The sequence below is a fragment of the Gossypium hirsutum genome, chromosome A01 (assembly GCF_007990345.1).
Source record: "Gossypium hirsutum isolate 1008001.06 chromosome A01, Gossypium_hirsutum_v2.1, whole genome shotgun sequence".
Taxonomy (NCBI): Eukaryota; Viridiplantae; Streptophyta; class Magnoliopsida; order Malvales; family Malvaceae; genus Gossypium; species Gossypium hirsutum.
This window is the reverse complement of record NC_053424.1, coordinates 14,283,701-14,355,789: the sequence shown is the minus strand read 5'-3', so window position 1 is coordinate 14,355,789 and position 72,089 is coordinate 14,283,701. Positions and strand designations below refer to the sequence as shown.

The 72,089-nt window shown below is 34.3% G+C and overlaps 3 protein-coding genes and 1 non-coding gene across 4 annotated transcripts; 2 read left to right on the top strand and 2 right to left on the bottom strand.

Annotated features, from left to right (window-relative positions):
• The first annotated feature begins 16,415 nt into the window (after positions 1 to 16,415).
• On the top strand, positions 16,416 to 16,522 carry LOC121206935 (small nucleolar RNA R71). The gene has a single exon (XR_005902111.1). It is a non-coding gene; the product is annotated as a small nucleolar RNA R71 (small nucleolar RNA).
• A 27,241-nt stretch (positions 16,523 to 43,763) lies between these two features.
• LOC107917850 (SEC14 cytosolic factor) lies at positions 43,764 to 48,182 on the top strand. Its single transcript, XM_016847211.2, has 11 exons — positions 43,764 to 44,112; positions 44,217 to 44,245; positions 45,108 to 45,191; positions 45,293 to 45,346; positions 45,552 to 45,629; positions 45,837 to 45,890; positions 46,369 to 46,428; positions 46,501 to 46,596; positions 46,794 to 46,895; positions 47,029 to 47,109; positions 47,608 to 48,182. Exons 1-11 carry the CDS (start codon positions 44,058 to 44,060, stop codon positions 47,926 to 47,928), a joined length of 1,014 nt encoding a protein of 337 aa, XP_016702700.1. The 5' UTR covers positions 43,764 to 44,057; the 3' UTR covers positions 47,929 to 48,182.
• Positions 48,183 to 48,335: 153 nt separating this feature from the next.
• On the bottom strand, positions 48,336 to 51,870 carry LOC107917849 (uncharacterized). Its single transcript, XM_016847210.2, has 5 exons — positions 51,228 to 51,870; positions 49,871 to 49,956; positions 49,477 to 49,782; positions 49,250 to 49,333; positions 48,336 to 48,889 (listed from the first exon to the last, which is right to left on the bottom strand). Exons 1-5 carry the CDS (start codon positions 51,624 to 51,626, stop codon positions 48,460 to 48,462), a joined length of 1,305 nt encoding a protein of 434 aa, XP_016702699.1. The 5' UTR covers positions 51,627 to 51,870; the 3' UTR covers positions 48,336 to 48,459.
• Positions 51,871 to 52,565: 695 nt separating this feature from the next.
• On the bottom strand, positions 52,566 to 56,635 carry LOC107917846 (WEB family protein At5g55860). The gene is given in 5 exon segments (XM_016847199.2): positions 52,566 to 52,961; positions 52,964 to 54,560; positions 54,919 to 55,114; positions 55,526 to 55,584; positions 55,864 to 56,635. Coding segments are annotated over 3 exon segments (1,953 nt in total). The 5' UTR covers positions 55,090 to 55,114; positions 55,526 to 55,584; positions 55,864 to 56,635; the 3' UTR covers positions 52,566 to 52,776.
• Positions 56,636 to 72,089: the final 15,454 nt, after the last annotated feature.

Here is a 72,089-nt window from a genome sequence, read left to right as displayed (position 1 = left end):
ATGGTTTTTCATAATCTTATTTATCTAATTGATTTCTCGTATCTGATATTTTAAATATAAATATTTATTTTATTTATATAAATATTTATTTATTTATATCCATATTTATTCACTAACGTGTTTTGTCCAACATTATTAAGTGGATGTTCATTAAGATTAAGATAAGTTTTGATGAACTTTAAATTCTAATAGTCATTAGAAGTAAATTTCTACTTCATTTATATTTCTTATGCCTATAAATAGAGACTTTGGAGAAGCTTTGTAAATATTCCGATTGATCAATAAAATATGCTTTCTCTTTGCTCTCCCATTCTCTTTGTTCTTTATTCTCTATCTTTTATTTTATAACATGTTATCAACACGATTCTCTTTTAATTTTTTTTCTTCATAAGTCACAATTTTTTTTCCCTTTCACCAAACATTGCCTCTTTCAAGCAGCAACCAATACAATAGCTGATCACTCCAACTTTGCTGCTTAAACTATTGTCGATTACCTTCTAGAGCTACTACTATTTCAGTCTTCAATTGGGGCCTGCACACTATGGGTGATCATTATGCAAAGAAATTTATATAATCCTTACGTGTGCTTATGATAATAGTCAAGGTGATAACGATAATGTTAAAGAATCTCAGGTATATTTTACTATGATTTATTTATTATATCATGTTTATTATAATTTTAGACTAATCATGACAACATAAATAGATAGATTTTGATTTGAAATCCACGCATGTTTGCAATGATGATTATGAAATAAAGAATCTATTGGGACGTTTATAAGTTCGTCCTAGTAAATCTATTGCATTCCCTGAAGTGAACACAAATACAAAAGAAAATAAAAACCAATATTATTCTAATATTTGGCAGTACAAAATTAGTCGAAAACTCTAGAAGAGCTAATATATTAATATATTGTGATGGTTAATCCATTGGTTTTAAAAGATATTCATAATAGATCTCAAATTGAGATTTTGAATGATGAAAATATTATATTTCATATGAATCAATGGAGGATTGAGTTATTGATTACTCTTGTTATTAAATTGAACTGATTGTGACTATTTGGAAAAATATTACTGATAAGAACTTGCAACAAAGAACTTATTCAACTTTTCATGATTCAAATGTGCTCCTATGGTAGCAATATCATGATTTTTTTAATTATTTTTTTGTTTATGATTGAACAAAAGTTTTTAGCCACGAAACCTAACCATTATCTAAAGAGAATGTAACAATATGTAATAAATTTGAAAGACATAATCTTTGACGTGGATGTAGTAAATTGAACTCTAATAATAGTCATGGGGGATGGTCGTAATAAATTTTCTCACCATCAGAAGTGGAAAAATAAATAAAGCAAGAAAATAACAAGAATTTCCAAGAACTTTTTAAGAAGAGAGACAGTTTATTTATGAAGAGTCATTGGTTATGTACCTATTGTACACTTGGAGAATAAGATCCACTCTCAAAGTTTGCTATTAATAGATTTTGATTAGATTCAAAGTCTACTTCTGAAGTTTAATTTGCTTACTTCTTATCGTCAATGATCAACGTAGAACAAAAAAAAGAAAAAAAAAGATAAGTCTTTAAATATTAAATCAACTTGATATGATTTAAATATTTTGAGATGATCTTTTTAAGTTTTGATTACATGTGTTACATATTGTTTTAAGCATCTTATTTGTCCATGAAAATGAATATTAACTGATTTATTTATGTCACTATAGTACGTTTTATAATTAAATAATATATTTTGATTAAAACATATTAGTATACAAATTTATGTTAACAAACCAATAAATCTTATGGTTATTCAGATTTGATTTAGTTCAAAGAATTATTAAAGATAGTAGTTCATACATTTTATATTATTCTATTTTTTAATTATTTAGAGAAATGACATGAGCAATTGTAAATGAAAAAAATTATGAGATTGAATGGTTGGATTTTGAATTAAATTTCATGCATGTTTATGATGATGGTTATGAAAAGAATTGCTAGTTTTTCATTATGTCATATTTTTATGTTTGAGATGTGATGTTTATTGATATATTTATTATAAGCTTGTTTATATACATGACCTAGGTAGTTATTCTCAGTAATTAACTGATTATGCAAAACTCTTGCTAAAAGGGTTTTAAAAGTATTTTGAATCGAACTCGAGACTTCTCGCATCCAAAGCGAGAATTATACCACTAGACCAAACGCCCTGCATTTAAAGATTTTGGCATATTCTGTAAAGCGAATATTACATATAATTATTTGGAAATTATATTTATTAACTTAGTGACATTATAAACTTCACATTGATTTAGACATTTCCAGTAGCTAATGTCACTATAGTACTTATATGTGGATACAAAGTAAAAAGAATGACGGTAATATTATCAATTTGTCACAATTTATATTGATATTATTAGTACAATTGAAATGCATGTTAAAGTAAACCAGAAGTTTACTGATACAAATGCATTTACTACTTGGCATGATTAGTTAGACCATCTTGGATCATATATGATGCGAAAATTAATTGAGAATTCATATGGATATCCATTAAAGAATTAGAAGATTCTTTAATTTAAAGAATTCTTATTTGTTGCTTGTTTTTTAATGAAAGTTGCTTATTAGAAACTCACTAGCTAAAGTTGAGATTTAATGTCTTGCATTTCTGAAATAAATATGGGCTCATTCATTTACCATATGGATGATTTTGATATTATATGATTCCTGATAGATACATCTACAAAATAATCACATATTTGTTATCAATTTGTAACATGTTTTTTTTGCAAGATTGGTTGTTTAAATAATTAATTTCAGATTATACAAGGAAGACAATTCATCTTGCTAAAGCTGATGAGTTTATATCTCAATATTTTATTGATTGAGTTTGAAAAAAATTTGTAAATGCTTGTTATTTATGCGCATAACAGTTTAGAAAAATTATTGATTGAATGCATCTGATTAATGTCTAAATCATTACTTATGAGAACTAAACTTCCTATTTTAACATGAGATTATGTTGATTTATGTGTTGTATGCATCAAGCTAATAAGTTATAAATACTTTCCATTACAATTGGTTTTTGGTCAAAAGCTAAATATTTATCATCTTTAAATTTTGTATGTGCATATATGTTTCGCTCCACCACAACGGAGATGAGTGAATCCTCAAAGAAAGTTTGGAATATATATTAATTGCAAGTCTCCTTGAATTATTATATGTTTTAAATGTATTAGAGATTCAATTATGACATGATTTGTGATTACTATTTTGATTCGATAGCTTTCCTAACATTAGTGGAGAGAAATAATAACTTATAATGAGTTAGGGGGAGAGTAATTTGAACCAGAAGTTCAACAAAGATAATTCATTACAAGTTCCAAATATGAAAATTCTCGCAAAAGAAATAATTTTTCTAGATGGTTATATAATGGAGGCAGGTGCTCCAGAAGAGACTCAAAATATAACTAATAAGTGAAGCTCTAGAAGAGATTCAAGTACTTGAAACTGAAGATTAAAATAGTGAAAATAAGAGATCTCAATAAGTTATGTCAATTCGAGAAAATGTGGAACTGAATAATAAAACTGGTTGACAATGGTTTTGCATGCAGTATTATTGTTGAAATAATGAAATAAAAGGAGGATCTTAAATAAATTTATTGATAAATATAGATATGAAATAGATTGGTCAAAATAGAAAGACTCAACTCAAATTTATGGAGTTTTTGGACCAGTAGTCCAAATATCTAAAGGTATAAAGTCGGTGAGGGTACAAATGAAGCAGTTTTACAAAAAGCAGAATAAAATATGAAGTTTTTTTGCTAAGTCACGCGTTGATTATGAAAAGATATAATATTTTTTTGTGGTGGATGCAATAAATTTTAGATATATTATTAAACTAACAAAAGATTTAATTTGCGTCTAATGGTGTTGTTACAACCTTTTATGAACCATTATATAGTAATGTTTATATTAAAATACTTGAAGGATTTAGAATGCTAGAAGCATATTGAAATTCTTGAGATATTGTTCATTTATATGAATTGAAATCATTGAACATATATGGTAAATTTGACACAGTCAATAGTAGTTGAAAAATAATTATAAAATAATCCAAAATACCTATTTGTATTTTTATAGAGTGGTCATGATTAAAGTTTGTTATGATTATTGTTGAAACTCTTGAAGAAATCAAAATATATTTTTTCCCAAAATTTTCCCTTACTCATGACTTTCAAAAGAATGGTGATTGATAAACCGTATTTTATACATATTTTTACCCCATGCTTAACATATTTTATGGATGATTTTTCCTTAGAATTGGTGAATTCGAGGCTCCTAATGTTTTAATTTCATGTTTTATACTTAGATGAGCATAGGAGAGTGAAAGGAACGAGAAACGGGCTAAAAATGGAGAAAATGGGCCAACGTACAAAATCAACACGGCCTGAACTTCCTTACACGGGCATACCACACGGCCGTGTCAATTTGGCAGAATTGAAGCACGACTCACACGGGTAGAACACACGCCCGTGCCATTCTAACAGGTTCGAGCACAGCCTGAAGTAGTCGCACACGGGCGTGTCCCTGCCGAGCACAAGTTGAGTCCAATTCGGAAAAGGCTAATTTTGAGGACTTTTAGGCATTCTAAAGCCTATAAATACACCCTAAAGGAAGAGGAAAAGGGAGACAGAGAAGGAGGAATGGAACAGCTGAAGGGAAGCCGATTGATCCATCTCAAAAGCCGGAATCATCATCAAGACTGAAGATCTCCCCTCAATTTCCCTTCAGGAGTTTTGGGTTTTCTTTATGTTTTGTATTCATTATTCTTCTGAGATGTTTTCCTTTTTAGTTATGAACTAAATCCCCTAAATACCTAAAGGGAATGAAACCTAAGATGAATCTTGTTATTATTTTCTGAATTGTATGATAAATATTTAACTTGTTCTTAATTATGTGTTCTTAATTATGTGTTCTTAATTCTTGTTTTGATATCCCAAGATACTGATTCAAGATAAGCTCTTATTCAGAGGAGGAATAAATCCTGTCTAAAAGTACTTTTGTCATAATTAAGCGAAATTTATTACGCACCTAGAGATAGGGTGACAAGATTTTGCCGGATTAGGGTAAAACCTAATAAGGGGATCCATAGGTCGAGTTAATGCAACCCTAGGGTGTTAATTAGAGAAAAGTCTCAATTATTCAATCTAGGGATTAGACGTTATTAGTCTTGAATAGGGATAATAACATAACTTAGGGATCTCTACGGAACAAGTTAAATGAATAAATCGTCCGATTCGGAGTCAGAATAACAAATGAAGTCTAGGTGGATTCTTCCTTAGGTATTGTCTTAATTCAATCGTTTTTTCAAAAGTAATTCCCCAATTCTATTTTCTGTGAATTCTTAGTTTAGATAATTAGTTAGTTGAAGCAAAACCCCCTTATTCTTAGGCTAGATAATAAAAAGACAGTCATTACTAGTACTTTTAGTTCCTTTGGGTTCAAAAATCCGGTCTTGCTAAAACTATACTACTGCTCGATAGGTACACTTGCCTACAACGTGATAATAGTTATTTTCAAGAACGATTAATTATAAATATATAAAACTTACCTGTCATGAAAATCGCGATCAAGTTTTTGGCGCCGTTGCTGGGGAACTAAGATATTAGGAACACTCAATTTTTATTACTTTAGCCATTTATTTTTCTTGCAAGTTAATCCTATTTTATTATTATTTATTAATTTACTTTTTCTTTATCTTGGCAAGTTTTTATAGTTTATGACTAGAAGAAACCGTTCAGGACCACTACTTTTTGACGAAGAAATTGATCGTACAGTTCGCAGAAACCAAAGAGAAATAAGGCAAAGCTTAAGATACACAGACAACGAGCAAGAGGACGATACTTCAACCACAACCAAGGAGATGGCTGAAAACCAAAAAAATCCGCTACCTCCTGCAATTGCTGTTAATCAGAATCCTGTTCCGCGTACTATGTATGATTATGCTAAACCTACTTTAACAGGAACTGAGTCAAGTATAGTAGATGATCGCGTGATTTCGTTATAGGTTTTAAATATTTATAATTAATCGTTCTTAAAACTAACTATTATCGCGATGTAGGCAAGTGTACCTATCGAACAGTAGTATAGTTTGAGCAAGACCAGATTGTCGAACCCAAAGGAACTAAAAGTACTAGTAATGACTGTCTTTTTATTATCTAGCCTAAGAATAAAGAGGTTTTGTTTTAACTAACTAATTATCTAAACTAAGAACTCACAGAGAATAAAATTGGGGAATTGCTTTTGGGAAAATCGATTGAATTAAGACAATACCTAAGGAAAAATCCACCTAGATTGTACTTGTTATTCTGGCTCTGTATCGGGCGATTTATTCATTTAACTTGCTCCACAGAGATCCCTAAGTTATGTTATTATCCCTATTCAAGACTAATAACGTCTAATCCCTAGGTTGAATAATTGAGACCTTTCTCTAATGAGCATCCTAGGGTTGCATTAACTCGATTTGTGAATCCTCTTATTAGGTTTCACCCTAATCCGGCAAAATCTTGTCACCCTATGTCTAGGCGTGCAAACAACTCCGCTTAATTATGACAAATGTACTCTTAGACATAGTCTATTCCTCCTGTGAATAAGAGCTTATCTTGAATCAGTATTCTGGGATATCAAAACAAGAATTAAGAACACATAATTAAGAACAAGTTAAATATTTATCATACAATTCAGAAAATAATAACAGGATTCGTCGTAGGTTTCATTCCCCTTAGGTATTTAGGGGTTTTAGTTCATATCTAAATAAGAAAACATCTTAGAATAGTAAAGAATACAAAACATAAAGAAAACCCAAAACTCCTGAAGGGGAAATTGAGGAGAGATCTTCAGTCTTGATGGTGAATCCGACTTCTGAGATGGATCAATCGGCTTCCTTGGAGTAATTCCTTACTCTCTATTCTGTGTGCCCCCATTTTCTTCCTCCTCTAGGGTGTATCTATAGGCTTTGGAATGCCTAAGAGCCCTCAAAATTAGCCTTTTCCGAATTGGACTTAACTTGGGCTCGATAGGGACACGCCCGTGTGAGATTACTTCAGGCCGTGCTCGAGCCTTCCAAAATGACACGGCCGTGTGGACTGCCCGTGTGAGGGGGTCCAGGCCGTGTTGATTTTGTACTTTGGCCCATTTTCTCCGTTTTTGGCCCGTTTCTCGTTCCTTTCACTCTCCTATGCTCTCCTAAGTATAAAACATGAAATCAAAGAATTAGGAGCATCGAATTCACCAAATCTAATGGGAAGTCATCCATAAAATGCGTTAAACATGGGGTAAAAATATGTACAAATTACGGTTTATCAAATACCCCCACACTTGAGCATTTGCTTGTCCTCAAGCAAAATTCTCAACTCGTAATCAAAATAAATTCTTCTCAACTTATAATTTCTATCGATAATATCTCAAAATAATCCACAGGTATATCTCAAAATAATCCATAGGTAATCATATATTGAGAATTCAACTAAAAGAACATAAAAGTTTCAAACATTCCAAGTTGAGTATTTATCATGCAAACATAGGTGTCTCCTCTCATCTAAGTAATTACCTTTGATTCAGAATATCACAGAGTTTCACATCCTCACTAAAGATTCACTCAAATCACTCGAGATGTTTAAGGACAATAAATGAAGCACTCAATAGTCAATAATGAAAAGTCATTACCATAGGCTTGCATGAAAATCAAATCTCCACCACTATAATTTAAGATGATACATCAATCAAAAGGTCTTTAGAGGGTTGTAATGAGGCTTAGTTAGGGGGTGTGGTCACAAGCTGAAAGAAAGGGTTAGAGTCGAGATTGAGTTGAAAAATTACTTAACTAGAAAAATATTTAATCATCACTTACGTACAACATAACTCCTTCTCTAACCATGGAATTTAAATACTGAAGCTTACAAACAGAAGATCACTACTAATATGTATACATGTTTTTTTTTAAAGAACAACTTAAATAACATAGACTAACTATTAAAAACAAGACATAGCTAAGCAATTTATTCAACTCAAATCTCAACAAAAATAGGGATTAATTTAGGGGCTTTCAATAATAATGGGTTAAGGGTTAATATTAACGATAATACAAGAAATGGGTTGTTAGGCTCAAGGGGGTTTACTAGGGGTTAATCGTGGAGGTAGGCTTTTCATGGCATGAGTGGGTTAATCCTAAGTGCCTTAATCATTTTGACATATTAAATCAAAAGGTGTGGTCTTGACATGCATAATCAAGCAAGTTCTAGAATAACAGTTCAATACTGACACACTCAAAGCAATAATAAAAGTGAGCATGAAAGAATTAATAGATGCTCAAAAGGCTCAAGAATCTCACAAAAATTATGGCTTTTTGATGTTTAAAACTTGTGAATTCTAACTCAAAGTAATACCTAAACTTTGGGGAAACAACCTAAAATTTTAAATTCTTAAAAATCAACTTATCATGCTTGATTTTCTAATGTCTTGAGGTTTAAACAATCAATGCATAAAAGCCTATATTTTAATTCAAGATATATCAATCAACGTCATAAATCAATCAAAATTTATCCTAAATACGATATGAGAGCTTTCCAAGAGAACAAGCAGTCATTCAGGGATTTTTCTGATAATGAAATAAATACCTCCCACACTTAAGATGTACATTGCCCTCAATGTACAAAGATAGATATTAGAATATAAAAATAAGATAGGGAGAGAAGTGAAACTTCCTGTATGATGAATTCCTCGAACTAGAGTTTTGGAGAGTAATCGGCGCGAGAGTGGAGGAAGATACACCGGAGGTGGTAGAGGTTCATTAGTCCATAAGTCCTGCGCCAAAAGAATATTATATCTAGTGGTAGCTATGGTCGTGGTCAATCAGGACATGGCAGTTGTGGAGAACCTTTCTTGGTGGAGTTTTTAGTTCCTATGCGATGATGAGCTTAAGAGCTCTATATAACTGTGATAAAATCAAGAACTTTTTAGGGGATATTAGGAATAATAATTACTCATAAAGAAATAACCGAAATTGATAATTAAAAATCAAATTATAAAATCTAATAAAAATAAAAGGTAGTTTTTGTAACACCCAACCCGGCCCAGAAATTATGATCGAATCTGGCGTGTCGCATTGAAGCGTTACTAAAAAAGTCATGTTTTATCTAAAGTCTTTCTTAGTGTTTAAAGAATATCTTCGTTAAAGATTAAAGTGAATGGAAGCTGCGCACCAGGTAGGATTTAAGAAAATAGGAGGTGAGCCAATTAGACTGCTTAAGTACCTAGCTCTTCCATGATCCAATCTTAGACATGCACACATCCATTGCCACACTTTAAGCTTATTACTTGTCCACGCACAACAAATTAAGTTTAAGTCTATTTAAAATATTTATTTCCTTTGAAAACATTTACGTTGCGGAAGCTTTGCTCGGTTATCGTGATATTTTAAAAATAAGTAACTTTTATAAAATGCGCCCTAGAGCTAACCAATTTTTAAGGAATCAATTTAAGTGATGTGAATCTCAAGTTGAAAATGATTTAAGTAATTTAAAAACCCAAAACAAAAATAATAGAGCGGCCTTATTACAACTTTAACCAAAATAGAAATAATCAAAAATAGATGCGAAATTTAAAAGGAAGCTAATTGAAACTTATTTAAAAACCAGAAATTTAATTTTCGTGGCCACTCTGAATCTCGCCCAGCTCCAAGTCTACCAACTAGGGCTCACCTGCAAGGATGGAAGAGAAAGGGGGTGAGTTTGGAAAACTCAATGTGTAAAGTATCCCAACCAGAGCCCAAATCAGTTCAAGCTTTACTGGGCCTAAGCCCTATTCAGAAATCAGTGTTAACTGGGCTTTAGCCCATATCATTATTAATCTGGGCCATAGCCCCTTACAGTATCGGAGTATATTGGGCCCAGCCTATATCAGTATTAATCTGGGTCGTAGCCCTATTACAAGTCGAGATATATTGGGCCTTACCCATATTAACACAGTTGGGCCCATTTCAATACAGTTGGCCCATAACAAAACAGTCTCATATGATTAATGCATGATAAACCCATCCAACCCTACACTTGCCTCCGTCCATCCCTACACTTCCTGTGGGGAATAAATCACCTACGCCATCCCTACACTTACAGTGTTAGCACCGGTTGCGGCACTAACTATAATCCGCAGCAAAGCTGCTTATATCAGAATATGTGGCACAGCCACCAGAACGGGTTCTTCCTCCATAACATAACCCAGATCCCATGCAACAGATATACATGTCATGACATACAACAAACATAATCAGAATATCATGCATTTCAGTCAAAATTAAGCCTAGAGGTATAACGGTCATTTTCATACTTAGGGCTAGTTTAATAAAATTTACTATTCTAGAGTTTACATACATATTCTAACCAATAACACATTAGGAGAAGCACTTACCGAGCGTTTTTACCGAATTGGGCCCGTTGGCCCACTAACTCGTTTTTGGCCCATTAAGCCCAAATATACATAAGTGCACAAAATTGCGCACTCTGCAATCATACTGCTTGCGATTACCAAAATTAACAACCAAACCACCTCACGAGCGCTCGCACGCTCGCAAGTTCACAAATGCCGGCTTTTCGGCTTTTCGGCTTTTGTCGATCTAGTTTATGAGTGGGTGTCGTTTACACACCTGATTTGTAACGATACGTTGGCGAGATCCACACACGAGTTGCCTACAATTGGGTTACTAATACGTCAGTCTAAATATCAAAAACAACCTACGTACTAGACCCCTTACCATATTCGACCAACAATGCCTTAAACCCCAAAGTTCTTACCTTTCTGCCGAAATATGGGCTAGATCTAGATGTCAAACCGAGTTAACCTTCAAGCCTTTCACTGTACGCCCCCTTGTCCACACTAACGCTTACACAACCAAACAGAAAGAGGCACAAAACCCTTAGTCCAAAACGCTAGCCACCCATAAGGGTTTCGGGTTTTCTTAACTCTCGAAATAAATAAATAGTTTCAAAAACTTACCATCGATTCCTTCAGCCAACGATTCCACTTTAGTTCTTATTCAATTCTGATGTAGATCTAACCTTCAAACCTTAGCAGAAGTCGGTCCTTTTCTGGTCTAAAGATTCAGCTATAGAGGAAAAGAAGAAGAAGAAAGGAAGTTGATGAAGAGAGGAGAAAAGAAAAGAAAAGAAAATAAAATAAAAGACAAAAAACTGAATCCTAAAGGCCAAAATATACAGCACTTGTTAGCTATGGCCGAGTGAGTGTATTTCAGCATAGGAATTCTTCCTAAATTAAATCCTAACCTTGCGTACGCGAGATGAGGGTCGAACCCCAGACCTCCATCCGCCTTGCCCCCTTACGCCTTCGTCCTACGCTGCTGCCACTGCGCCACAGGTGCTCTTGTGGTATAACTCGGTCGCAACTATTCTTAAAACTTACTTTAGTGCGACCTGGCTTCTAAAATAAAAACAAGCCTTTACGTGCACCAACCCTCAAACCTAGGCACTATACCACACTCCCAGCGCCTCTGCCACTGGACCAAGCTTCCCTTTGTGTTACCTTTTAACCCCAACTATATATAAGGTTTCCCTGAGTCGTTCCCTGATATAAGAAAAATAAAACACTTTTACACATGCTGGGAGTCGAACCCCAACTCTCCTTCCCACTACCTAGCATGCTAACCACTGGGCCAGGTACGCTTGTTCATGCCGAGTCTTGCCCAATTTATTTATAAGGCCTTATGCCCAGATTTCTTTAAGAGGCAAAATTTAAGAATTTTTCTAAAGCTATGGGCCGAGCTTTGGACCTTTTCTCCACACCGTAACCCTTCGTAATTTATTTAATTACTACACTAGACATACAAAATAATAATAAAAAATAATAATAATAATAACCAAATTATTCGGACTGTCTTCTACCCGATCCCAGACTCAATGCCCAATACTTTTAGGCCCAAAAATTGGGGTGTTACAGTTTTAATAAAAATTAAAAACATAAAATAATAAATAAATGTTTTTAAACATCTTCATCATTGGATGGTTGCGAGGTGGGACTGGCGATGAGATGTGGAGGTGCTGAAAAATCTGCTGTAGAGTCGCATCAATGTTGTCAAATCATTGAAAACATTACTGCTCGAATCGAGTGAGGCGTTCAGAGATGTCAGTATATGAAGTCGCCACATGAACTAGACGAGAGGGTGGTGGTGGCTGATTCGGTGGGTCCTCGTGCTGTGGAGGGACATCATCAGGAATGTCCTCGTAGGCCTCCTCCTTGGTGGATTGGGCGAGACAATATTGAGGAGGGTAGGTTCCTAGGCGCTTTTCAATCATCCTCATCTAAGCATGCTCGAGATGCTTTGTGGAACATCTGGCCAATGAGGGTTAAGGATGATTCTTGGGCTGTGGTGCTGAGGAGTCCGAAGTGTCGAGCCAATCGAGTAACATAGGGGCCAATGGAGATGACCCCCTTCCTATTTCGCTCCGTCTGGTGCTGAATTGCGAGGGCGATGAAATAGGCAAGGTCGATGACGTGCCCGTGTGACATACACTATAAAAAGTAGGCACCATGAGTGTTGACGACGCCAGTGCTCTCTCGCTATCCTGTAATCGTGTGAGCCAAAATGGTGTGTAGATACCTCAGAGATGGAGGGAGAGCCGATGCCTTGGAGCGACTAGGATTGTAGATGGCCCCATCTGGTACTAGTGCGTCCCAGCACCGTAAAGGAGAACGATAGATGTGGCAGTTGAGAGCATCCAAGTCATTCTCCTCCTTGAATTCTTCCGTATATAAACCCAGCGTCGTACCGAATTCTGGGACTCTGGGCTGGTGGACTAACTGCCTAGGCGAAATTAGACTGTGCCGGGATCATCGTAGTTCGTCATTACGGTCTGAAAATAAAACGTTGAGTATAGTTCCATTGTGATCTCGAGGTATGTTGGCTCGATGATCCTAAAGAACAGCTCCCAAGGGTCGGTGGTTAGGAGGGCCCGAATCGCTTCAGCCAACTAAACTTGTTCTACTGTGGCTTAGTCGATACAGCGGCCCGTAATTAAAGGTCAGGCCCAGAGTATTTGGAATAGTTCTTCTTGGTGCCCGATGGGGAACCTTAGGAAAGAGTGACAAACTTCCGCGGTAGGACCCGAGGAAGATGACGCTCCCTTCCTTTCCTTTGAAGCAGGGACAGTAGCCTTTTTACCACGTGAAAACGACATTCTGAACCTGCAATCAAAACCATTACTTTGTTTTGATGAGTGGACAAGTAAGAATGTATCTAAATTCAAAAAGGTCATAGATTGTGGCTAACACTTCAACCACAATTATCATCACTTAACAATTCTAATCAAACTAATCCATTTTATAGCATACTTTCGTGGCATTGCATGATAATAGCATGAATAATAATAAAAGATATATAAAAAAATTTGGCAAATAACAAGAAGCATTTGAAAAGTATGAGAATTGAGTTAGAATATTTGAAAAAGGCATGAGTATTCCACCAATTGTAACCATGAATATTTTACTTTTAACTAATCAAATGGAGTAAAGAAATCTTATAATAGAATAAAAAAAACTTGAACATGAAAAAAAATGAAAATTATTCTAGATTATGACATTTAAAAGTATGAAAATAACATAAAAACTTGCATATTATTATGATAAAAAGCCTCAGAAATCATTAAAATAGACAAGAAAAAAGTAAACAAACGCTAGGAAGGGAGGATTGAGCATCAAAAATGGAGTTGGGGGCAGTACATAGGCGTGGCGGGGAGGCTGTGTGGAATTGCAGCGGATAGGGTTAGGGTTTTTGAGTGGCGAAAACAATGAATAGTGCAGGGTATTTATAGATTTTGGGGTACACAGCCAGGTAACACACCTGTGTTCGCTAATTTCAGCCCGTTTGATTCGCGAATTTTGAATTTGGGCGCGTCTAACATTTAATACACGCTCATATTCCTTGGGCGTGTGGGTGCACACGGCCGTGTCGCACGACCGTTTCTGGCGTTGTTCGCTTCTCTCATGCCTGTGTATGAAGACCCATGCCTGTATCAATCTAACAGGTTCGCCCACGGTTCTTCCACATGGGCGTGTCATACGCCCGTGTTGTTTTGGCAGGCTCAACCACGGTCATGTCGCACGGCTGTAGCGTTTTATCCTAACCCGTGTTTGGGGAAATCTTTGCCCTGTTTTCACATGGCCTTAAGCATGCCCATGTGCTTGGCCGTGTCTCTATGGAAAACCTATATTCAAGAGCTCTGTTAGTAAGTTGGTGTTGAAGACTAAATTTTAAAGAAGTTAATACAGTTAGTACTCAGGTTGCCTCCCGAGAAGCGCTTATTTATAGTCTAGGCTCGACTTACCTCTCCGTTGAATGATCATGGTGGTTTGAGGAGTTTATACTCCTTATTCCTGCTACCAATCTCATCAATATACAGTTTTAAACAGGTGTTGTTTACCTTAAAAGTGCCGAACTTGGGATGACTCACCTCGACTGTACCGAATAGGAAAATGCTGAATACCGTAAGAGGGATTTCTTCATTCGGTGTGGTAGTGACAATGTGGGGATCTACAAAATCTAATAAGACTCTATCTTCAACCTTAAGCTGATTTGGAAAGGTATTGAGCTCGTCCTGGCGTAGTTTTAGTTTGTCGTGTATTCTCGGTTTATGCGTCCGCCATTTATCTAGCTCCTCGATTTGTAACATTCGATCTTCATGAACAAGTCCTCTACTATTGCTTGAGAATGACTCATGTGCTTCCTTCAGACTCATCTCTTACAAAATAGGTTGTACCATATTGTCAGTTTTAATAGAATAGGTTAAACAATCACCTTCAATTTCCGATGTGTTGCTATAATTACGAGCTTGAAGAGTGATTGTTTCGTCTCTCACACGGAGTGTGAGTTCACATGTGCCAACATCAATAATCGTTTTAGCAGTTGCTAAAAATGGCCTTCCTAGAATTAAAAGAGTGTTGCTATCCTCCTCTATGTCTAGAACAATGAAGTCAACGGGAAATATAAATTTATCGATTTTAACTAGCACATATTCAATAATACCCCTAGGGAATCTTATAGTTTTATCTGATAATTGAATGCTCATCCTAGTCTGTTTGGGTTTCCCAAGACCTAGTGGCTTAAACATTTTGTAAGGCACGACGTTGATACTAGTCCCAAAATCAGCTAATGCATTATTAACATCTAAACTACCACTTAAGCAAGGAATCGTAAAACTCCCTGGATCTTTTAATTTGTTCGGTAGCTTATTTTGCAGAATAGCTGAGCACACTGCATTTAGCTCCACATGCGATGCCTCGTCCAACTTCCGCTTATTTGCTAAAAGCTCCTTGAAAACTTTCATTGCATTTGGCATCTACGATAGAGCTTCAATAAACGGTAAGTTAATGTGTACTTTTTTTAAGAGTTTAAAGAATTTACCAAATTATTCATCTGAGCGGTCTTTCCTTGTCTCATTGGGGTATGGCACACGAGGTTTATATTCGACATTCTCTGATTTGTTTTTATTATGACCTTTCTCACCTTGGCCTTTGCTTACCACAGTTTCTTGCCTAAGTTCTGGTTTAGGCTTAACGACTCATTCGTCATCTTGAATATTAATTGCGTTGAGCTATTCCCTTAGGTTGGGTTCAGTATTACTTGGCAAGTTACCTTGTGGTCATTCGAAGATTAGTTTGGAAAGCTGGCTTATCTGAGTTTCGAGCCCTTGGATCGACGCTTGTTGATTTTTAAGTACTGTCTCAGTGTTTCGAAATTGGGTTTCTGACACCGATATAAACTTTGAGAGCATCTCTTCAAGGTTCGGCTTCTTTTCCTGTTGATAGGGTGGTTGTTGAAAACTCGAAGGATGTTGTGGTTTTTGATTTCCTTGACCGCCCCAATAGAAATTAGGGTGGTTCCACCAACCTGCATTGTAAGTGTTACTATATGGGTTATTTTGGGATTGAGAGTTATTGTTACCCATATATTGGAATTGAGAGTTATTGTTACCCATATATTGGACTTGTTCCTCCTCGATGTTAGGGTTGAAGGGTTGATACTCTGTGCATGCTCCTCCTCCATTCGTCTTGCACCTCATTACTGGATGTACATGAGTAGAACCAAGTAAACCATCAATCTTTTTATTTAGAAATTCTACCTGGTTTGACTGTATAGTAACCAAATCGACGTTATAAACGCCTGTTGTTTTAGTTGGCTTATCCTTATAACTTGCCACTGATAGTTATTCAGTGAATCTCCTCTATAAACTCATAGGTATCTTCAAGTGTTTTATTATTGATGGTTCCGCCAGTAGCTGCGTCAACCATTTGTCGAGTCGAAGGGTTTAGGCCATTATGGAATGTTTGAACCTGTAGCCAAAGCGGTAACCCATGGTGAGGACACCTTCTTAGTAAGTCTTTGTATCTCTCCCATACATCGTAAAGAGTTTCTAAGCCTATCTGCACAAACGAAGAGATATCATTAAGTAATTTAGCCGTTTTAGCCGGTGGAAAATATTTTAATAGAAATTTTTCGGTCATTTGCTCCCAAGTAGTGATTGACCCTCGTGGTAATGAGTTCAGCCACTGTTTAGCTTTGTTTCTCAATGAAAAAGGGAATAACCGAAGACGAATGACATCATCAGAAACACCATTAATTTTAAATGTATCGCATAGTTCTAAGAAGTTTTCTAATTAAGCGTTGGGATCATCATCCTGCAAACCATCAAACTGAATAAATTGCTGTATCATTTGAATAGTGTTAGGTTTTAGTTCAAAAGTATTTGCAGCTACAGATGGCCTAACTATACTCAATTCAGTTCCTGTTAAAGAAGGTTTAGCATAATCATACATAGTGCGTGGAGCAGGATTTTGATTAACCGTAATTGCATGAGGTAGCTGATTGTCTTGGTTATCAGCCATCTCTTCAGTTGGGGGTTAAGTATCGTCCTCTTCCTCGTTCTCTGTGTATCTTAAGCTTTGTCTTATTTCTCTTTGATGTCTGCGAACTATGCGATCGATTTCTTCGTTAAAAGGTAGTGGTCCTGATGGGTTTCTTCTAGTCATAAACTATAAAAACCTGTCAAGAGAAAGAAAAAAAAAGTAAATTAATAAATAATAATAAATTAAATTAAATTAAATTGCAAGAAAAATAAATGGCTAAAGTAATAAAAATTGAGCGTCCCTAATATCTTAGTTCCCCGGCAACGGCGCCAACAACATGATCGTTTGATTTCGTGATAGGTTTTAAATATTTATAATTAATCGTTCTTGAAACTAACTATTATCATGATGTAGGCAAGTATACCTATCGAACAGTAGTATGGTTTTAGCGAGACCTGATTGTCGAACCCAAAGGAACTAAAAGTATTAGTAATGACTATCTTTTTATTATCTAGCCTAAGAATAAAGAGGTTTTGTTTTAACTAACTAATTATCTAAACTAAGAACTCACAGATAATAGAATTGGGGAATTGCTTTTGGTAAAATCGATTGAATTAAGACAATACCTAAAGAAAAATTCACCTAGACTTTACTTGTTATTCTGGCTCCGAATCAGACGATTTATTCATTTAACTTGTTCCGTAGAGATCCCTAAATTATGTTATTATCCGTATTAAAGACTAATAAGGTCTAATCCCTAGGTTGAATAATTGAGACCTTTCTCTAATTAACACTCTAGGGCTGCAGTAACTCGATTTGTGGATCCCCTTATTAGGTTTTACCCTAATCCGGCAAAATCTTGTCACCCTATGTCTAGGTGCGCGAACAACTCCGCTTAATTATGACAAATGTACTCTTAGACAGGGTCTATTCTTTCTCTGAATAAGAGCTTATCTTGAATCAGTATCCTGGGATATCAAAACAAGAATTAAGAACACATAATTAAGAACAAGTTAAATATTTATTATACAATTCAGAAAATAATAACAAGATTCGTCTTAGGTTTCATTCCCCTTAGGTATTTAGGGGTTTTAGTTCATAACTAAATAAGAAAACATCTCAGAATAATAAAGAATACAAAACATAAAGAAACCCCAAAACTCCTGAAGGGGAAATTGATGAGAGATCTTCAGTCTTGATGGTGAATCCGGCTTCTGAGATGGATCAATCGGCTTCCTTGGAGTAATTCCTTACTCCCTATTCTATGTGCCCCCCTTTTCTTCCTCCTCTAAGGTATATTTATAGGCTTTGGAATGCCTAAGAGCCCTCAAAATTAGCCTTTTCCAAATTGGACTTAACTTGGGCTCGGCAAGGACACGCCCGTGTACGATTACTTCAGGCCGTGCTCGAGCCTGCCAAAATGATACGGCCATGTGGTCTGCCCGTGTGAGGAGGTCCAGGCCGTGTTGATTTAGTACTTTGGATCATTTTCTCCGTTTTTGGACCGTTTCTCGTTCCTTTCGCTCTCCTATGCTCTCCTAAGTATAAAACATGAAATTAAAGCATTAGAAGCATCGAATTCACCAATTCTGATGGAAATCATCCATAAAATGCGTTAAATTACGGTTTATTATTAGACCTGCTATTGCTACAAATAATTTTGAGCTGAAACCTAACACAATTCAAATGATACAACAATTTGTTCTGTTTGATGGTTTGCAGGATGAGGATCCAAACACTCATTTGGCAAATTTCCTAGAATTCTGCGATACATTTAAAATTAATGGCGTATTTGACGATGGCATTCATCTTCAGTTATTCCCTTTTTCATTGAGGAACAAAGCTAAACAGTGATTGAACTCGTTATCACGAGGGTCAATTACTACTTGTGAACAAATGACCGAAAAATTTCTATTAAAATATTTCCCGCCAACTAAAACAGCCAAATTACGTAATGATATCTCTTCGTTTGTGCATATGGGCTTAGAATGTAACACCCCTTACCCATATCCGAGGCCGGGCTAAGGTACGAGGCATTACCAGACAAACATACAAACATTAAACTAAAATACGAGCCATAAAATTTTATTCATATTTCAAAGCGTTCATTCTCTTACACATAATCCCTTATTTGAGTCTACGGAGCCCAAAACATACTTTAGAAAAGGTTTGGGACTAAACCGAGAACTTACGAAAATCTTGGAAATTTCATGCTTTAAGGCTCCACACGCCCGTGTCCCAAAGTCGTGTTCCATACACGGCTGAGACACATGGTCGTGTCTCTGCCTGTGTGGAATATACCTAGGCTATTTTCCAAGCTTTGGTCAACCTTGATCTCTTACACACTTATACAAAATCAAAATCATATAACATGGTATTCATTTAATGATTAAACATCCTCAATTAAACCACAAACATAGCATTTGTATGTCATCATACATGTGTCTCTCATACTCATTTTACCTTGTTTATTATAGTACCACTTATACATTTATACCAAGATTATCATCTTACCAAATATCTTTAGCTTAATCATCAAGCATTCATATTTAAAGCTAGATCATATCTTTATAAAATACCACAATTCAGATGCGCAGAATAACATGTTTGCCTGAAACATTTCAATTCAATTCCATACCCAACAAGCATTACATTGAGACTAGTCATATATATATACATGTCATGATACATAACATTCTCTTTTTGTTTTCTTATAAACACATATCATTTATTTCATTATATCAATATTTCATATACCATAGTTTCCATGTATTCCACATATATTTATTTTCCTCCTCCTCCTCTCCATTCCACATCCTTAATGTATATAGCATTATTGTAAGTACGATTTCACAATTTACTAATAAATGTTCACATCAAACTGTCCACACGAGTCATAGTCACTTAATTATTTATAATTCGAGCTAAAGAGCTCCAAATTAATATCCGTAAATTTCCTCTGAAACTAGACTCACATATATTTTCACCATAAAATTTTCATAATTTTTTGGTTTAGACAATTAGTACAGTTTATTCATTAAAATTTCCCCTGTTTCACTTTCTGACAGTTCTCACCTCTCTTCACTAAAAAATAATTATCTCACAGTACAGAACTCAGATAATGTTCTTGTTGATTTATCTTGAAAATAGACTCATTATGGGTTTTAAAAATATAATTTTGAGCCTCTAATTATTTTTCTCCAAATTTTTGTGATTTTCCAAAGTCAGAATAGGGGATCACGTAATCATTCTGAATCAGTCTCACAAAAACATAAATATATCAAAATATAGAACTCCTTTGATTTCTATATTTCTTTTATATGAAAATAGACTCATTAAGATTTAATTTTATATCTCATTCAGTCTCTGATTCAATTTATACTATTTTTGGTGATTTTTCAAAATCACGTCACTGCTACTGTCCAAAACAAATTTATTGCTAATTCACTCTTTCACACTTTCTTTGTATTAACCTCATTTTAACATACATATCACAAATCATTTTCACCACATTTCATACATCACAAGTATAGGCCCATGATCACAAGGTCACCATAAAATCATCCTCATGTATAACTTACTTGTTTATAACCTTACCACATCCTGGTCACTTAATGAACACATCATTCACATAACCAAGTTCCTGCACTTATTCATCACAAAACTCACAAAGCAATACATAGAGAGTCTCCCGTTGAACACTTCGGATCAATCGTCGATACTTGGTGGTTTCAGTACATAGCTCCACCCATCATATAGTTCGGCTCTCTTGTACACATGGTGAACACTTAGTACCACCCATGTGACCTAGCCAGTTTATCTCGTAGCTCTCTTGTCTACATGGTGTCCTTCACTTGGAACCACGCATGCGACCTAGCTACATATATCCCGTAGCTCTCTTATCTACATGGTGTACACATAGTATCACCCATGCGACCTAGCTACATCATAATGTCTTGTAGCTCTCTTGTACACATGATGTGCACCCAGCACTATACATGTGACCTAGCTACATACCATCTGTATCATCCAATCTTTCCGAAGGTTCAACTGGGATTTCTCTCTCTTTTCCAACAATTTCACCAATCAAGTAATTATCCACAAACATATTTCCAATATTTTTATAAAATATCATAATACAAGTAATAGTGATGTATTACTTACATATAAACTTACATCTCATTTAATATCAACGCAATAACATTAAATTACACGTTGTCTTATTAAAAATCATATGAACTTACAATTTCCCATAATATCCATAATCATAGAAATCACATTTATGTATGATAATTCAATGCACTTCATGTACCATAGACATATTTTTAAATCAATTCATAAACTTGGCACCATAATCATTTAATTTAACATAATTCAATTAATTCACTAAATTTAACTTTCAAATATAAATTACAGCATTATTGTTGTATTATTATCATACCAACTTACATACTTTCAACACCTCGGAGATCATAGTAAATATATCAATTTAACATTGAAACATGCATAAATTAATGCTTATTATACATATGAACTTACCTTGATATTAAAACGGCCATTTTACCAACTTTCCCAATTTTTAATTTTTCTCTCATTCTATGTTCAAATCTCGTTTTCCGGGACCTAAAACATCATATTTTACTTATTTAATTAATGTACTATTCAAAACAGTCCTTAACTCAAACTTTGGAAAAATTACAATTTTGCCCCTAAACTTTTGCATATTTACACTTTTCCCCTAGGCTCGGGAATTAAACTTCATCCCTTATTCTTATGTTTTATGACATGATGATCACTTTTCTCTTCTATGGCAACATCAAATTCTCACTCTAACATATACTTATGACTATTAGGTATTTTTACCGATTAAGCCCTTTTGCTCGTTTTCACTTAAAACCGAGTAGCACAAGTTGTCTAACATAACTTAAAACCTCATATTGTATCATAAAACACCAGAATATACAAATTTTACCTATGGGTATTTTTCCAAATATGAACCCTAGGTTGAATTATTGCTAGCATAAGCTAAATCAAGTTACCGAGACTTCAAAAACGTAAAGAACTTGAAAAACGGGGTTAGAACGGACTTACAATTGAGCTTGGGAAGCTTGAAAACCCTAGACATGGAGTCTCCCTTGGTATATACGTCCATGGTGAAGAAGATGAGCAAAATTGGCTTTTAATTTTGTATTTTAATTCATTTTACCCCTAAATGACCAAAATACCCTTACTACTAAACTTTCCAAAAATTCCATCCATATCCAATTTTTGTCCATAACTTAGAAATTGGTCAAATTTCTATTTAAGACCTCCTAATTAATATTTCAAATCAATTTCATACTAGAAACTTCTAGAATGCAAGTTTTGCAACTTATTCAATTTAGTCCCTAACTTCGAATTAAGCACTTTATGCATAGAATTTCTTCACGAAATTTTCACACAATCATGCAATCATATCATAGAACTCAAAATAATCATAAAATAATTATTTATATCTCAGATTTTGTGGTCCCGAAACCTCTGTTCCAACTAGACCCAATTTTGGGCTATTACATAAAAACTATTTACGATGCATAGGAGAAATACAAGGACCTACTGCGAAGGTGTCCTCACCATGGATTACCTCTATGGTTGCAAGTTCAAACATTCTACAATGGTGTGAACCCCTCGACAAGGCAAATGATTGATCCAGCAGTCGGGGGAACCATAAAAAACAAAACACCTGAAGAGGCTTACGAATTTATTGAAGAGATGTTACTGAATAACTATCAGTGGCAATTCATGAGGACTAAGCCAACTAAAACAGCAGGCGTTTATAACGTCGATTCGGTTACTATGCTGTCAAACCAGGTAGAACTTCTTAATAAAAAAGATTGATTGTTTACTTGGTTCTACTCAGGTACATCCAGTAATGAGGTGCGAGACGAATGGAGGAGGAGCATGCACAGAGTATCAACCCTTCAACCCTAGCATCGAGGAGGAACAAGTCCAATATATGATTAACAATAACTTTAGATCCCAAAATAAGCAATATAGTAACACTTACAATGCAGGTTGGAGGAACCATCCCAATTTCTCGTAGGGCGGTCAAGGAAATCAAAGGCCACAACATCCTTTGGGTTTTCAACAACCACCCTATCAACAGGAAAAGAAATAGAACCTTGAAGAGATGCTATCTAAATTTATTTCGGTGTCAGAAACCCGTTTCCAGAACACCGAGACAGCACTTAAAAATCAACAAGCGTCTATCCAAGGGCTCGAAACTCAGATAGGCCAGTTGTCCAAACTAATCTTCGAACGACCACAGAGTAGCTTGCCAAGTAATACTGAACCCAACCCAAGGGAACAGCTCAAAGTAATCAATGTTTAAGATGAAGAAGGATTAGTTGAGCCTGATCCAGAACTGAGGTAAGAAACTGTGGTTAGCAGAGGTTAAAGTGAGGTAGGTCATAATAAAAACAAATCAGTGAATGTCGAATATAAACCTCATGTGTCATACCCCAACGCGACAAGGAAAGACCGCTCAGATGAACAATTTGATAAATTCCTTAAACTCTTAAAAAAATTACATATTAACTTACCGTTTATTGGAGCTCTATCGCAGATGCCAAACGCAATGAAATTTTTAAAAGAGCTTTTAGCAAATAAGCGGAAGTTGGACCAGGCGTTGCATGTGGAGCTAAACGCAGTTTGCTTAGCCATTCTACAGAATAAACTAGCCAACAAACTAAAAGATCCAAGGAGTTTTACGATTCCTTGCTTAATTGGTAGTTTAGATGTTAATAATGCATTAGCTGATTTAAGGGCTAGTATTAACGTCATGCCCTACAAAATGTTCAAACAATTAGGTCTTGGGAAACCCAAACAGACTAGGATGAGCATTCAATTAGCAGATAAAACTATAAGATTTCCTAGGGGTATTATTGAAAATGTGCTACTTAAAATCGATAAGTTTATATTTCCCGTTGACTTCATTGTTCTAGACATAGAGGAGGATAACAACATTCCTTTGATTTTAGGATGGCCCTTTTTAGCAACTGCTAAAACAATTATTAATGTTGGCATAGGTGAGGTCACACTCCGTGTGGGAGACGAAACAATCACCATTCAAGCTCACAATTATGGCAACACATCAGAAATTGAAGGTGATCATCTAAACTATTCTACTAAAATTGACAATATGGTACAACCTACTTTGCAGAAAATGAGTCTGAAGGAAGTACAAGAGCCATTCTCAAGTAGTAGTAGAGGACCTATTCATGAAGATCGAAGGCTACAAATCGATGAGCTAGATGAATGGCGGACGCATAAACTGAGAACACACGATAAACCAAAACTATGCCAGAACGAGCTCAATACCTTCCCAAATCAACATAAGGCTGGAGATAAAGTATTATTAGATGCCGTAGATCCTCACATTGTCACTACCAAATCGAATGAAGAAATCCTTCTTATGGTACTTAGCATTTTCGCATTCGGTACAGTCGAGGTAAATCATCCCAAGTTCGGCGCTTTTAAGGTAAACAACACCCGTCTAAAACCTTATTTTGATGAGAATGATAGTAGGAATGAGGAGTATAAACTCCTCGAACCACCATGACCATTCAGTGGAGAGGTAAGTCGAGTTTAGACTATAAATAAGCGGTTCTCGGGATGCAACCCGAGTACTAACGGTTTTAAATTATTTAAATTTCAAATTTTAAACATCTAGATCACTAACAGAGTCTTCGAGCACAAGTTCCCAACTCCACACGGTCGTGCTTCAGGCCGTGTGACAACCACGGACGGAAACACGACCGTGCGATACGGCTGTGTGAAAATAGGGTAAAAGTTATCTTTCCCAACACAGGATGCGATAAGTGGCCACCGGTGTGCGACCTGACCGTGGTCAAATCTGCCAAATGAACACGGGCGTGCGACACGCTCGTGTCTAGCACCCGTGGAAAACACTATCAAAATAACACGGGGGTGCGTAGAGCTACATGACCGTGGGAAAAGTGAACCACATCACACACGATCGTGTAACATGATCATGTAGCCACACGGCCTAGACACACGGGCGTGCTCGAAGGCCGTGTGACGACATCTCACTTCGCGACAAACACGGGTGGGACACGATCTTATTTTATTATCTATCTTGAAAATTTTGATTATCTATCTTATTTTATTTTTCTTGTATTAATTTTTAAAGATTCTTTTGTTTTAAAACACGGCTTATCTTTATGATTACTATAAAATGAGTCCCCCAACTCTCCTTTTGTCCTTCAGAATCATGTTTGTCCTCCAGCTTTATTTCCAACAACTCGCTCTCGCTAATCCAGGAATTTCATCCATTTTTAACTCAAGAAGTTTCACTTTTCTCCCTATCTTATGAACTTACACTTACATTTTTCAAAATATCTATCTTTGTACATTGAGGAAAATGTACATCTTAAGTGTGGGGGTATTCATTTCATTATCAGAAAAATCCCTGAATGACTGCCTTGTTCTCTTGAAAAGCTCTCATATCATATTTAGGATAAATTTTGATTGATTTATGATTTTGATTGATATATCTTGAATTAAAATATAGGCATTTATGCATTGATTGTTTAAACTTGAAGACATTAGAGAATCAAGCATGATAAGTTGATTTTTAAGAATTTAAAATTTTAGGTTGTTTCCCCAAAGTTTAGGTATTACTTTGAGTTGGAATTCACAAGTATTAAACATCAAAAAGCCATAATTCTTGTGAGATTTTTGAGCCTTTTAAGCATCTATTAATTCTTTCATGCTCACTTTTATTATTACTTTGAGTGCGTCAGTATTGAACTGTTATTCTAGAACTTGCTTGATTATGCATGTCAAGACCACACTATTTGATTTGATATGTCAAAATGAGAAAGACACTTAGGATTAACCCACTCATGCAATAAAAAGCCTACCTCCACAATTAACCCTTAGTAAACCCGTTGAGCTAACAAGCCATTTCTTGTATTACCCTTAATATTAACCCTTAACCCATTATTTTTGAAATCCCCTAAATTAATTTGATCCCCATTTTTGTCGAGATTTGAATTGAAATTGTTGCTTAACTATGTTTTATTCTATTTTGTAAGTTAACTTGTTCTTAAAAAAAAACATGTATACATATTAGTAGTAGTAATCTTCTGAGCTAAATAAGTTAAATTCCATATTCTGAGAAAAGCTCTATTGTATGCAATTGATGACTAGCTATTTTTCTAGTTAGGCAATATTTCAATTCAATCTCGATTCTAACCTTTTCTTTCAGCTGGAGAGCACACCCCCTAACCAAGCTTCGTTACAACCCTCTAAAGACCTTTTGATTGATGTATCATTGCAATTTATAGTGGCGGAGATTTGATTTTCATGCAAGCCTATGGTAATAAATTTTCATTATTGACTATTGAGTGCTTCATTTATTGTCTTTAAACACCTCGAGTGATTTGAGTGAAGCTTTAGTGAGGATATGAAACTCTATGATATTCTAAATCAAAGGTAATTACTTAGATGAGGGGAGACACCTATGTTTTCAGGATAAAATGCTCAACTTGGAATGTTTGAAACTTTGATGTTCTTTTAGTTGAATTTTCAATGTACGATTACCTATGGATTATTTTGAGATATTATCGATAGGAATTATAATTTGAGAAGAATTTATTTTGATTATGAGTTGAGAATTTTGCTTAAGGACAAGCAAATGCTTAAGTGTGGGAACCGTAATTTATACATATTTTTACCCCATACTTAACACATTTTATGGATGATTTTTCCTTAGGATTGGCGAATTTGATGCTCCTAATGCTTTAATTTCATGTTTTATACTTAGATGAGTATAGGAGAGCGAAAGGAATGAGAAACAGGCTAAAAACGAAGAAAATAGGCCAACGTACGAAATTAACACGGCCTGGACTTCCTCACACGGGCAGACCACACGGCCGTGTCAATTTGGCAGAATTGAAGCACGACTCACAGGGGTAGCAAACACACCCGTTCCATTCTAACAGGTTCGAGCACGGCCTGAAGTAGTCACACACGGGTGTGTCACACGGGCGTGTCCCTGCCGAGCCCAAGTTGAGTCCAATTCGAAAAAAGCTAATTTTGAGGACTTTTGGGCATTCTAAAGCCTATAAATACACCCTAAAGGGAGAGAAAAGGGGAGACAAAGAAGGAGGCAGGGAACTGCTCAAGGGAAGCCAATTGATCCATCTCAAAAGCTGGAATCATCATCAAGACTGAAGATCTCCCCTCAATTTTCCTTCAGGAGTTTTGGGTTTTCTTTATGTTTTGTATTCATTATTCTTGTTTTGATATCACAGGATACTGATTCAAGATAAGCTCTTATTCAGAGGAGGAATAGACCTTGTCTAATAGTACATTTGTCATAATTAAGCGGAGTTGATTGCGCGCCTAGAGATAGGGTGACAAGATTTTTTCGGATTAGGGTGAAACCTAATAAGGGGATCCATAGATCGAGTTAATGCAACCCTAGGGTGTTAATTAGAGAAAAGTCTCAATTATTCAATCTAGGGATTAGACGTTATTAGTCTTGAATAGGGATAATAACATAACTTAGGGATCTCTACAGAACAAGTTATATGAATAAATTGTCTGATTCGGAGTCAGAATAACAAGTGAAGTCTAGGTGGATTCTTCCTTAGGTATTGTCTTAATTCAATTGTTTTTCCAAAAGTAATTTCCCAATTCTATTTTCTGTGAATTCTTAGTTTAGATAATTAGTTAGTTAAAGCAAAACCCCCTTATTCTTAGGCTAGATAATAAAAAGACGGTCATTACTAGTACTTTTAGTTCCTTTGGGTTTGACAATCCGGTCTTGCTAAAACTATACTACTATTCGATAGGTACACTTGCCTACATCGTGATAATAGTTAGTTTCAAGAACGATTAATTATAAATATATAAAACTTAATTGTCATAAAAATCGCGATCAGTGATATAAATGCTTAGCAAATACATTCAAATAGTCAATTGAAAGACTAGTATTCAAGATTGAATACATAGAATATGAGAAAGTATGTAATGCTTTCATGAGGGAGAGTAAATACGCGTTGTACTATTTTTCCCTTAACCGAGGTTTTGTCCCATTGGGTTTTCCTGGAAAGGTTTTTAATGAGGCGGCATATTATGCGTATTATAGATATGTGTACTCTTTTTCCTTCGCTAGAAATTTTTTCTCCCACAAGTTTTTTATCTTAGTAAGGTTTTAACGAGGACCATTATCTACCAATGGACATCCAAAAGGAAGTGTTATGAATATCTTATTAAGTGAATGTCCATCAAGATCAACATAAGTTTTGATGAACTTCAAATTCTAATAGTCATTATAAGTAGATCTCTACTTCATTTATACTTCTTATGCCTATAAATAGAGACTTTGGAAAAGCTTTATAAATATTTCGATTGATCAATAAAATACACTCTCTCTTTGCTATTTCATTCTCTTTGTTCTTTATTCTCTGTCTTTTATTTTATAACAATTTATACTTTTTATGTCCATAAATATAGATTTTGGAGAAACATTATAAATACTCTTATTCATTGAATAAAAACTCATAGTTCTCTTTGTTCTTTTTCATCATGATACTCGATTTTTTTCTACACATTCTGTTATTTTTTAAAAATCTTTCTTATTCCTTCTGTCCCTGTTTTTGACTCTTTCTTATTCTGTCATATTTTTAATCTTTTCTTTGTTTTCTCAATAAATCACTCCAAGTTTGGGCAAAAAAAAGAAAAAAATTTCCCCATAACAAGCCTCAAGGATCAAACTTGTATTCCTTTGGAGCCAATGTAAGAATAATAAATATCTTTATACAAAAATTAATAAATCAGGATCTGTCATGTAAAATTATCAAGAATAAATCATGAATAAAACTAGATGTAGAAGCATACCTGAATCCGTCGATTCATTGAAATTTTGCTAGTCTTACGATTTTTATCTTCCAAATTAGCACACAAGAAATTCAAAGAACATTTGTTCTCTCTCTTTTCTAAAGATGGGATATTAGAAAAGTTACCTTATGTGTAATTTAGGGACCATAACCCTAATATATATATATAACTTTTGAACATTATCTCTAATTTCTAATCAACCGATTATTAATTAGAAATTAGTTACTAGAGTACCTACATATATTTTACTCATACTTTATTTAATAACTAAAGCCTAATAAACCTCAACCAAATTAGTTCACTTTTAATTTAGGCTAACTCTTTATGATAATAAATAATATGTAACTACCCTTATTATATATGTGATGCTTGTATTTTCCAATAATCTCCCACTTAGGCTACATATATATACTAAATACTCTATAATTACATGTCATTATATAATCTTATGAGATCAAAACTTTATTATTATAACCCAGAGGTATTCCAAACAATCTCATCCATTAATTATGTTAACATAAAACCAATGTGTCTTTTGTTACATATATCGTAACTAAATCCATCCCTGATCACGTATATTAACATAACCAAATGACATAAATCAAATATAGATAGGGGTGTTCAAATGATTAACTGAACCGAACTAGTAATAATCAAACTTTGTAATCCTTTAATCGTTAACCGAATCGAATTTTTTAAAATAATTAATCGAACCAAAATATTTCGGTTAATCCAGTCGGTTAACCAAAATTTATTTATTTTTTTTGTTAAAAAAAGTATTAAACATATCAAAAAAAATTCATTTAACTGAATTAGTAATAGCCTAATACATATAATATATAATATTATTTATTAAGTTCGGTTGATTCGATCAATTACCCGATTTTGAACTGAATTAACCGTTAATTGAAATTCCAAAAAACCTTTAACCGACCTTCGACCGAACTAGTTGGTTAGCCGACCGGTTAACCAAATCAGATTAGTTCAGTCGGTTAATTTGGTTTTAACTGAAGATTGAACACCCCTAAGTATGGATGTGTAACATGAAAATTACGTGCAATGTGAACCAAACATGTCTATTTCCAACTGATCCTCCTTACACTTAAGTAAGGTTAGTATCAAACAGAGTGAATAAACTAAATATTTCATTTTTTATCAAAAAATAACCAAATACATAAATGTCTAAAAATAAACATAAAATAAATAAAATACAAACTGTCACTAAACCATGATCTCTTCAAATAATATAACACCCATATGAGTAGTGTGCCTAAGAAATACCTTAGGTGGTAAACTTTTGTGAGCGGATTTGCTATCATGGAGCTTGTCCCAATGTGCCCTATGGATATTTTTCCATTTTATACTCTTTCTTTCATAACTAGGAACTTTATGCCAATATGCTTTGACTTAGATGAGCTCCTGTTGTTGGAATACAACACCGCTGACTTATTGTCACAAAATAATTTGAGTGGTCTTTCTATAGTCTCCAAAGTATGTAGCCCAGAGAAAGTTTCACAACCATATTCCCTCATTTGATGCCTCATAACATGCTACAAGCTCTACTACCATAGTGGAAGAAGCTACAAGTGTTTGTTTAACACTTTTCCAATATATAGTTCCTCTAGCTAACAGGTAAATATAGCTTGATGTAAATTTCCTACTATCTTGGCACCTAGCGAAATCAGAATCATAATACCCTATGACCTTCAAATGATTTTATCTCTTATAAGTGAGCATGTAATCTTTTGTTCTCTAATGATACCTCATAACGCTTTTTGCTACTATCCAATGGTTCATACCAGGGTTACTCAAATATCTACCTAACATCCCAACAATGTACGCAATATCCAGACGTGTACATACTTGAACATGCATTAGACTCTCAATGGTCGATGCATAGTGAATCTTTTGCATTTCTTGAATTTCAAAGTTATGTTTAAGGCATTTGGTAAGACTAGGTTTATCTCCTTTAGCAACAAGGGTGTCACCTGGTCTTCAACATTGCATGTCAAACCTTTTGAGTACTTTATCGATATAGTTTTTTGTGACAATCAAAAATGCCCTGAGATTGGTCTAGATGTATTTGAATTCCTAAAACAAAAGTGACGTCCTCAAGATCTTACATTTCAAAATAATTAGATAAAAACTTTTTGGTTACGTGTAATAAGCCTATACCATTAGTGGTAAGCAAAATGTCATCGACATATAGAACAAAAAATATATACTTACTCCCATTGAATTTGTGGTACACACAATCATAAAAAATATTCATCTTAAAATCGAACGAGACAATTACCTGATGAAACTTGTGGTACCATTGACGGGAAGCTTGTTTGAGTCCATAGATGGATTTTGTTAGATTGCAAACCATATTATTTGAGGTCTCTCGACTCAAAGTTTCCTGGTTTCACCATATAAACTTTTTCTTCAATGTTTCTATTAACATACACATTCTTAACATCAATCTGATGTAACTCAAGATCAAGATGAGTAACAAGTGTCATGATTGTCCTGAAAGAGTCTTTCGATGAAACTGAAGAGAAAGTCACTGTAAAATCAATGCTTTCTTTCTGAGTATATCCTTTAGCTACAAGACGCAACTTATACTTATCTACATTACCATTTACATCCCTCTTGGTTTTAAATATTCATTTACAACCAATTGGTTTTGCATCTTCAGGTAATGGGAGAAGTTCCAAACTTTATTATTTTGCATAGACTTATACTCTTCTTGCATGACATCAATCCACTTTTGAGAGTTAGAACTTTTCATAGCCTAACGAAAGTTGATTGGATCATCTTCCATCATTCTATTATCATTTTTATGTTCTTGAAAAAATACAACATATCATCTGAAATAACATTTCTCCTCTCTTGTGGACCTCCTTAATGACACTTGTTCTTGAGGTTGTTGAAATTGTTGTTCTTAAGTAAGGAGTTGTTCAACGTTGTCTTGTTGAGGTTCTAGATTCACTTCTTGATCATGATAGTTATGATAACCTAAACATCGACAAAAGTGATAGCAAGAACTAAGTTGGAATCTAATCCTCCTCAAAAGCAATGTCTTTAACCTTATTTCTCCCCTCCAAACTCAACATCCTCAAAAAATGTTATAGTTCCCATCTCAAAAATATTTCTAATTGTGGGATCATAAAATTTATAGCCTCTAGATCACTCAGACTAACCAATAAAGTAATTTTTTTTACTATTTTGAAGTCCAATTTCTTTTCATGTAGCCTGTAAGGTCTTGCCTCAATTGGACATCCCTAAATGTGAAAGTGTTTTAGACTAGGCTTTTGACCTGTCCAAAGCTCATATGGTGTTTTTGCAGCTGCTTTACTGGGTACTCTATTCAACATGTAAGATGTTGTCTTTAATGCTTCTCCCTAGAGAGACTCAAGTAATGTAGAATGAACAATAATACTCTTTACATATCCTTAAGAGTCCTATTTCGTCTTTCAGCTACACCATTCATACTAAGTGATCCTAGCATGGTGTACTGTGGGATAATACCGCATTCCTCTAAAAATTTTGCAAATGGTCCTAGACATTGTTCACCTGAGCCATCATATCTACCATAGTACTCACCACCACGATTAGATCTAACATTCTTAATCCTTTTGTTGAGTTGATTCTTAGCTTTAGCTTTATAAGCTTTGAACACATCTAGAGATTGAGATTTCTTATGAATGAGATATAAATACCCATAACGTGAGTAATCATTTATGAATGTTATGAAATATTGTTGACCATTCTAGGATTTCATAAGGAATGACTCACAAATATCAGTATGAATTAATTCTAAGACGTCTAAAGATCTGTTGGCACCCAATCACTTGGTTTTAGTGTATTTTCCCTTAATACAACCGGTATAGATATCAAAGTCTCTGAAGTCAAGGAACTCTAAAATACCATCAGACACAAGGCGTTCAACTTTACCTTTTGAGATATGACCTAAGCACTTATGTCATAATGATGCTGAATTTTCCTTATTTAATTTACGTTTAATACTACATGATTCCACATGCAAGGTTTTAATAGGATGCAACTTTTTCTAGGAAATAAAGGTTGTCATAAGTATTTAAATAACTAGTTCTAAAATCATTTGAATTTAAAAACAAACTAAGCTGATTATTTCTAAATGAATAACAATATCCAAATTTGTTTAACGAAGAAACAGAAACTAAATTTCGTCTAAAAGATGATACAATAAAAGAGTCTTTTAAATCCAAATAAAAACCAGTTCCTAATAACAACCTAAAATGCCCTATTGCTTCTATTTCTATCGATTTCCCATCGCCCATGAAGATGTTTCTTTCATCATCACTTGGCTTTTTGTGGCTCAAGCAACCCTACATAAAAAAAACTTATGTGAGTAGTAGCACCAAAATCTATCTACCAAGTGTTTCTAGTTAGTGAAGCTAAATTAACCTCATAACAGACCAAGATAAGAATTATACCTTTCTTTGCACGCTAGACATGATATTCTGCACATTTTTTCTTCACGTATCCAAACTTGTTACAAAAGAAACAACTTTCCGTAACCAGTTGTTTCTTTTAAGCTGGACCTTTAGTAGCTTCATTATGATATTTTCTTTTCTTGTCCTTTTTTTTAAGGCATTGGTCAAATGAGCACTTTTAGACTTATCATGATTCAACCTTTTTTCTTCTTACATACAATGAGAAATGAGCTCATTTAGAGTCCATTTCTCATTTTGACAGTTGTAACTAATTTTAAATTGGTTAAACTGTGCAGGAAGCGATACCAAAACCATAAGAACAATAAATTCCTGAGAATGCTTGATCTTAAGTGTCTTAAGTTTTGAAGCAATATGAAACATCTCCATAATGTACTCCTTCACATTTTCTTGACCCTTATACTTCACAAACATCAAAGAAGTCAGAAGTAATGTCATCTCAACCTTATCATTTTTGGAAAAATGTTTCTCAATTTCGTTAAGAAAACATTTGGCTTGAGTATCTTTTCAGATTCTGTGCCCCTAAAGGCTTCTGGAAAGTTATGCTTCATTATCATTAGATTCATGCAATTTGAACGATCCCACCTCTCAAAATCTTTTTTAGCTTCAGGTTGCTTTCCGCAGTGAAAGGTGCATGTTGTTCTTCCTTTAGTGCAAGGTCTATGTCCGTACAACCAAGCACCATAAATAAGTATCTTTTTCATTCCTTGAAATTAGTCACATTAAGAATGGGTATAGAATTTATATTAGAAAATATTGTGGTAGCAGAAGATGAATTAGTTGAATATAAAATAAAATAGATAAAAACAAACTCACATCAATATTCATCAGTAAATAATAAATTTAAAATAGTGACTAATCCCATCTCAAGATACCGACCACAACATTAATATAAAGTTTTTGGACAATAATATTAACTGTAAGTGATATTTTTGTTGTAACAATCAAACATTGACAATAAATTATGTCAAACGATGAATCAATCTTTGGACTAACTCATTGCTCATATAAAGTACCTTATAATTGTCACACATTTATCACCACATGTGTCTTTGAAATTCTGCCAAATATTAACTTACCTTTAGGTCAATTAATAAACGCATAAATCACAAAAAAACATATAATCATCTTAATATTTTAAATAAACTAATCATCACAAAAGAGGCCACTTTGATGGTATTTTGTTTCAACTAATCTATTTAAAATATTAAACATCCTTAATTAAATCCCAAAGCCAAAATCAAAATTTGTTTGTTTCAAAATATTTCTCTTAATTTCATCTTTCAATCGAATTAAAAGATAATTATATATATGTATTTATATATTTTTCCAAAACAACATACATCAAAGTTGAATATAATAATATATTCATACGAAACCATGAAACTTAAATCATGCAAATCAATTAAAATAAAATAATCCAACAAATTATCAACAATATTCTATTGAATTATCAAAATATGAACATTAATAATTGCATCAAGATTATATCTAAACAATGGTGGCTTTAATTTTCGTGAATATTCTATTTGATTCAAGAATATAAGTATTTTGATAATTCAATCCATATTTGAAACACTATGCTAAATAACAAGAAACTAAAGCAATTAGTACAAAGGCCATGTTTCAAATATAAAAGATTCTAGTGTGGTGGTTGACATTCGTTTTACTTTTCTATGGATTGTACTAAATGAAAATAGATTTCATGGTAATTTGGATATTTCCCCACCTTTACTAGTTACATTTTTATTCAACTGTAACAACATAATCCCATTACATGTATTTTATGGTTGTGTGATATTTTATGTGCCTGCCTATCTACAACATTTTTGGGGGGTGCAAATGATCTAAAAAAAAGAATTAAAACGATGTGGTTATGCAGATAAGACATCCATCTTGTTTAAACTATTGATCTGCCACAAATTGATGTGGCAAATTAGGCCTTTCCAACAAACTTAAAGAGCTTTTTCTTGAGCAAAATAAAGTTTTTAGCATAGTTTTTCGTTATTTTCATATTTTTCGGGTAATAAGTGAAAATGTCTCATTTTTTCTCATTTTATGACCCAATTTGGCTAATCGTGTCATGGGGAACCTAACAAGTTGGTGAAGTGTTATAAAGAGTCGACGGTGGCCTGAACGTGAAGAAAATATCACAAAAAGGGTATCGCGATATTGAAGCATAAAAGTCGTGATACCTATGATAGTGCTACAGTTAGGAGAATAGAGGCTACCTATAGTGGTATCGCGATACCAATGATTGGTATTGTGATACCGAAACCCCCAAGGCTCTAAATTTCAATTCTAACTTGGGTATTGCGATATCCAATTTTGGATATTGCGATATCCAATTTCGGATATTGCGATATCCAATTCTAACTTGATGCAAAAAAAATGCCCATAGGGGCAGATATATCGAACAGCCACACCAATCAAAATTAAGTGCCTAGGGGAATTTTAGCGAAAATGTTAGGGTTGAAACCATCTATTTAAAGTCACTTTTGGCTGAATCAAAGAGAGAGCTTTTCACTTTTGTTTCTATCATCTTTTTCCTTAGTTTTAGGTTAGGGTTAGTGTTTTTTTCTTTTCATTTTTTGTTTAGGTTTTCTCTTTTCTTTTTAGAATAGATTTCATAGTTGTTAGTTAAGTTAGTTTTTATTGTAGTTTAGTTTTATTTACATGTTAAAGACTTTAAACTTTCTTGTAATCACTCTTTAATCTTTGCTTAATGTTAATTCAGTTTTCTTTAGTTTTAGTTGTTAAAGATTCTACCGTTAATGTTTTTTACTTCTTACCTTGATGTTAATTGTTCATATTTACTTTCCTTTAGTTTTCTCCATTAAAACTACAATCTTTTTATCTTTATTTTTTTATGTTTGATACTTATAGACATCTTAGTTGTTTCTTTTATGTTTGTTAGTTTTAATATGGTAATGGGTAACTAAACCCAAGAGAGTTGGCTGATAGAGATGTGGGTAAGTTGATTTTTGGACAAAGGACTAAATCATAATAAATTGAACTAATTTGAATAGAACTAAGAAGTTAGGTAGTGACGTCCCTAAGGGAATATCAAGATAAAGTGAGACCAGAAGGTAATCTTGTTGCACACCCATTCGTTAGTCCTAGATTAACCGGCGAGATCGGAAGATAAATCAGATCTAATTTGTCTAAGTTGGTAAAATTGATATCAAAAGATAAAATGGAGCCATTCAGTAATTTAAGCGATTTAAATCCCTTGTTCGAGGATTGGTGAACCACATCGAAATCAACCAACCACCGTTAGTTATTTTTTGGATAGTCGCTTAGTTTTACATTCCTTACAATTTAGTCCTTAGGAGAGTTAATTTAGAAATTAGTGTTAAAAATCTCTGTTTATGCTTTGTCAATCTCTAGCAATTAATAAGTAGTTAGTTGAACTTCTTTCTTGCATGTATTTCTTAATGGAAATCATTAAACCCCCGACTCCTTTGGGTTCGATCATTGGAATACTCCGGTGTTTCATTGTAACACTACAAATATTACAACTGACACCTATACACTTGTAGTAAAATTGGGCTTTAAAAATAGTTTCATAAATTCAGTGTTTTAATGCGCATGTACACAACTGGTCAACTATTAACTCATTTATGTATGGAAATAACAAATTAACCTAGAAACTTCAGTTGCATACTTACATTAGAAATATTCATACCAAACAAAAGGAATATGAGATTCCACCATCTCCACACAAATTTCAAGAATCAAATTGGTTCATCAAGCATATGTTCTCACTTGACAAGCATAAGAAACCAAGTGCTATGTAATAATTCTACCCAAAATTCATAATTGTTTTGTTGCTTTGGATTTGAATAAATAAATAAGAATAATGCACATAGAATTTCAACCATCTAATTTGATTTTAAAGAATTACACAAATATTCCAAACCCTAAAATTTTTAATATAAGTCTAAGATAATTAAGATCTAAAAGAAACTTTAATATAAACATTAAAAGATCAACATATATAAATCTAAAATAGTAAACCCATGAAATTTTATGAATCAATCATTCCAAAAAGAAAGAAACTTAATCAATTCCCAATGGTTCGACATGACGAGACTCAGAAGCCACTTGTTAGAATAGTAAAAATCTTTATAAAAAACTTAATAAATCAGGATTTGTCATGTAAAATCATCAAGAATAAATCATGAATAAACTAGATGCGGAAGCATACCTGAATCCATCGATTTTTTGAAAATTTTTGGATCTTACAATTTTGATCTTCCAAATTAACAAGTAAGAAATTTAAAGAAAATTTGCTCTCTCTTTTCTAAAGATGAGATATTAGAAAGGTTACCCTGTGTGTAATTTAGGGACTATAACCCTAATATATTTAACTTTTACACATTAACCCTAATTTTTAATCAACTCATCATTAATTAGAAATTAGTTACTCAAGTATCTATACATATTTGACCTATACTTTATTTAATAACTAAATCCCAATAAACCTCAATCAAGTTATATCACTTTTAATTTGGGCTAACCTTTTATGACAGTAAATAATAACATGTAATTACCCTTATTATATATGTGATATCCATATTTTCCAATAACTAACCCCAACAACTCACCACTCGCCTAATCCACACTATTGATATCATATGCAAAGAAAATTATAAATCCAATTGGCGACGTCAAAGAGAAAACAAAAGGACAATGAGGGTAAAGGGACTTAAACCAACAACCTCCATTTGATATACTCACCTTTAACCACTCGACTATTTCAAAAAAATTTAATTACATTTGGCAAGAATTTTATATAAAATATTGTATATCTTGCTTAGAAGTGATGGTCCCCTCGAATCGACAATCAAATTTATCCTTGATTTTTCATCCAGGATCTTATACGTCAATATGCAAAGTTCTACAAATGTTTCTTTTATTTAATGTTTCATATTTTATTAATATTTTTTAATTAATTTTAATTCATGATTAATCGTGATTAATTTTATTAACTTGTTTATTTATATCTTTTAGAGGATGGTGAAAATTTTTATCTCAACATTGATTTTGGATTTATTAAGTGAAATTTAGATTGATAAGGAGCTTAAACATATTTTTGTTGAGGTATAATTGTGATTATTATTTATTTTAAATTTTACTAAATTATCATGATAAGCTTTTGTGATATTAGTTCCCTTTAAATAAAGAATATATTGGGATGTTTAGAAGTCTACCCTACTAGATCTATTGTATTCCTCGAAGTGAATGTAAGCACAAAAAAATTTAAGGACATAATTATGGACATGATAAGTGGCATAATAATAACCAGTAGAAGTGGAAACATAATAAAAAATAAGAAAACTATGAGATTTCTCAAGATAACTCTTGCAAGATCATTGGTCACATACTTGTCGTATGCCGAAATATTGTATTCAAAATTTGTTAATTTTCTTTGAGGAAGAAGATATATCTCTTACAATGTAACAATGAATACTATCCTTTTAGGTAGAAAGCATTTATCTTAATTGGTACTGATCCAACAGTAATGCCGCCTTAACAGTAGTTTAAATGTTAGATAATCAGTGAATCAATATTTGCTTTCATTTTGCTTTGCATGAAAAAACTATTGAGGAAAATATACAAAAGGATCTTAAAGATAATGATGGATTTTTATCAAACCAATTTGTTTGAAAAATTACAAGTACATAGACGAAATTACTACACTGAGGATAATGATGCAATTTATAAACACAGCCCATGAACAACTAAACTACCTTTAAAATAGTGGAATAAGATTGATAAAGATAAGAAACGAGCATACTTCTTAACCCATCAACTACCACAAAAATGGCATCTTTGCCATTATAATTTGGTAAGCATTCTATGAAATCAATTGAAATGTTAGTCCATATAGCCTTTGGATATTAGTACAAGTTGTAACAATTGGAATAAGGAGGAATATCGTACTTGCTCATTTGACACATCGACCACTTTTTAACCACTTTCTTGACGTCTTTCTTCAAACCCTTCTATTAGAGTTAACTTCATTCCCTTAGTAGTGGTATTAATGGGTATATAAGAATATCATAAAAAAATACCAGAGCAAACTTTCTCAGTATCTAAATATGCAATTTCATTAGACTTTGGAAAGTGGAAGATGCACTGGTAAGCCCAAATGACATCATTAGGTGCCCTCTATGACTTCTAAAAGTTGTCTTATGTATGTTAGGTATCTTGATTTGATGGTGGCCTAACCTCAAATCTAATATTGAAGAAATAGTAGTTCCTACCAACCATAGGTATAAGAAATTTGTCTTCCACTTTAAGCTACTGCCTATAGTCTATATAAAACCTCTATTACCTATATTTAATTTTTCACCATTACTATAGGAGAAGCAAAAGCATTGCAACTCTCATTGATTATCCTAACATCCAACACCTCCTTACTCATTCATTTAATCTTACTATTTTTTTGTTGTAGAATATTCATAAGGTCTAGTTCTTGGTGTTTGAGCTTTATTCACTAAAGGTATTTTATAGTCCTACAATCTACAAAAAGGGTAATTTGATAAAAATTTTGAATAAGTCCTTATAAGATTATAGCAATTCTCTAACTCCCTCCACGATCATCTCCCTCTAATTCACAATTTCACTATTTTAACAATTGAATGTTAACATTCCATATCTATAACATGCTACAAGATTGGGAAATGGTTTTTTCCCTAATTGTTCAAAATCTTCCTTAACATGTTTAATGTTCGCTATAAGAATATTTCCAAGATGATTTATTTGCATTTTTTCCAAAATACCATCATGTTAGAACTACATGGTCATAAATTTAAAATCTCATAAGATAGGATGTCAAATTGCTAACCACTGAACCTCTAAGATAATATCACAACCTCTCAAAGGTAACACTCTTAGGTCTATGTGAATTAGGACACCTTGAATTTTCCATAACAAATCCCTACAAGCCTTTTAGCTACCAATTTTTTCAATTAACTATTATTGTAAGACTGCAAGGCATTGGTTGGACAAATAGCCCCAATAATATTACTATATCCCAATCCGCAAAATTTTGAGCATTAGAACAATCAACTGAACTGACACGATGACAGATTATTTCTTCATAATTCCCAACACCCTTAGTGTTTGGTAACCATTAATTCCTATCAATCGATGCAAAGTTATAACTAAGGTAGTAGGATACAACTTGTATCCTTTATTAAGAGTTCATGATTTTCATTACATTCAACAAATTCGTCTAACTTTCCTCCTCATATTGGCCCTCCATAAGGAGCTAATACAATTGAGATTTCACACATTTATGCTTAGGTGAGTATTTGGTACTATACTAATAGTATAACCTTTTATTTTCGTTCTTCAATCTCAATTGATAAAAGTCTTTTAGAAGGGTTCTAGCAAAATGAGTTCTATTTTTGTTGTTGGATTGGGAAGGCTCTGATGTAGGTGGATTCGATTGGAATTTAAAGACATTTTAGGTGTTGGTAGTTGTGGTTGCAAGGAGTTGGTTCGAATTTATGGGTTAGTGTAACTAGGAGTTGTTGATTCTGTGTCTTTCGTGCATAACATAGTTTCTTAGTTGGTACGGAGATAGACTCAATCTATTTGACCAGGTGGTAGGATCTTAGAGTTGAATAGCTTTGTAGATTGAGCAATTTTTAATTTTAAGTTTCTAATGAAATGTTTAAAGCTTAGCCATCAAAAAGTTAAAACATATTTAGAATTCCAAAGAACTCCTAATGATATGATTCTACAGTATTGGATTGCTTTAACACCATCAGCTCAAATATATGGTCTGTAAACTCACCAAGTGTAAATTGATCCCCCATTGCAGATACGTACGACCCCCACACTAACTACATATGTAATATTGATGCATACAAACTCTAGAATCATCCAAAATACATTCTACTTCAAACTACTGTTCAAGTTTCATGTACTAACCCTTGAAGTGATGCCCAAAAGACTTAAAGACATTCCAACTTGAACAATCTATATATAAGAGTCATAAGGATAAGACTGTATCTTATTAATCTTGAGTGGAGGATTCACAATTTTAGTGGAAAGAGATGTAACCTAGTTGAACTAAGAGACTAGTTTGCTTCCTTTAAGGTAATCAAGTCAAACAACTTCTTAAAATCTAATTTAAACTCAATTTGAAATCATCCAACTTATCCTCCATGTGATGCTCCACATGTTGTTACATTTCTTGTTGAAAATAGGTGAATTCTTTATGGAACTTACTACCATGTGTATCAACCATGATTAAAGTTTTGATACCAATTGATACGAGCCTTCAAATCTTTGTAAAAGAAAATGAACATAAAGAAGGAAAAACTAAAAGGGAGAGAGAAATAAAAGAAATTCAGTAAAAAAAAAACCTTTCTTATCCTTGTCAATTTTGAAATTGAGCAAATTGGTCCCTCTAGAAAATCGAAACAATTTAATCCTTTTCAATTTTGAAAATGAGCAATTAAGGACAATTAATCACAACATTAATATCTTTGGTCAATTATACATAATTTTGATTGGTATAACAACACATTTAACTTGATGTTTACATGTTTTGTCAATTTGATCTAGGTTCTTAAAGATTCAACAAATTTAGCCTCAACATTTACACATTTACATGAATGTTGCGAGCTAAATTTGTTAAATAATTACCAAATTGACAAAATGTGTAAAATTTAAGGGTTAAGTGTGTTATTATACCAATCAAAATTATGTACAACTAACAAAAAAAATTAATCTCATAATTAATTGTACTTAATTACTGATTTTTGAATTTGACAAGAATTAAATTACTCTAATTTAAAAAAAAGACCAATTTACTTAATTTTGAAAGTTAAAAGAAACATTTTTATATAAACCCAATTCTAATATTAGCACAAAACCTTTTACAACTCTTACCACACCTCAATCAAGGCCTACATTCACAAATCCAATTATGAAAAAAAAAAGATAGCGAAACAATAAAATTTTAAAATATAATTATAAACGATTCGTATCAATATATATATAATATAAAAATAGTGGGGAACATAAACCCTAATCAATCCAATACATGTGAATTACAATCACATGAAAATTCAAAAAAAAAAAAACCAAGTTAAAATAATTTTGAGAAACATTAATTATATATATGACGTCAAACTATTCATGTGAAATGTTTGATGATGGAGCAAGCAACACATGGGAACATTCTTATTAATTAGCTTAATTATTGAAACTTGTTATTATTTATAAATAATATAGTGAGTGAGTGCAATTATGAACAAAGCTCAGCATCTATCCTGTATCTAATCTCTATATATTCTTTCTAAATAGTAGTGATGTGAACAAGTACATATGCCCCTCTCTCTCTCTTATTAGCCACACACAAACATAATTAGAAATATATATTGAAATGGAAAACATGCAATGAATGAAACTTCAAAGACATGCATTCTTTATATATACATATGATTCTATCCCCATAACCACATCACTTTACCTTTACCTTTTAATTGCACTACAAAGAAAGCATGTGAACCATTAAATTTGCTATTTAATTCAATTAATTTAGTTGATCTATACTAGTATAAGCAATTCCATATAACGAAAGAAAAATAAGTTATAAATATAAACATCTATAAAATCAATCAAATTTTAATCCATACGATTAGATTGGTGTTAGCTATATGACCAATACCTAATAAAAATATGTTAAAATAGTTATATGATAAAATGTTTGAAATTTTATATTTTAGTCACTTATGTTATTGTCTTGTTATGAAGTAGTTACTTTACTGTTATCTCCCTAACGGTAGTCCTACGTGGTAATCTAAATGTGTTTTAAAAGTCAACTTGGATGTCTAGTTGCTGAGATGAAGATAGGTTTTTAATTAAATAAATTTAATTTGGACCGACACCTAAGACATTAAAGTTGGCATTTAAAATCCATTTGGACCGTCACGTAGGACCACTGTTAGGGAGGTAACGAAGCTCAACGGTAGAGTGACCACCTCATAACAAAATAATAACATAAGTGATTAAAACGTAATTTAAAGCAAATAAAAATGACTATTTTTTATAATTTATAAGTATTATCTCTTTCTTTATAAGTGTATGTAAGATAAAAACATGTCAAATATTGTAATAAAAAAGGACGGACTTCATACAAAAAGAAATCTATGACCTATATTGTTGAGGCAAAGGGTGAGCCATTAATCCAAAGTAAAACTAGAAACAAGTGGTATGGGGACGCATGCCCCTTTAGATGTGGCAAGGTCTAAGACAAGTACCCATCAATTCTTTTTTGTTTATATTGATTAATTTTTAAAATTAAAACCTTAATTGACCTTAGGCATAAATACTTCATATTTATAAGAATAATTTTTCTTTATATTTTTAACCGTTCACTTCATAAAAAGCAAACGATATTTTTCTTTAATAATATCTTTTAAAGCAGCTGCATTCGAAAAAAAAGAAAAAAAGTAAGGAACCCCAGATTTCAATAGTTTCGGTTTTTATTTTTTTTTATTATTTCTTTCTAAAAAATGTTTTGCTCTTTTATTTACTTGCATCTCTTTTTGTGATTCTTAAGCTTAAATATTTAAACTCAAGCTATAAAGAGAGCAACAATGAGGACTGAGTAGCACTACAGCTTTGTTTTTAGTTAAAGTTGTAATTTTTGTTATCGAAGTTTTGTTCTTTACTATCTTTTTTTTTTCTCTTCTTGTTCGTGAGAAAGGAAAAAGCAGAAAGCGAAAATGAGCAATGCTCATCAAGAAGCTATTAAGCAATTTCTTTCCTTGATGGAAACTGGTGAGATTAAAGGGGGAAAAAAACCATTTCTGTGTTCTTGGGTTTCTTTTGTTTTGGTCTGTAAATCACTAACATTTTTCTTTTTGGGAAAATTTGGCCAACAGTTGATGAGCGAATGAAGAGCACATTTCAGGTTAGTATTCTTCTTCTTCTTCTTCTTCTTTTTATTTAAATAATTGGGTGGTGAGATAATGAGCTGAAGAGAAAATAGAAAATACAGATTAGATTTTCCTTTTTCTTTTTGTAGTAACAATTAGGCAAGTTTCTTTTAGTTACTAGAACTTTTGCTTAGGACTTGATCTGATTGCTTGGTGTCATGCAATTTCATATTTAACTGTTCCTTTTCTGAGTTGATCCTGATCTATCTCTTGCTTGATTTATCTTAATTATAGTCTTCTTTTTTTTTCTTTTTCTTTTTTTCTTTTTTTTTTTTTGTTCTGTGAAGTTGTAGTTGCTTCTGTGTTGAACTTGGTCTCATTCTCAGTATTTAACTAGTTTCTGGGGTGTAGTTACTTAGTTGTGTACCTTGGCAAAGAGTTACTCAAATCTCGGTTACTACTAGCTTCTGGCATGACCTTTTTGATTAGTTACTGAAACATGATGTTATTCTTAAAGTATTTGTAGATTACTTTTTCCAGGTTACCTATGCAAGTTCCTGCAAAATAAGTTTATTTATACCTAAGGAGAAACAAAAATATTAGTTGCCAAAATCAAGTATCTACAGATATAACTATACAAGTTGGATATCTAGATTTTAGCAGCGTCATAAAGTATCTAAGGCTAAGTGTGGTGTGTAGATAAATAAATTACTTACGAGTGTCTGTCCCAGTGCCACTACTTTTTATTGACATTTGAGGTGTCCTGAAGGAATTAAAATCTTTACAATGATCTATACCTGACATCTGGATAGGATAGATGAATACAGCCTTTTACATTTCTGGTTTGTACTATGATCAGCTGAGGTTTTATTTAACGTTGGTTATCCCGGTCTGCAGAACATGCACCAAGGGTATCCAACTGAAACTTTAGTACGGTTTCTCAAAGCGAGAGATTGGAATGTTCAGAAAGCCCATAAAATGGTGAGATTCACCTGGTGCACTTAAGCTATAATTAAATGTTGTGCATCAAGTATACCATTTTTTTTTCTGTTTATTAAATCGTAATTTGTTCCCTGGTGCAGTTAATTGACTGCTTACAATGGAGAATTCAGAATGAGATTGACAACATATTAGCGGTGAGTTTTTCCTTTGAACCCTAATTGATTTCTTATATCTTTCGATTTATGATATTGCAAAACCATGTGTATATACACTTATAGAGATCATACTGACTTGTGTGGTTGACTCAGCTGCAAAAAATAGCTTCAGCGGTAACTGATAAATTTTGTTCTGGCAATTGTTGATTCATGAGATAACTCATTTTACTTTTTCATTATGTAGAAACCAATTATCCCCACTGACTTATATAGAGCAGTTCGAGATTCTCAGCTTGTAGGATTGTCGGGTTACTCAAAAGAGGTATTTACTTATTCCATTGGGATATATCTTCATATTCATATTTATTGTGATTGTCCTGCAACTGGTTTTAGTAACTCATTTGTTTTGACGTGACAATATGTAGAATATATTGTTATTATGTATCCCTTTCTTTGGAAGGAAAACTTTTGTTACATTCGAAAGAGCTTCCTTGGTGATTAACTGCCTCATTCCTTCTGACATTTGCAGGGTCTTCCTGTCATTGCTATTGGTGTTGGGCTCAGCACATATGACAAAGCATCTGTAAGGACATCATATCTCATTGTATTTCTAAATTTGGCATTGCAGCCTTTGGAGTCTGGTTTGATATTTGAAACGGTTGTTGAAAGAAATCATCCAAAGGCACACTATTGAGCTTTTAAGTACCCATATGTTTTTCTGCAAAAAGTTAACTTGTGTCCAGTATAATCTATTAGGACAAAGTTAGTTGTGTTTTATGTTTAAATGCACAAATACAAGAGCTTAATTGAGGGCACAAGTTACTTGGAAATTGGCACCATTTTCTCCTGGAGATTGACCATAACTGCATTCTTTTTTCTCTTTCATTAACACTTTCCTTCTTGCGGACATGTTTAATTAATAATACTAGAAGAATTGGATACTTAATGTGTTAGAAAGGGAAAATTGTTGGGTGGAAGGCATCTTTTAGTACGAGCATGTGCTTCAGCATGCACTGTTGGGTTATTTCTATAACCCTTAAATCTGTCATCCTGTGTTGCAGGTGAATTACTATGTACAGTCGCACATTCAAATGAATGAATACCGAGACCGTGTTGTATTGGTGGGTATGACGCTGCTACTTTGATGTTGTTTCACTTGTACAATTGCTTGCTAACAGTTGCTTTTGTTATAGCCTACTGCCACTGAGAAGTATGGACGGCATATCAGCACTTGTCTGAAGGTTTTGGATATGACTGGCTTGAAGCTTTCAGCATTGAATCAAATAAAGGTATGTTTTAATTCCATATAACCTTCTCTCTTACTCTCTGTTTAATTACTTTTTGGCATGATGTTAGAGTTCTCATTTTCTTCACAGGAAAGCATCCAAAAAAGTGAATCAAAGGAAAAGAAAATTTTCTGCTCATTACTGTGCTAACCCTAGTCTTCCTAATGCTGATCAGTCTCCTGTGCTATTTGCTAATGCAGATACTGACCACTATATCAACAATCGATGACTTGAATTATCCTGAGAAGACACAGACATATTATATTGTCAATGCGCCATATATATTTTCGGCATGTTGGAAGGTTTTTTTTTTTGTTTTGTTTTTTTTTTTATTATGTTTCTTAGTTCTCTTCTCTCAGTTAATTTATGCCCCCCCCAACCCCCCCCCCACCCCAAAAAAAAAAAAGGCTAATGCTTTTCTGCAATTATTGGCAGGCTGTAAAACCTCTCTTGCAAGAAAGGACAAAGAGGAAAATTCAGGTGCTTCAAGGTTCTGGAAAGGATGAGTTGCTGAAAGTAAGAAAACCCTTCCATCCTAGTTTGAAAACTCTATTTAGCATGTTGTCTGTTTCAAATGTCAGAAATACTTCTTGTCTTTGCACCTATGTTAAAATCATTACTGACCTGCAAGTTAATGTTATGATCTGGTAATGTGAAGAGGATTGTAGTAAGCCTTTAGTTTGCTTTCAACTACCTTTAGATAATCAGTCCTTTCATTTTTTTCAAAACCAACTTGTCATGGTTTTATGTATTGTTTTATTCTGATGTATGAAAACATAGCTTCATTGAATTTTAATCTATATGGATAATTCGAAAAATGAGGCGTTCATCATTCACTTGGTTCTTGTGTGATTGTTCTTAAGGCATTTTGCTCCTTTGCTATCATTTCTTTACATACTGATAAATTTTAGTGAATAAGGTTTTGCTCGCTTTGACATGATTTTGATTTACTGCTTGATCCAGCTTTGTTACGATTATTTCCAGACTTTTGACATGTTCATTCCAACTATGCAGATAATGGATTATTCATCCCTTCCACATTTTTGTAGAAAAGAAGGTTCTGGATCAACACGTCACAGCAGCAATGGAACTGGAGATAATTGTTTCTCGTTGGATCACACCTACCATCAACAGCTTTACACTTACATAAAGCATCAAGCTACACATAAAGAGACCAATTCGCCGATCAAACAGGGGTCAGTTCATGTAGAATTTCCTGAACCAGATCCAGATGATACCGCAATTGCATTGACAATTGAATCCGAGTTGCACAAGCTTGCAGACCAGAATGGCCTGTGCAAGTCGTTAAATGGCCTTAAAGTAAATGGTGTTTAGATTTTAGATAATACCGATTACATAGCTGTTGCCGATATGTTACAAAGAACCAAGACTGATTAACTACCGTAGAATGAGGCCTTGTATTTCGATCATCAAATGTCATAGCAGAGCTTTCTTGCATCAGCTCGATGCAGACTTGGTAGACAACTGATCCGGTGTAACTTGGTATACCACCTTGTTGTGGATAATTGCGCATGCCTTTTCTTTTTAAACGAGACTCTGTATGAAACAAGACCTTCCCAGTTCTACTACATGCAGCTTTCTTTAATAATTTTCTTAAGATTGATGGTTGGTTGATGATAATATGCATTAATGGCAATTGCCACTTCACATCAGTTAATAACTTGTTTAGCTTTAATGTCAACATTTCTAACTCCTCATTCGTTAACTGGGGAAGATGATAATTGGAATATGGCCAATGCCAAACAAAATTCTTGCAGAAAAATAGCAAAAGTACTCGAAAGGGATGTGAGAGACCCCATGATACCATCAGCTTAGTATGAGCAATGTCAACATCATATCACACTTCTAACTTAGCTGTTTATAGCAGCTATAAGCAACAGCAATTGATGCAGCAGCACAAACAACAGCAAGAGCAGCATATGTATCTTCACGTTCCCAGCTCTCGAACCAAGTTGGTTTGGCACAAACCTTGCGTACACTGGCACCTTTTCCGCTATTTATCTTCGAAATAAGCTTCTTGCCACTTTTTTTCTTTTCAGGTGTCAGCTTTGCTACCCCCTCATCTGTATCCACAATATCCGACTTTGGAGGGTCATGGCAACAAGAACTGCTGTTTCTTTGGCAACAGCTTGCGAGATCATCTTGAGATTGACAGGCAGTTATGTTCATCTCATCCATTTGTCTTTGTGTTGCCTCTTTGGTAGTTTCACCATTTGCTAGGCGCCTTAGTTCTTGAAACTTCTTCTGTTCTTCTTCAGATAAACCCATCTGACCCCTGAAATAAGCATTTAAATCCCCTATTATACATGGTAAGTGTGTCAAATCGTGTCTATACTCTGAACATTTCTTGTTCTGTAAGAAAACATTCAAGGTACTACCGTAGCTCCCACAGTTCACTACAGAGCAATATAAGGTGAAGATTTTGAGTGTGTTCCCGGCATCATTTTACATGCTCATATTCTGTTTTCAGTCAAATTACTCACTGCAACTTCTATTTCACACTTGCCCTACCTTAAATACTAAAGTTTCGGCATATTGCATTCTTAATCCTCTTATATTATATTCTACACATGAAACCGACATCAAACGAAGGATTGATAACAACATAGAAGCAAGCTGATGCCAAAAAAGTTACCTCCACAATACATCTATAATTTCTCCCTTCCCAATATGCCACTCTAGCAGTGTAGGTACATCATCAGGGGTAACATATCCATACCTGCACAAAATATTTATGTATTTAAAAAAAAAAGGAGGCTCAGTTATCAACCCAGTAGAAGATTTACATGAAGAAAAAGAAACTAAATTAACAAATCAAGGGAGATTCAACAAAATAGCCAGTGGAAGAGAGATCACTCGTACCAATGTCCAGTGACTTCTCCGTTGAAATTTGATCCAAATATAATAACATTTCCTGCATACTTATGACCCCCAATGTGTGAGCATGGGCTAACAGACACTCTACCTTGAAGACCATACAATACTATCTCTTCTTTGAATCTGCTAACCAGTGGAGGTCCACAAACTCCACAACGCCGATCTCGGGATCCATGAGAACAAACAAAAACAAATGACCCTTCTAGTTTTTCAGGAGTTCCAGGCAGCCACTCACCATTCTTTACAAGTACTTCTTCAACAAAAGTGTCAACATCAAAATGGGTCAATCTCCTGCATCCTTAGCTAAAACAGTGATCAGTATTAAGCTTGAAAGTAAAGGTGAAACATCTAAGTAAACCTCAATGGAGCTGCAATAGACCTGTATCTAATCATGTCTGGAAATATTAGTACATCTCCATTGGATGTCTCAGTCCCATCATGCCCTTCACATATTGTCAAGCGGGTCTATAAGAAGACAAGCAGAAATAGATAATGTAAGCATGGTGGACAGGGAAAATTCAAAATCTTAAATGATGCTTAAACCAACAACCAACTATCATATCATTTATCTTTTTATCTAAAGTATGTCATTTATCTGTTCATGGTGATAAAAAGATTTACATTATAACCAAAAGGGAATACCTCAGTGACTCAATGTGGTGCCCTAGAAAGATACAAAGGGAAAGTAATTCTGACTGACCCATAACCGGCATTGCATGCCAGTATGGATATGCTTTTATAGATGCCTCATTCACATTAAATAAAGAAAGTTGAAACAAACACGTTGAAAAACAGACATTTATCGAAATAAAAAAAGAAAGAAAACATTTATTTAGTTCCTTTAGGATTCAAAGGATCATGTTGATTTGAGAACATCAAATCCAAACTTAACATAAGCTAGGTGTGTTAACATATAAAATCAAAATAATTCTGCTTCAGAAAAATATGGGTAAGAAATGCAAAGCACACATCAAACGAACAAATATGAAGCAGAAAAAAATCAGACTGAAGAGCACTAAATCACCTTTAAACACACAAATCCGAAAACAGGATTGTATCCCCTAGGTAATAAAACAGATTGAATTTTGTAATAACAAGTTCTGAACTAAAAAGAAAACAGATTGCAGAACTCAAAATCACTCCTAAACAAAGCTACTTAACAAACCATCAAAAGCCTACATGAATGTACTAAAGTTGAACCCTAAACCCTAAGGTAAGAAGGTGAAATAGAAACTATTAACACACACACACAAAATCATATTTCCCTTCAAGAGAACCTTTAGAGAAAATGACAATCACACTGGAGAATAACACCCAGTCTAATTTACGAAAATGTTACACCAAAATGTCAAAACTGCATTTCTCCAAAGCTCCAACTCACCTAAACAAGAACTTCAAGTTACCAAAAAGCAAAACCAGTCTGAATAAATGTGATTTTATGTTAAAAAGATAAATAAAGAACCATAACCTAAAGTCAATCTGTTCATACAGGCCCACCAAAAATACCCATTAAACCCACAAATTAATAAAAATGGGATTCAGTTCGTAAGAAAACCACAAGTTTTCTACATTTTAGGATCACTCAAAAGATTAAGCCAATCAAGGGAAAAAACAAAACCCCACTTAAGTTCACCAAAAATGTATAAAGATAACAAATTTGAAGCCAAAAGCACTAACCAGACCTTGAGATCTTTCGAATCATAATGAACCAAAAAGAGAGAAAAAAGCACACTTACCTCTTTTATCATATCAGCCTTCCTGGCCAGAACAGCGGCAGACAACAACCTAGGCAAACGATCAAACTCAGCAGCCTCAATCCTAGGAGGCCAGACTGATGGGCTTTTGTAGCAAAGGAAGACATGGCGTTGATAGAACTGGACAGTGCCAGAGATTGGACTTTGCTGTCTAAAGTCAGGCCTTGAGAAACCAAACTCAACATCACTGTTACTGGGACTAGCTGTTTCAGCAGCTAGAAGACCCTCGTTTGAGTAACTCCCAGAAGCACTTCCGATGTGGGAAGATGGGTCTTGGAGATAACGGTCAAGGTGGTCTGAAACTGTGATTGGAGAAGAGGTCGATGATGGGTTTGTTGGGAAAGTTAATGACTCTTCTCTTTCTCTGCTACTTGACATCATTCCAAGGCACAAAGAGTGGTAGAAAGAATGGGTTTTAGGGGATGGAAAAAGGAGAGTACTGTTTCAAGAAAATGATGGTTTTTTTTTCTTCAGAGAGAGAAACGGATGGTTGGCCTTTAAGAGCGATGAAAGGTTTTTTTTTTTTTGGGGGGGGGGGGGGGAAGTTTTAACTTCCAGAGTTTCCAGTGGCACGGGAAAGACAAGATTTTTCTTTTTAATGGATTTGTTTTGAAATTTGTAGTCTTTTCCATATTTTAACTTCTTTTTCCCATGTTAATATTTTTTTGTATTTTTCTTGTTTATATTTTTTTCCTTTCAAATTTTAGGATAATTCACTAAATTTTCAATTGATTTAAGACTTGAGAGTGTTGAATGATTTCTATTGTTAAGTAGGCTGTTCTCATGCATGGGCTTTAAGAGCATTTTCATTTTCAGTGTGATTGATTTCATCTAAATGGACTTTGCTTTCATTTGTCAAAATATTAAGAGGAAAAGGCTCACAAGTCTCTTTTCTTTTTGTCCACCCCCACCCCCACCCCCTTATCTATATCATGCCATCAAATTAATTACTAAAAGAGACTCACATGTTGACATCAATAATTGAGATTGGTACTGGTGATACCATAAGATTTTCTCTCATCTAAGGTATGCCCACTTTGGTCATACTCTTGTTTTTATTTATATATAAAATCAACTAGATTCACCTGCTTCTCATTCCTCAATCAAAATAATGCAAATTAGACAAGTTTCAGGCTGATAATCAGGATGTGAAGAACATTTATTGTGTGTGTGTGTATATATATATATATATTCTACCAGTCATTTGAGTGACCAAAAACATCAAAGCTTAACTTTGCTTAGTGCCGAAGGCTCGTCAACATCATTGCTGCCACATTGCTCTCCAAGAACTTTTGGCACTTAAAACAACACAAACATTCATTTCCATTGCCAAGTCATCAATTAACCTAATAGTAATAATATACACAAGTCATTTACTCCACTTTGCTTGCAAACTAATCCTTAGATATTCCACTTTAAATTCCTCACACAAGAATAACAGGGATTTGATTTCACAGTTCTCAGATGTACACACAACCAAATATGTTTCTCTCAACCATTGATAAATGTACAAAGATCAGGCAAATCAATGTTACAGAGTCTTCTCACCAGGCAGATACGACGGAGATCCACCCTCAATTTGGTTCTTTCTTCGATTGAAGATACCGCTGATATTAGGTAAAAGCACCTTTTTCGAGACAGAAGACTTCTCTTTTTCCAACATTTTAGCCTGCACAATTTTCTCTGGTGGGTTCTGCTTTTGAATTCTGTAGTGCTGGGGGATGATTCTGTTGACATCTGTGCTTCTATCAGAATCCGAGATGCAGCTGCAACTGCTTTCTTCTGTTCCTTTTCACGCCACTTCCGGAGCTCTCCCTCCACAGCCCTCTTTGCAGCTTCAGCCATCTCTGCCCTCTTCAAAGCATCTGCAGTTGCAACCTTCATATCTTCAATCTCTTTTTGAGTTGCCTCTAGTCTCTTAAGGGCCTCATTTTCACTAGCCTTCACAGCTTCGACCTGAGCCATGGCAGCTGCCACTTTCATTTCAGCTATATTATCAGACTCTTCAACTTTACGACTCAAAGACTCGAACTCTTCCCTGGAGATAGTTATATTGGCTCCAGATTCAGAGGTTGAGGCACGTGCAGCATTTGTTTTCTCAGAAAGCATCTTTATTTGATCAAGTACCCTAGTCTCGGCTTCTTTTGCAGCTTCAGCTTCTTCCAGAGCAACTACCAGCTGCTTATCTGCTTCCTGAAGTGCAATTCTTGAGGCTTCAGCTTCCAACTTTAACTTCTCAGCTTCCATTTTCATCTCTTCCGCTTTTTGCCGTGCATTTTCTGTTTCCACTGATAGCTGTTGGAGGGTTGATAACATTTCTGCACAGGCACCTCTTGTTTTGGATTCCTCCGAAAGGAAAGTTTCAAGCTCTGATTTACTTTTCCGAAGCTTGACATGCAGATTCCCAGCAATGGACTCAGTTTCCGCTTCCTTCTCCTTCAGCTCAGAATGCTCTTTATTCACATTTTCTAGTTCCACCTTAAGAGACTCCACCAAACTCCTCAAGGAATTCTCTTCTTCAGCGACTTTTTGCAGCGATTCTTTAGCACCATCTAGCTCTGAAGTAATAGTTCGCACAGACTCCAGATCGGAAGCCTTTGCACTTTCCATCTGTTTCTGCAAAGACCCAATCTGATTATCTGTTTCAAGCAGTTGAGCTTCAAGATTTCGCATAAGTTCAGGGTCAAACTCATTCTTCAAAGCAAGCAACTTCTTTGTTGACTCTTCAAGGGTAGCTTTATATAATTGCTTCTGAGTGTCCTTTTCAGCAAACATTTTAGCTTGTTCTTGCTGTGTTTCAAGAGATGCAAGCTTCACTTGTCCGATCGACTCCTGTACATATGAAATTTCCCTAGAGAGCTCTCCAACCTTCTCCATGTTAACCTTAGCTGCATGTTCAGCTTCTTCTGTTTGGTTGAAGGCAGCAATTTTCACTTCTACGGATGCATTACAATCCTGACAGACCTTCCTCAATTCTTGTTTAGCAGCATCAAGTTCAGTAATTACAGTCATGTATTGTTCCCTTGCAGTTTCCGAGTCCTGGCTCCTAGTTCCATCGGGTCCGGGAAGAATACCAGAATTTGCTTCTTCAATCTGCTTAGCCTTATTCTTTGCAGCTTCTGTAGCCTTGACTGCACAATCCTTGGACTCGTTAACAGTTTTGAGTTTGTGTGAGAGTTCCTCAGCTGTTTTTTTAGCCCTTTCTAGCTCTACAAGTGCTTGAGCCTTAGTTATCTCAGCATTTGATAACTGTTCCTTTAACTTGTTCAACTCTTTTTGAGGAAGGTGAAGCTGAGTCTCCTTGGCTAGAACTCTCTGCAACTCAAATCCAAATAAGAATAGAAGATTAGTGGACTATCGAGATTTCCCAGCAATCCATCCCTGAAGCTCTGGTTGTGCAGTTAGTAATTGAACAATGAGAACATTAATATATGCAGCTTAGAAAGACGTCAAAAGACTCCTTACATAGGCTTCTCAGCCTTCACATAAAATAGATGCTTTACTCATAATCCTGAGTGGTACCGTTCTTATGCTTTTTAATATTTACAATCATTAGAGATGATCGAGAACCAGAGAATATACAAATGAAAGAAAGAACTTGACACATACTACTACGACTTGACACAAAATTTCAGGTGAAAGAAGAAAGAGAACTTCTGCGAATCAGTATTACCTCTGCAGAGTGAGCTTTTGCCTTTTTCATGGCAGGTTTTTCCCCAGAGAAAGCACCTTCACCAAATAGAGTGACAGCATCTTTAACAGATTGGAAAGGTGCACTAGTATCTATCTCTCCCACCTCCACTTTCTGAGAGTCAGTGGCATTCTGGCGTCCCTTTGCAACCATAATGTTTTGCTTGTTCGTTATTACTCTGAACTTCACAAGTTCAATAAAGAAAAAATAAGTCGGGCGATATGAGCTCCCAATCACCATGTCTCAGAAGAAAGAATAAGAAATGTAGTCTCAAAGAAATTTCTAGTCTCTTCAGCCAACTGATTCTTTGGCATTACTGTATGGCTAAACGTCTTAATAAGATGAGCTGATCACAACATAGACCAGTAATTTCAGGCAGTGAAAAAATGCACTAACCAAAAGAGACATAATAAGTTTAAGAAGTGAAACCTTGTGTTATACATCTGTCCTAGACTACCCAAAAGTTCATATAAAATCCTGACTACAATGTACATAAATGAAAATAGATTATTCCAGTAAAAAACTGGTCAAAATCACCAAGATTTCAACATCATCATGAAAATCACACTATGAATGAAGCTGACCATACCTTAAATATCCTTCTCAAGTCTTCAACCAAATTGGCTAGGAAGCTTTAACTTTTCTCTCCTAGAAATTCAAAGCAACAGAACCCTAGCTCAACCTCAAACAATAAAAGAAAGGAAGAAATATCTTTAAGAAAATTTTTCTAGAATTCAAGAACATGACAAAATTGATGCCACCAGTATAGAAGTCAAAAGAAAGGTAAAAGACAATTTAACAAAACAAACAAAATTCCATGTCAGAAAATTTGCCTATAACTGCTTAAACCAAAAGAAAAAAAATAAATAAAACCCAGAAACAAAAAGTCTTCAAATGAAAAAAAGAGGGGACGGGGGAGAGAAGCACCTTGTCTAAAGCTAAAAGCCCTTCACAGCTTCATGATCATCTTCTTTGATCTTCATACTATTCCTTCTTTCTATAAAATAAAAACCCTTTTAGTCTTTCAACCTAACGACCAAAATCCACCAAGAAATACCCAAACTTTCGACAGGAATCTCCCAAGAAAATTTGATCAAAAATTCTCTGCCAAGAAACAAGTAGGCTTCTTGGAAAAAGATTTCGTGGGTTTTAATCAAAAGGGGGGAGGGGAGCTAACTATCTTCCTTCTTGCTAGTATTTTTTTGTTTTTGTTTTTGTTTTTGAAGGTTTCAAATAGTAAAAATTGCAACTTTAGAGAGAGATAAAGAGGAAGAAAGTTTGAATATTCGAAAGCAGTTTGAGACAAAAATTTACATCGGCAAAGACAATGAAGAGAGAGAAAGGAGGAGAGACTGTTTCGTTTGATGGAGAGGCAGGCTTTCCAAGATTGTACTTCTTGGACAGTGTTGTAGAATGTCTTAAAACGAAAGGGTAGTTTTGTGTGAAAGATACTAGTTATGTGAAGAATGGTCAGGGTTGGCACGTTAAAAGTCTAGAGTGATGGCAGCTGAGAAGTGACGAAATGACAATGACTGAAAGAAAAATGTGTTTGTTAAAGAGGTTTGGTTAATTACTTGCTTTGCTGCTGCTCCCATCTTTCTCATTCACTCTTGTATTTGTTGTTTGTTTCCTTCTTTTCTTTACTTCCTTTAGTTATTGTATGATAGCATTCAGTAGGTTGATTAAGAGATTAAATATTATTTCATACCCAATATAAAAATTAAACTCTCAAGTATTAATTATCATTTTACCTATCTCCTATGGTTAAAATCAAAACAATTTTTTAAATCAACCCACATAATAATTTTTTTATCTTTTGATTCAAATTATTAATAAGTCACGGCTTATTATTCAAAATTCCTTTCTTATTATCATTAAAGAAGTTTAACATTTTTTTATTTGGAAAAGATACTAACACCGTTGTAAATTTAATATGATTTTACACTAGAGGTGTTCATGAGTTAGGCCGTGCTCGACTAAAAAATCATGCCCATTTATTAGGCTTGGGCAGGCCTAAAATTTTACTCAAACCCGACCCAGATAAAAATGCTAAAACCCGAGACTGGCCAGACCCGCTCGTATTAATTTTTATATTATTTTTAAATATATATTATACATCAAAAATACTAAAAACATCAAAATAAATATTTCTCAACAAATTGAAAATAAATTTTAAAAAATATGTAGACTTAAATAACACTAAGATAAATACAATTTAACAAGTAAATGCCTCTAAAATAATAAAAATTAACAAATGTCTTTAAAATAATAACAAAATTAACAAGAAAATAAGTTTTATACAATATCTAAACAATAATAACAAAACAGTAGCAACATAGTAATAAAATGGTAGCAAAATAGGGAGAAAACAATAAGAAAATAGCATTCAAAAATTAAAAAAAATACAAATTTTTTTGTCCTTTAGTAAATTTGGGCCGGGCCAGGCCTCGAGTAAAAATACCTTACCCGAGGCCCGGCCCATTTTTTAAATGGGCTTTTTTTTGTCCAATCCCATTTTTCGGGCCTATATTTTTGCCCAAACCCTCCCACATTTCGGGTAGGCCTATGAACACCTCTATAAATTTTAAACCCTTTCATAATTTTTTTATCATTAGTATTTTAATAATTCAATCGTTAAATTTATTAATATAATTGTACTTACCATGTATATAAACTTTCAGATTGATCTAATATCTCTATTATATCGATTTAAAATATTGTTTATATTAATATATATTTAATGTTTAAAAGTTTTTTTTTACAAAAAATAAATAGTTAAAAGATTTTCTTTACTCCAAATTTGATATCCTGATCTACATTAATAAAATATAAAATATGACGGTTGAATTGTTAAAATATTAAGCGTAAACAAATTGTTAATTTTACTACCTTTGCAAAGGAATCTCTCTCCATGTTTGAAATAAATATTTTTAACTTTTTTTTCCAAAAACACTTTTTGCAATGATAAATAATATCAAACTTTAAAATACTCGTTTTGAAAGTATTTTTGAACCTTAATGGTAACATGATCTAGTAAGGTTGATTCAAATGGTAAACAAGTAGATTTTTTTTCCTTTGGTCAGTTTAAGTTTGATTTTAACAGAAAATATGAATAAATTTGCTATAACTTAAATTTCATTAATAATTTTTGTATCACACGTAGGTTGTGGATTTAGTTTTTATACTTTATTTTGGTCATTTTAAATTTTTGTATTTTTAGTATTTGAAAATTTTAGTTATGATCAAATGTTAGTTATTAAATTCATTAAGTTATGTTATTTTCAAAAATTAATATATAATCGCATGTGTAATGTCATGTCAGTTTATTTTTTCACATGTTACTCACAAAAATATCAATTAAAAATTTTAACGACTATGGTTTACATTAAGACTAAATTTCCAAATTTCAAAAAATATAATGAGGAACAATGATTCAGTTGAAAAACACCGATTAAATCTACAACTTTTCGCATAACATAGGACTAATATAGAACTTAATGAAACTGATTTTAACTATTACTGTTTGGTCAAAATTGAACTTTTAAAAATTAAAAAGTATAGGAATTAAACTTGACTAATTCAAAGAGTATAGAGATTAAATTTGATCAAATTGAAGTATATGTACTAAATTCAAGAGATTATAGAACCCAATAGTTGAGTATTTTAAAAGTTGTAAGATTATAGAGAAAATGTATGGATTGAGAGGAAGGGAAACTTGGTTTGCTTGTAGGACAACAGAAAAAACATAACCTTTGAACCTCTCTTGATTAAAATTAATGAATGCAACTTAAATATTCATAACTATCTCAATCTCAATCTCAATCTCAATCTCAATCTCAACCTCTGAGCATTTTTGCCGGATAGCAATTAGCATTACAGCTTACGGCCACCTTGCCTCTGCTTCTTTAGGCGGTTGTGGGACAGCAATAATAGCCTTAAATGTCCTCAAATAAAAAATACAAATTTTATGTATGACCTGTAAATGGACCCAAACTTAAGAAGGGATTATATTGGATGGCATCGGCATGCACTACTTAATATTTGATTTCCATATCCCATGAATCTGTATGTAGTAACTTCAAAGTTCAACTTTGTTTTTACAAGAAAACTATAGACTCCCATTTCAAAGTTAAGTGGGATGTGAGGAAAAAAAGGGAAGCTCAAAATTGTTTCATTAAACTAATGTATCTGTTGAAAGGTCAACAAAGGTAGGAAGCAACTTGTTAAAAAGGTTGAGCAAGTTGCACCGAATGTTGAAAAGTTGAATGGGATAATTGCAATTTTGGTCCCTAATTTTTTAGGCCATTTGCAAGTTAGTCCCTGAACTTCAACTATAAATAGGCCTTTTCATTTTTCATTTCAACCATCCCAACCAATCTTTCTCTCTTAGTTTTCTCTCTTCTCCCATTTGAGAATTCTTAAGGAATTCTATTTGTTTGTAATATTTTGAAGATAGTAAAGTTATCATCTGGTGTTAGTGCCCGAGGACGTAGGTATAATTTACTGAACCTCGTTAAAACTCTTGTGTTCTTTCTTGTCCTATTTTTCTTTCAATATTTGAGGGTATAATAGTAGTATTTAATTGTGCTATTAAATTACTATAGAAGGGATATTCTGACTAAGGAAAGACTTGGTATTTAAGAGATCCATGTGATCCACCTCTCTTCCCTGGGAATTGAACTTTGTGTGATTTTTTAGTACAATAATTTACACGCTTCCGACCCTATTGGAACAACAAGTGGTATCAGAGCTGAAGGTTAATCGTAGTATGCTCTGTGGTTGCAGTTTAAACTGATCTTCCACATCAGAAAAGATTTCCTTAGGTATATTGAAAGATTATGGAGAAAACGGTCGGTGTAGGAGCTTCAACATCGTCCATGTGGACAAGACCGACAATTGCAAATGCAAGATTGGCCGTGGAGATCTTTGATGGCACGGGCCATTTTGGTATGTGGCAAAGTGAGGTTCTAGATGCCCTTTTTCAGCAGGGTCTAGACATTGCCATTGATGAAGAGAAACCAGATGATGTACAGGAGAAAGATTGGAAGGCGATCAATCGGTTGGCATGTGGCACAATTCGATCATGCCTTTCTCGAGAGCAGAGGTATGCTTTTTCAAAGGAGACTTCTGCAAATAAGTTGTGGGTGGCACTTGAAGAAAAATTTTTGAAGAAAAACAGTCAAAATAAGCTCCACTTGAAGAAAAGACTGTTTCGCTTCACATACGTCCCAAGTACCACAATGAATGATCACATCACCAAATTTAATCAGTTAGTCACTGATTTGCTGAATATGGATGAGACATTCAAAGATGAAGATTTGGCTTTGATGCTGTTGGGGTCACTTCCTGAGGAGTTTGAGTTCCTAGAAACTACTCTACTTCATGGCAGGAGTGATATATCTCTGAGCGAAGTCTGTGCGGCCTTATACAGTTATGAACAGAGAAAGAAGGACAAACAGAAAAACTCAATCAGAGATACAGAAGCTTTAGTAGTCCGAGGTCGTTCATACACTTGGAAGAAAACTCAAAAGGAGAGATCAAAGTCAAAGTCCAGACTCGGGAAAGATGAATGTGCTTTTTGTCATGAGAAAGGCCACTGGAAGAAAAATTGTCCAAAGCTGAAGAATAAGGGAAAAGCTGCTGTAGATGCTTGTGTTGCTAAGCATGATACTAGTGACTCTGAACTATCACTGGTTGCATCATCATTGTCGTTCCATTCAGATGAGTGGATATTGGATTCGGGTTGTACCTATCATATGTCCCCTAACCGGGAGTGGTTCTCTGATTTAGTAGAACTAAATGGAGGAGTTGTTTATATGGGCAATGACAATGCCTGTAAAACTGTTGGGATAGGTTCAATCCAATTAAAGAATCAAGATGGATCAACCAGAGTTCTGACTGATGTTCGGTACGTGCCCAGTTTGAAGAAAAATCTCATCTCATTGGGAGCCTTGGAATCCAATGGTTCAGTTGTTACTATGAGAGATGGGATTTTGAAAGTGACATCTGGCGCACTTGTGATATTGAAGGGCATCAGGAAAAATAACTTGTATTACTACCAAGGTAGTACAGTTATTGGAGCAGTCACTACAGCTTCCGGTAACAAAGAATTGGACTCAATGCAGTTGTGGCATATGAAGTTGGGACATGCCAACGAAAAATCCTTGCAAATTCTGGCAAAGCAAGGATTGTTGAAAGGTGCAAAGGCTTGCAAATTAAAATTTTGTGAGCATTGTGTTCTGGGAAAGCAAAAGAGAGTGAAATTCGGCACTGCTATCCATAATACAAAAGGTATTTTGGAATATATTCACTCAGATGTGTGGGGGCCTTCCAAAACACCTTCATTGAGAGGAAAACACTACTTTGTTACTTTTGTTGATGACTTTTCCAAAAGAGTTTGGGTGTATACCATGAGAACTAAGGATGAAGTGCTTGGAGTTTTTCTTAAATGGAAAACTATGATCGAAAACCAGACTGGCAAGAAAATCAAGCGGCTTAGGACGGACAATGGAGGGGAATATAAAAGTGATCCGTTCTTCGATGTGTGCCAAGAGTATGGTATTGTTCGACACTTCACAGTTAGGGATACACCACAACAGAATGGAGTGGCAGAGCGTATGAATCGAACATTACTGGAGAAAGTTCGATGTATGTTGTCCAATGCTGGGTTGGGCAAGCAATTTTGGGCTGAGGCTGTGACATACGCTGGCCATCTTGTTAATCATTTGCCATCATCTGCATTAGAAAGAAAAACTCCTATGGAGGTATGGTCTGGAAAACCGGCTACAGATTATGATTCCTTACATGTGTTTGGATCCACTGCATACTACCATGTGAAGGAGTCAAAGTTAGATCCAAGGGCAAAGAAAGCTCTCTTTATGGGAATCACTTCTGGAGTGAAGGGATTTCGTCTTTGGTGCTTAAGCACAAAGAAAATGATCTGTAGCAGAGATGTTACCTTTGATGAATCTGCCACATTGAAAAAGGTAGCAGATAAAGATATTCAGACGAGCAATACTCCACAGCAGGTGGAGCGTACTCCAAAACAGGTGGAGTTTGAGCAGATGGGGATTTGCCCAGTTAATAAGTCTAATTCTCCAGCCACAATGGAGGAATTAGAGGTTGAAGAGGTTCTGACCCAAGAACCACTAAGTACACCAGAACCAGTTGCAGTTACAAGGCCACAGAGAGAAATTCGTAAACCTGCTCGATTTACTGATATGGTGGCCTACGCCCTTCCCGTTGTTGATGATATTCCTATCACTTATCAAGAAGCAATGCAAAGCTTAGAAAGTGATAAATGGAAAAGCGCCATGGATGAAGAAATGCAGTCTCTCCGGAAGAACAATACTTGGGAGTTGGCACAATTACCGAAAGGTAAAAGGGCAATCGGATGCAAGTGGGTATTCGCAAAGAAAGATAGATCTCCTAGCAAGAAAGATATTCGCTACAAGGCAAGATTGGTAGCTAAAGGCTACGCTCAGAAGGAGGGAATTGACTACAATGATGTATTTTCTCCTGTTGTGAAGCATTCCTCCATTAGAATTTTGTTGGCCTTGGTAGCACAGTTGAATTTGGAGCTAGCTCAACTTTATTTTAAGACGGCTTTCTTGCATGGTGAGTTAGAAGAGGAGATCTATATGACTCAGCCCGAAGGATACACAGATGCTGGTGGTAGAAATTGGGTTTGTAAGCTGAACAAATCGCTATATGGATTGAAGCAATCCCCGAGGCAGTGGTACAAGCGATTTGATAGCTTTATGAGAAGGCAAAAGTACACAAGAAGCAAATATGACAATTGTGTATATTTGCAGAAGCTGCATGACGGATCTTTCATTTATCTACTCTTGTATGTTGATGATATGTTAATCGCTTCGAAGAGCCAAAATGAGATAGATAAGTTGAAGGCTCAGTTGAATCAAGAGTTCGAGATGAAAGATCTAGGTGAGGCCAAGAAGATTCTCGGCATGGAGATAAGTAGAGATAGACCGAGAGGCAAGCTCTGTTTAAATCAGAAGCAATATCTGAAAAAGGTATTACAATGTTTTGGTGTAAATGAAAACACAAAACATGTAAGTACCCCACTTGCTTCTCATTTGAAACTTAGTACTCAATTATCTCCGAAGACTGAAGATGAAAGAGAATATATGGCGAAAGTCCCATATGCTAATGCAGTTGGGAGTTTGATGTATGCGATGGTGTGTACGAGGCCTGACATTTCACAAGCTGTTGGAGTTGTGAGCAGGTATATGCATGATCCTGGAAAAGGACATTGGCAAGCTGTGAAATAGATTCTACGGTATCTTCGAAAAACCGTAGATGTTGGTTTAATTTTTGAACAGGATGAAGCACTTGGTCAGTTTGTAGTTGGATATGTTGATTCCGACTTTGCTGGTGATTTAGATAAACGTCGTTCAACTACGGGGTATCTGTTTACTCTTGCGAAAGCCCCAGTGAGTTGGAAGTCTACCTTACAGTCTACAGTAGCTGTGTCTACTACAGAGGCAGAATATATGGCAGTTACAGAAGCTGTTAAGGAGGCTATTTGGCTTAATGGATTATTGAAAGACTTGGGAGTTGTTCAAAGTCATATTAGTCTATATTGTGACAGTCAGAGTGCTATTCATTTAGCGAAAAATCAAGTCTATCATTCAAAAACCAAGCATATCGACGTAAGATATCACTTTGTGCGGGAAGTCTTTGAAAAAGGAAAAATTCTACTTCAGAAGATTCCGACAGCAGATAATCCCGCAGATATGATGACCAAAGTGGTAACAACAATCAAGTTTAATCATTGTTTGAACTTGATTAACATCCTGAGAATTTGAGCACCTACAGGTGTATGGCGCTCGAGAGCGCATTTAGAGGCACTACAAAAGATAACTTTATCGAATTTGGGGAGTTGAAGGAAGTGTGTGAAGATGTGATTATCCTAATCAAATATTCAAGGTGGAGATTGTTGAAAGGTCAACAAAGGTAGGAAGCAACTTGTTAAAAAGGTTGAGCAAGTTGCACCGAATGTTGAAAAGTTGAATGGGATAATTGCAATTTTGGTCCCTAATTTTTTAGGCCATTTGCAAGTTAGTCCCTAAACTTCAACTATAAATAGGCCTTTTCATTTTTCATTTCAACCATCCCAACCAATCTTTCTCTCTTAGTTTTCTCTCTTCTCCCATTTGAGAATTCTTAAGGAATTCTATTTGTTTGTAATACTTTGAAGATAGTAAAGTTATCATCTGGTGTTAGTGCCCGAGGACGTAGGTATAATTTGCCGAACCTCGTTAAAACTCTTGTGTTCTTTCTTGTCCTATTTTTCTTTCAATATTTGAGGGTATAATAGTAGTATTTAATTGTGCTATTAAATTACTATAAAAGGGATATTCTGACTAAGGAAAGACTTGGTATTTAAGAGATCCATGTGATCCACCTCTCTTCCCTGGGAATTGAACTTTGTGTGATTTTTTAGTACAATAATTTACACGCTTCCGACCCTATTGGAACAACAGTATCCTCCACCTTATGTTTTCATTTCAGAAAGGGCAATATTAGTTTATGGTGTGTGCTATAATGGAATGAATAAGTAGAGATTAAAGCTAGACCTACTTGCTTATGTTTGGTTGCCAGTAGGAAGAAAATCATCAACAAAGATTGAAATTCATACGACGCTATTTTGTTCTTCAAATGAGGTACCAGTAGCATCAGATGGGTAGGGTTGCTTCACCAATCTATCAGCTTTCCTAATTCTTCCAAGCTCTTTCCACACTCTTTACCTTGCACCTAATGTACTTTTCCCTTATCCATATCTTCTGAAAATTTTACTAAGAAAAAACATGTACTAAATTTTTAACGTTTATTAAAATTTATAATGTTGGTATTGGTATAAAGTTAAAAATTTTGATATAACGTATGCACTTTTTTTTTCTGAGCATACAGTGGAATCCCTCTAGCTCCTCACCTTTCCCATCTACGAGCACAAGTTGATTGGCTTGCAGCGAGCAAATTCTACAGCACCAATTTCAACAAAGGTTGACGCCTTTGAGTTTTCACTAGTGGTCATTCTTGACATGCTTCGGGTAGGGGGCAGTCTTTTGACTAGTAGGGTTATAGACAGGTGTCAAAGTCACAAAACCTTTTTAGGTTCTGAAATTAAATTTTACGATTTTATGCGAGGTAAAATGTAAGTTTATTATTTTAATAACTTATTTAAAGGATTAAATTAAAATTTTATTATTTTAGGTTAAATATAATTTTATTATTTACTAATTTAAAGTAAGTTTTAAGGGATCAAAATTTAAATTTTCATTTTTAAGGGGAAGTAAAGACCTTGTCAACTTTTTTCTGCCGCCCTTGGGATGAAGATAGGGTGCAAGCAATGGTTCTTGACCTCCTGCCGCCATTTGAAGTTTATGAAATTATAAGTTAATATAATGATAAAATTTCACTTTAGTCCTCAAAACATTTATGATTTATCTTTGACCTCCTAAAGTAATTTTTTGACTTCCCCGGTTGATTAGGGCTGTCAGGCTTTTTTTTTTAGTGAATGACCTTGTTGTAACCCACCTTGCTTTATTACAAAATCATTATTAGGCTCTTTGAAGGGATGAATGTTCTTGTTTCACGAGATTAGAACTTTAGTCTGATAAATTGTGTGGCCTTAGGCTATTCCTTAGCTTTAAAGTTGAATAAGTTAGCCTACTCTTGAAAAGGCAAGAATTTTGTAACATCCCAAAATAGAGCCTAAACGGAATAGTGGTTGCGAAACCACAAATCCGAGGTAGAAAAATTTATTTTATTATTATTATAAGGTTCATGGTATGATTGCATGATTTTGTGAAAATTTCGTGATGAAATTCCATGCATAAAGTGCTTAAGTTGAGGTTAGGGACTAAATTGAATAATTTGCAAAACTTTCATTCTAGAAGTTTTTAGTATGAAATTACTTTGGAATATTAATTAGGAGGGTTTAAATAACAATTTGACCAATTTTAAGTTCATGGACAAAAATTAGGACATGGAAGGAATTTTTGAAAGTTTAGTAAGGAGGGGTAATTTGGTCATTTGGATATTAAATGAATTAAATAGGGAAAAATAACACAAAAATGGTCATCTTCTCAATTAGTTTCTACCGATTTTTGCTCTCCTCCATAGCTGGGGTTTCTTCAACTTTCAAGCTTCATAGTAAGTGATTCCAAGCCTCGTTTTTAATGATCTTTACGTTTTTGGAGTCTCGGTAACTTGATTAAGCTTATTCTAGCAATAATTCAGCCTAGGGTTCATATTTGGAAAAATACCTATGGCTGAAATTTGTGTATTTTGGTGTTTTATGATAGAATATGAGGTTTTAAATTATGTTAAAAAACTTATGCTACTCGGTTTTAAGTGAAAACGAGTAAAAGGGCTTAAATTGGAAAAAAAATACCAATAGTCATAAGTATATGTTAGAGTGTGATTTTGATATTGCCATAGAAGGGAAAAATGATCAGCATGTCATAAAACATAAGAAAATAGGATGAAGTTTAATTTACGAGCCTTGGGGCAAAAGTGCAAATATGTGAAAGTTTAGGGGTAAAAATATAATTTTGCAAAAGTTTGGGTCAAGGACTGTTTTAATAAATTTGAATATTAAATAAGTTAAATTTGCTATTATAGATCAAGAAGAACGAAATTCGGGAGTAGATCGGGGAAAAGAAAAAGTAAAGGACTAAATTGTAAAGTTTAGTCACATTTTGTATCAAGGTAAGTTACAGTAAATAAATGCAATATTCTTTTATTTTACATTATTATTGTCAATTTCCAGCATTTATATACTTATGTTATGAAAATATGTAAAGTCGAATTTAAGGTGGAGTGACAGAGGAAAAGTGTTAGAAAGCCCCGGTTGAACCCTAGGAATGTTAGGATATTAGGGTTGACAGGACAGAACAGAAATGAGCCATGTAAGTCCATATTAGAAATATGGCTTTGGAGATAGGATTGAGCCATGTAAGTCCATATTATATATGGCATTGGAGACAGGAATAATTCATTTAAGTCCATGTCAAAGACATGGCATTGGCAGGATATTGATAGACAGGAACGACCCTATTATCCTTAGTATTCCGAGTGGTTCAACGGGTCAGGATACGAGTTAAATTACAGTGAATTAACAGCAAAGGAAAATTAGATTATACTTATGAAAAAGGAAAGGTCAGGTAAGAAAGAAGGTAAGGGAATAAAGAAGAAGATAGAAATTGAGAAGTAAAGAAATTTATGATGTTAGATGATATTATGCATAATTATCCATTATGTTGAATGTTGTGATTTATTTGCTTGTAAGCTTACTAAGCCTAGTGCTTAATCTCTTTATTTTCTTCTTCTTATATTACTTATCTAGTCACTTGGGGATCGAAGGAAACGTCGGAGGCTGATCACACTATCAAAGAAATAACTCGGTATAACTAGACGTTTTGTTTTGGGTATGGAATGTATAGAAACTTAGCTACTTTTGGTATAATATGAACAATGAATGATGTGTAAATACTTGCTAGTGATTAGCTAATAAAATAGCCGATGATATACATATTTATTAATATGTATGATTGATTGATGATTATCACATGAAAATTATGAAAAATGTGAAAGTAACCTAAAAACAGATTCAAGTAACAGAAATGACGTAACTTTGAAAAATCACTAAAAATTGTAGAAAAATAGTTTGAAGATGAATAATATATGAAATTAAATCTTATTATGTATATTTTCTTATGGAATAAGCAAAATAGGTAAAGGTATTATATTTTATGAGATATCTGAGTTTTAGTGAAACAGGGTTAGAGCGATTTCTGGATCCCCTGTTTCAACTTTGGAAATTCACCATAAATTGTACAAAACTAATTAGAAGGTGTAATTTATATGGTTAGAATCCTTGTTGAATCTAGTTTTGAGAGAAACAAATGGCTTAGTCATATGAAATTTTTTACAGGAAGAAACATGGCTCGTAGTAAGAAGAGGTCAGTGTAGTTGAGTTTTGAAACAGGGGAAAATTTAACTAATAAAATGTACTAATTGGCCAAGTCAAAAATTCTAGAAAAAAATTAGTAGATAGATATATGAGTCTAGATTCAGGAAAAATTTACGGATCTTAATTTTGAGTTTTGAAACTCGAGAAATGAATTTTTAAGCAACCATGACGCAGAAAAATAGTTTATTCCAAAAATTAAAATAAGTGGTTTAGAGTTGTTTAAAAGGTAAGATAAGTTTAGTAACACCTCAAGCTTGACTCCGGTGACGGTTTCGGGCGTGGGGGTGTTACATTATTGGTATCAGTCACTTGGGATTTCTTATGTTTGTATGAAATTGATGCCTAGTATAAGTATGCCTATAGAATCTACAGAATTTGTGATTAAAGTATCGAATCCATTAGGCAAGCATGTATTAGTAGATAAAATATGTAGAAATTGTCCTTTAATGATTAGAGGCTACTGTTTTCCGGCTGATCTCATGCTATTGCCATTTGATGAGTATGATGTGATTCTTGGTATGGATTGGTTGACTACACATGATGTGATAGTGAATTGTGGAAAGAAATTCATTGAGTTGAAGTGTGAAAATGGTGAAATTCTTCGGGTTAATTCAGAAGACTCGGATAGGTTATTTCCCATAATTTCTGTTATGTCTGCTCAGAAATGTTTGAGAAAAGGGTATGAAGCTTATCTTGCTTTTGTGTTAAACACTAAAGATCCAGAATTGAAAATTGAATCAGTGCCTGTGGTATGTGAGTTTCCCGATGTGTTTCCGGAAGAACTACTAGGTTTGCCTCCTGTTAGAGAAGTTGAGTTTGGTATTGAGTTGATTCCAGGTACCACGCCCATTTCTATTGCTCCTTATAGAATGGCTCCGTTGGAATTGAAAGAATTGAAAGCTCAGTTTGCAGGAATTAACAGATAAAGGCTTGGTAAGACCCAGTAGTTCACCATGGGGTGCACCAGTGCTATTTGTGAAAAAGAAAGACGGATCGATGAGATTATGCATAGATTATCGGCAACTTAACAAGGTAACAGTAAAGAACAAGTATCCATTTCCTAGAATTGATGATTTGTTTGATCAATTGAAGGGAGCTACTGTGTTTTCCAAGATAGATTTAAGATCCAGATACTATCAGTTGCGAGTTAAAGAGTCAGATGTCCTGAAGACTGCTTTTCGGACTAGGTATGGTCATTATGAGTTCCTTGTGATGCCATTTGGCTTGACTAATGCTCCTGCCATTTTCATGGACTTAATGAACCGAATTTTCAGATCGTATTTAGATAAGTTTGTAGTTGTGTTCATTGATGATATTTTGATTTATTCTCATGATGAGACTGAGCATGTAGAGCATTTGAGAACAGTTTTACAAATTCTGAGAGATAATCAGTTGTATGCCAAGTTCAGCAAAAGTGAGTTCTGGTTACGAGAAGTTGATTTTCTTGGACATATTGTCTCAGGTGAAGGTATTAAGGTTGATACGAGCAAGATTTTAGCCATTGTTGATTGGAAGCCTCCTAGAAATGTATCAGAAGTTAGAAGTTTTCTTGGTCTTGCCGGATATTATAGACGATTTGTGGAGGGATTTTCCATGATAGCTACCCCGTTGACGAGACTGCTACGGAAGGATGTTAAGTTTGAATGGACTGAGAAGTGCCAACAAAGTTTTAACAAGTTAAAGGCATTGTTGACGAAAGCTCCTATCTTAGTACAGCCGGAACCGAGTAAAGAATTTGTGATTTACAGTGATGCATCCTTGAATGGGCTCGGTTGTGTACTCATGCAGGAAGGAAAGGTAATTGCTTATGCCTCTAGACAATTGAAGCCACATGAAAAAAATTATCCGACACATGATTTAGAGCTAGCTGCTATTGTATTTGCATTGAAGATTTGGAGACATTATTTGTATGGTGAAAGGTGCCGGATATTTACCGATCATAAAAGCTTGAAATACTTGATGACTCAAAAAGATTTGAATTTGAGGCAAAGAAGATGGTTGGAATTGCTTAAAGATTATGAGTTAGTGATTGATTATCACCCAGGTAAGGCAAATGTAGTTGCTGACGCTTTAAGTAGGAAACTTTTATTTACATTGCGAGCTTTGAATACCAATTTAGCCATGTCAGATGATGGTTCTATTTTAGCTGAATTGAGAGCTAAACCGGTATTTCTTGAAGGGATTTGTGAAGCTCAGAAAGATGATAATGAGTTACAAACTAAAAGAGCTCAATGTGAGTCAGGCATAGAATCAGATTTCTGGATTGGTTCTGATGGTTGTTTGATGTTTAGAGACAGAATATGTGTACCAAAGAATGATGAGCTTATTCGGAAGATTTTACAGGAAGCACATAGCAGTCCTTTATCTATTCATCCAGGCAGTACAAAAATGTATAATGATTTGGAAAAAATTGTATTGGTGGGTAGGAATGAAAATAGATATTTCAGAGTTTGTTTCTAGATGCTTGATTTGTCAACAGGTAAAGGCCGAACATCAGGTACCCTCAGGATTATTGCAGCCTGTGCTAGTTTCGAAATGGAAATGGGATCGAGTTACTATGGATTTTGTGACAGGATTACCGTTTACACCGAGAAAGAAAGATGTAGTATGGGTTGTGATTGATAAGTTAACGAAGTCGGCTCATTTTATCCCAGTTTGTATGGATTATTCACTTGACAAGTTGGCGGAGTTGTATATTTCAGAGATAGTCAGGCTACATGGGGTACCATTATCGATCATTTCAGACAGAGATCCAAGATTTACTTCACGGTTTTGGAAGAAATTACAAGAGGCTTTGGGCACAAAGTTGAGTTTTAGTACAGCTTTCCATCCTCAAACCGACGGTCAGTCAGAGAGAGTTATTCAGGTACTTGAAGATATGCTTAGATGTTGTGTATTAGAATTTCAAGGTAGTTGGGAAAAATACTTACCATTGATAGAGTTTGCCTATAATAATAGTTACCAGTCAAGTTTGAAGATGACACCTTATGAAGCTTTGTATGGACGTAAATGCCGTACACCTTTATATTGGATAGAGCTTAAAGAAAGCCAGATTTACGGGGTTGATCTAGTTAAAGAAACAGAAGAAAAAGTGAAAGTTATCAGAAATTGTTTAAAAGCAGCTTCAGACAGGCAGAAGTCGTATGCAGATTTAAAAAGAAAAGAGATCGAATATCAAGTTGGTGAAAAAGTTTTTTTGAAAGTATCCCCGTGGAAGAAAGTTCTCAGATTTGGCAAGAAAGGCAAACTAAGTCCACGTTTTATTGGACCGTTTGAAGTAATTGAGAGAGTCAGACCATTAGCATATCGGTTAGCTTTGCCGATTGAGTTAGAGAAGATTCATAATGTATTTCATGTGTCTATGCTACGTCGTTATCTTTTAGATCCTTCACATGTGATTTCTCAGACAGAGGTTGAGATTCAGCCAGGCATGACTTACGGTGAAGAACCGGTAAAGATTCTAGCTCGAGAGGTAAAGCAATTAAGGAATAAAAGTATTGCACTTGTGAAAGTACTATGGAATAGACACGGGGTAGATGAGGCTACATGGGAACCCGAAGAGGCTATGCGAAAACAGTACCCAAATCTCTTCACAGCTAAGATTTTTGGGACGAAAATCCCTAAAAGGGGGAGAAATGTAACATCCCAAAATAGGGCTTAAACGGAATAGTGGTTGCGAAACCATAAATCCGAGGTAGAAAAATTTATTTTATTATTATTTTAAGGTTCATGGTATGATTGCATGATTTTGTGAAAATTTCGTGATGAAATTCCATGCATAAAGTGCTTAAGTTGAGGTTAGGGACTAAATTGAATAATTTGCAAAACTTGCATTCTAGAAGTTTTTAGTATGAAATTAATTTGGAATATTAATTAGGAGGGTTTAAATAACAATTTGACCAATTTTAAGTTCATGGACAAAAATTAGGACATGGAAGGAATTTTCGAAAGTTTAGTAAGGAGGGGTAATTTGGTCATTTGGATATTAAATGAATTAAATAGGGAAAAATAACACAAAAATGGTCATCTTCTCAATTAGTTTCTGCCGATTTTTGCTCTCCTCCATAGCTGGGGTTTCTTCAACTTTCAAGCTTCATAGTAAGTGATTCCAAGCCCCGTTTTTAATGATCTTTACGTTTTTGGAGTCCCGGTA

Excerpts from the sequence above, each read along its gene's own strand:
- LOC107917849 (XM_016847210.2), bottom strand. The coding sequence starts at position 51,626 with ATGATGTCAAGTAGCAGAGAAAGAGAAGAGTCATTAACTTTCCCAACA. Across the intron at positions 49,957-51,227 it reads AGGCTGATATGATAAAAGAG|ACCCGCTTGACAATATGTGA; the intron begins GTAAGTGTGCTT and ends GTCTTCTTATAG. Across the intron at positions 49,334-49,476 it reads GGAGAAGTCACTGGACATTG|GTATGGATATGTTACCCCTG; the intron begins GTACGAGTGATC and ends TATTTTGTGCAG.
- LOC107917850 (XM_016847211.2), top strand. The coding sequence starts at position 44,058 with ATGAGCAATGCTCATCAAGAAGCTATTAAGCAATTTCTTTCCTTGATG. Across the intron at positions 44,246-45,107 it reads GAATGAAGAGCACATTTCAG|AACATGCACCAAGGGTATCC; the intron begins GTTAGTATTCTT and ends CCCGGTCTGCAG. Across the intron at positions 47,110-47,607 it reads GAAAGGATGAGTTGCTGAAA|ATAATGGATTATTCATCCCT; the intron begins GTAAGAAAACCC and ends CCAACTATGCAG.